This window comes from Mixophyes fleayi, chromosome 3, assembly GCF_038048845.1.
Source record: "Mixophyes fleayi isolate aMixFle1 chromosome 3, aMixFle1.hap1, whole genome shotgun sequence".
In the NCBI taxonomy this organism is placed as follows: Eukaryota; Metazoa; Chordata; class Amphibia; order Anura; family Limnodynastidae; genus Mixophyes; species Mixophyes fleayi.
In genome coordinates, this window is record NC_134404.1 from 274809503 (window position 1) to 274881591 (window position 72089).

General features: G+C 39.2%; 1 protein-coding gene across 1 annotated transcript; it reads left to right on the forward strand.

Moving 5' to 3' along the window:
- Positions 1–7478: 7478 nt before the first annotated feature.
- LOC142142970 (visual pigment-like receptor peropsin) lies at positions 7479–32943 on the forward strand. The gene is made up of 6 exons (XM_075200715.1): positions 7479–7732; positions 11946–12151; positions 21403–21502; positions 23966–24070; positions 25344–25567; positions 32406–32943. Exons 1-6 carry the CDS (start codon positions 7612–7614, stop codon positions 32859–32861), a joined length of 1212 nt encoding a protein of 403 aa, XP_075056816.1. The 5' UTR covers positions 7479–7611; the 3' UTR covers positions 32862–32943.
- Positions 32944–72089: the final 39146 nt, after the last annotated feature.

The following is a 72089-nucleotide window of genomic DNA, read 5'->3' on the forward strand; positions in this document are numbered from 1 at the left end:
GGCAATGTAAGAAAGCCGGGCGCATGAGCAAGCATTACACCAGCCTGCGGGCTAAGTAATTTAATTAATCAGTTGTATGCTGGGGCTGTGGATACTTTCAGAGCTAGGCTCTGATTGGCTACCATTAGTATTTAAGGCAGGGAGTGCTGAGCCTCCCTGCCGGTTATAGCGTCCCAATGATGTACTGTGCTGACCTGCTTTGGACCCTTGGATTGCTGATTATTCGTTGTTACCCTCTGCCTGTTTATTGGACCCTGCCTGCGTACTTGTGACCCTGATGCTTTTGCCTGTACCTTGGATTTTGCTGTTCTGCCTGGGACCTTGATCTTTGGCGTGTTTCCTGACTACTCTTCTTGCTAGTGACCCCTGACCTTGGCTTTCGTCTCACCATCCATTACCATCTCCTCTGTCTCCTGATCTGCAGCTGCGGTTTAGTATAACGAACCTACACTACTTGGAGTTAAGTCCTGGGGGCATCCGAGTACCTGTGAGCGCGTCTAGCTCTACGGAAAAGGCAGCTGCTATAGGTGAAGACCTCCGCCAGTCTGTTCTGCAGGTTAGTTTATCTGACCACCAGCAGCCTAACAAAAGCCTCTTTGTTTCTCAAATACACACTATGACAGGTGTGGCTTAAGATATTGGAATATATATATATATATATATATATATATATATATATATATATATATATATATATATAAATCTTTAGAGCAACTTTTGTCATTGTAGCCCCCAAAATATATGTTTTACCTATGATGACAGCTAAGAATAAAGAGTTAAGGAGAAACAAACTAGACAAGCTGGGCCTGATTCATTAAGGAAAGTTAGGCAAACAAAATTAATTTAAGGACCCCCTACCTTGCAGCTTATATTCTGGCCTATCTGCTTCACCTCTGTAGCTTCTACCGGCAGTGCAGGGAAGTGGTGTCAGACGGTTTAAGGGCTCTCTTTATATTAAACCCTACATTTAAAAACTAATTTATTCTTTATTTGTCTTTTTATAGTATTATAGTGTTTTTATAGTATTATAGTTTGATAAACAGTGATAAACAGAGACCATGTCAAAGATAAAGGTGGCTATGTATTAGCACCACAGTTTATCAAAAAAATATTGCCCCGGCGATACTGGCCCAGAGTGATGAGGGTTAATTTAACACTTAGGGGTATATTTACTAAACTGTGGGTTTGAAAAAGTGGAGATGTTGCCTAGAGTAACCAATCAGATTCTAGCAGTCATTTATTTAGTGCATTCTACAAAATGACAGCTAGAATCTGATTGGTTGCTTTAGGCAACATCTTCACTTTTTCAAACCCACAGTTTAGTAAATATACCCCTTAAACAGTCCATTCTATGCAGATTTGCACATACGTGAGCCAGTTTGACAGATTTGGGCTTTCAGTTCCGCTAAAGTAGGGAAAAAAGTTTTAAAATATATTTTTTTTAAATTATGTTCATTTGTAAAATATTTAAAAATCTTTAATCATTAAAAATGCATTACTCAAAGAATAAAGCATTAATAAAATTAATGTAATTTGTTATAGCCATACTGAGATGGAAATAAGAGGAGAATGTAGAGTGGCTACAATAATTTATACATAGTGTAACTGACATATAGAACCTCATTTAGAGTCGGACGCAAAGTTAATTTTAGGCTCATCCAGCAAAAAAACACTACCACGCATGTGCAGAAAGCACCATATCCGCCTGCATCTTGGAGGCAATTTACACTTGCGACAGCTTGAGACTCACTACGAGAGAATGGGAGGAACGTAGAATTGTGAAGGCGTGACCATGTAAATACATCCTAGTCGCAGTGAGGCGCAGACGCAACACATGTCAAAACAGGGCTAAAGCTGTGCGGCAGGAATTAGGTGGCGCAAGCGTTAGCTAGCTGCAGGAACTGCTCACAGCTTGATAGGGTATTAAGAGTGGGACACAACTGGGGTTGCTTGCAACTCGTAATACCCTACCAAGCTGCGGCACACTCCCACTCCTACACTTCTTAAACGGACTTTGCGTCTGACTCTAAATGAGGTTCATAGAGTCCAATTGCTGTTTCAGTATACAAAGATGCATTCATATCTAGTCTGCCCCCACTCTGTCCTATCCAATCTGTGTCTTCCTAACCTACGTCTTCCTTCCCTGTCAGCCTTTCTCTAACCTGTTCTCTGTTTCATGTCCTGTCTGTCTGCTCTGTATGTCCCACACTTCCCTGTGTGCCTCCTTGGTCTGTCTCTCCCTATCTTGTGTATGTGTCTCCAGTTGGGTTGAGTACGACATCCAGGAGTTGGAAATGCTGACACTTATCCTGTCGAAACAAAAATGTATGCACTAGTCTATGCGAGATCCCATAATAATGTGTGGACTCACTAAAAACAGATGCATAATGTCAGTAAATGGCCTTTGTGCTGTGGAGCAACAGTTTTTATATATGTCACTTTCTATCTGTCTCTGCCATGTTACTTTACAACCTATCTGTGTATCTCCAAGTCCTGTCTGTCTCTGCCATGTTACTTTTCAACTTAACTGAATACTTTTTTACTTGTTTGTCTCTCTCTGTCCTCTCTGTCCTATCATGGTGGTGTCTATAATCCTAATCATAATCCTAGTCTCAGTCTCTATAGTACACTGATGTTTGACACATGGTCCAAGAGGTAAATATATGGTGTATGGTGTATATATATATATATATATATATATATATATATATATATATATAAATTGAAACACATTACTTAATGCACATCATAATATAAATTATAGTCACAAATCTAATAAAAATGTAATTATTTTATTTTGCCACTTGAGATGCAAGTTTATACCAACATTTAAACACAATTGTCCTTCTAGTGTACAGTAATGACATAGAAGCACTGTACTGCATGTACAAGCAAAACCATTGAGCAATTAACAATCAAAAAATCAACTAAACTAGGGTGTGTAAATACAGGGTAAGTCTGGATGGAATAAGGGAAAGAGCCAATGAGGAAAAGTTGGGTGGACTATTATATTTGTATTTTCAGTCGTAACTATAGAGATATCCTCTAAAGGCAGTGACTTGTCATATTTAAATTCTAACCAACTTTAGTAAAAAGAGAGATTAATAGTTAGATTTACTAAAGGAAAAGTGGAGATGTTGCCCATTGCAACCAATCAGATGCTAGCAATCATTTTCTAGAATGTACAAGATAGATGATAGCTAAAATCTGATTGGTTGCTATGGACAACACCTCCACTTTTCCTTTAAGAAGCTTTAGTAAATCTACCCCAAAAACTCACACAGTCCAGCTTTAAAACTTCACTCATAGATAACCTTTCACTATGTCATTAGATATAAGATTTCAAAGTTCCAAACAGAAAATGTTGTAAATTTAAATTAGATGAACTAATTCCAAATGCAATTACCAATCCACCTCATTTATTAACATAGCACTGTTCACTGATATTCATGTCTATTATTGTCAAACTGGGCCTGAATATGTGTTTACATTGAAAAGCGCATTTAAATCTTATCTTAACTGGTGCCTAACAGTTTGTAAGCTTTCCCATGAGGACATATTGTATATCCGAAATATGGGAGCACCGTTATTTTATTTCTATACATAAAAAACAATTTCAGGACTATAACAAACTTACCTTAGTAATAAGGTCATGTCTAGAAGTGGGAGTATATACAGCAGACATGTGCTCACCAGCAGCTGATAACTGACTGTTCTATGTCAGGCACAGACTTTTATGTCCAAGCTGAGTGACATCATAGAAGCTAATTGTGATGTAACTAGTGAGCAGCCTGCTCAAAGCTGTTCACAGTAGGTCTGCCTGCATTTTATAACCGTCTACAATATTTTAATGGACAAGGATGCCTTTTTTTATATAATAGTGGGTAGTTCCAATGTGTGCTTCTAGTAATCACTGATATGAAGATAAATAAGTTTCTCAGGGATTTTGTACTATTGTTTGCTTTTCATGAAGACATATAAATTGGGGAAACAGTAGCAGCTACTCTTCATGTTTTGCAATTGGGAAAGAGTGGCACCTAATGTGTTTTTTTTTACCTTAGTGTTAAACAACAGTCATTATGGTGTCAGTAAAATTCTAAATGTTTTATAAGATTTTTAGTGGGACTCTACTAAGGGTCAATTTTGTAGAAATAGTGCTAAAATCACAATTTTCTTTAGTGGTTAGCTAATTAGGGAACCTATCAAATGTTTTTGCCTATAAAACACAAGTTTTCCAGCTTTTACCAGCGGAAATAAATTGAAACACCTATATTTTCCTCTCTCCACCAATGGAGGTAAAAATCATGTCTGGTTTCTTCCTCTTCTTACTTAATGGACATCACAATAGAAATTATAGTCACAAATCTAGTAAAAAAGAAATTAAGTCATCTTGCCACTTGATAGTAAGTTTATACCAACATTTAAACACATTTTCCCTTTTAGCAGAGTGTTAACTAGGGCGGTGCAAGAGGGGCGCAATGCTGAAGGGGGTGACCGCCCAGGGCAGTAATGCTGAAGGGGGTGACCGCCCAGGGCAGTAATGCTGAAGGGGGTGACAGCCCAGGGCAGTAATGCTGAAGGGGGTGACCGCCCAGGGCAGTAATGCTGAAGGGGGTGACCGCCCAGGGCAGTAATGCTGAAGGGGGAACAGTTTATGAATAGTTTAGGTTCATTTGGTTGAAATTGAAGGCAAGGGGGGCATCAGTCTTCCTTCTTGCCCCGAGCGCTAAAATTTTTAGCTACGACTCTGCCTTCTAATGTACAGCAGTGACACTGAAGCACTGTGCTGCATGACCAAGCAAAACCTTTGAGCAATTTAAGGCCCAAAATCAACTAAACTAGGTTGTGTAAAAACAGGTAAAGGCTGGATGGAATTTTTTGCAGTTCTAGTCATAGAGATAACATCATTTTATCATCTAAAGGCAGTGGTTTGTCATACTGAAATCATAACAAACTTTAGTAAAAAGAGAGATTAATAGTTAGATTTACTAAAGGAAAAGTGGAGGTGTTCCATTGCAACCAATCAGTTTCTATCATTTTCTAGAATGTACAGCATAGATGATAGCTAAAATCTGATTTGTTTCTCTGGACAACACCTCCACTTTTCCTTTAAGAAGCTTTAGTAAATCTACCCCAAAAACTCACACAGTTCAGCTCTAAAGCTTCACTCATATATAACCTTTCACTATGTCATTAGATATAAGATGTCAAAGTTCCAAACAGAAAATGTTGTAAATTTAAATTATGGTCACCAATCCACCTCATTTATTCACATAGCGCTGTTCACTGATATTCATGTTTATTATTGCCAAATTGTTAGGTCCTGAATATGTGTTTACATTGAAAAGTTCGGTTAAAAATTATCGTCACTAGTGCCTAACAGTTTGCAAGCTTACCCTTGATACAATATTGTATGTTCCAAATATGGGAGCAATGATATTTTTTTTTATACATAAAAAAACTATTTCAGGACTATAACAAACTTACCTTAGTAATAAGGTCCTGTCTAGAAGATGGAGTATACACAGCAGACATGTGCTCACCAGCAGCTGATAACTGACTGTTCTATGTCAGGCACAGACTTTTATGCCCAAACTGAGTGACATCATAGAAGCTAATTGTGATGTAACTAGTGAGCAGCCTGCTCAAAGCTGTTCATTGTAGCTGTGCATCTTCTAACTGCTGACAACATTTTAATGGGCAAGAACATATTTTTTTATTAGTGAATAGTTCCAATCTGTGTTTCTAGTAATCACTGATATGAAGATAAATAAGTTTCTCAGGGATTTTGTACTATTGTTTGTTTTTCATGAAGACATATAATTTGGGGATACAGTTGCAGCTACTCTTCATGTTTTGCAATTGGGAAAAAATGCCATTAGTGTAAAAACAACAGTCACTATGGTGCCAGTAAAGTTACAAATTATTTATAAGATTTTTAAGGGTCGATTTTGAAGATATAGGGCCTCATTTAGAGTCGGATGCAAAGTCCATTGCAAGCGCATCCTGCACATTTCCACTGATGGGGCATGTGCAGTAAGCAACAGTTCCCTGCAGTTCCGTCTGCTTTTCAGACGCAGGTGTACACTGCGACAGCTTGTGTCTCAGTACGAGGGAAAGGGAGGAACTCGGATTTATGTAGGCGTGACTGTGAATAATTCAGATACTATGGGTGTCTACCCACAAAAATTACCCTAGTCGGATCAAGATACAGACGGAACACACGTCGAACAAGACGAAAAAAGTGCAACAGGAATTAGGTGGCACAAGTAGTTAGCTAGCTGTGAGAACTGGTCGCAGCTTGGTAGGATATTACGAGTGGGACTGCCACTAGTAATACCCTACCAAGCTGCGGCACACTCTCACTCCTGCTCTTTCTTGTAAGTCTTAGACACACATTGCGTCCGACTCTAAATGAAGCCCATAGTGTTAAAATCACAATTTTCTTTAGTGGTTATCTAATTATGGAATCTATCAGATGTTTTTGCCTATAAATGACACATTTTCCGGTTTTCACCAGTGGAACTAGCTAAACCATTGAAATTGCTGTCTAGGCATCATCCTTGATTCAGAACTGTGTCAAGTTATTGTGTTTGTTCTCAATTGCAGGCGTATAAATAAATGTTCATAGTAATAATAATAACAATAATAATAATAATAACAACCTATTTTAATGGTAAGTATAGAACAGACGAATTTATGAAATATCAATGACTGATAAAATCACTAAAGATATTTTCACTGGTTTCAGACACTCATGATAAGTTCAAAAATTAGTGAGATGAGTGTGATAAAAAAAGAATTGAAGCTTTAGAAGCATTAACATGAATAGTCTCATTCATTTCAATTAGGTCCCCATTGTATGGGAGCATTGAAATAAATATGAATCTCCACTTATGGTGCTTACCATTACTAGCCAAATGGGCTAATAAGAAAATTCAATTATAAAAATACCATAGAAGCAACTAGGTATATGTATTTAATCAATTAGTCACAAACCAATACCTTATAATAATATTTAAAGGAACAATTATTTACTCAGACATTAACAGATATCATCAGTATAAAATATTAATATAATAAAAATACAACTCTTATCTGTTAAATTATCTAGATAAGGAAAGTACACAGTCAGAAAGTTTAGGGACACTGAATTTGGAGAAAACTATCACTGCTGTAAAATCAAAACAAAAATATACATTTCAATGAGCTATACACATTTATATAACATCTACGACACACATATCTTGTTGGTTAACAGGGATAATGGCGGCTTAGAGAACACAAACCTACACGATAATGACCCAGCCTGCCCCTATCTTACTTTGATGTATATCCCGTAATCTTAGACGACATCTTTTCATAGAACCATCTATTATATTTTGTGCAATGACAGTAAGTGATGTATTTATAGAACGGATTAGAGAATAAGGAGGGGGTCAAACATTTACACGGCTCTCTGTCTGTTGAGAAGATTGCCATTCTTAATTTGTTAATCTTGGAATGCAAGACAGCAGCTAGTGACTAAATGCTGAACAGTAGACACTCAATTCATGCAATAGGATAGCGAATCCATTATATTTACCCCGAACAAGCAAAATAGTGCAAAATATGTCCATACAGTTTCCAAGACCAGCACCATGGAGGAACAACAATATGACTCTGCTGCAAAAAGAAAGCCCAATTTCAGAGCAAGGAGAGACTGTCATAGGCATCTATCTACTGACCCTGGGTATGTACAACAGAGGACAGTAATGTGCTATTTAAACTATTTTTTTTACAACTTTCCATAAAGATAGTTAGTGACCAATATATTGTTAAAATCTATAACTAAGATCAAAAGTTTTATTGAAAAAATAAATGTTGCTAGTAATAAATTATAATTTATGTTATGTCATCTGCATCGACAGGGTCACCAGTTGTTTTCTAAAAGAAAACAAAATATGATATAATTGTTTCATGGTTTGACATATTTTCTTTTAGTTTATTATCATATTATATTTATATTATGGTTATTTTTTTATTTTTTTTTAAAACACTTTAATCTACCATGATACATCAGTATAATAATAAGATTTTCAATAATATCACTCACATCCAAAAGACAAGTTGCTAAATTGCTAGTGACTGCAGGAAACTTTACATTCATCTTATACAGTAACGTAATTTCCTCAAGCTTACCCTGCCGGGGTATACTATATGCGTAATTGTGATCAGGCACAAGTGGATCTGTCATTAGCACAAGTAGGTCTGTCAAAATGACTGAGCAGCAAATTGATTCACCACACTCATGTCTAATTACATATATAATGTCAATAAAATTACCAATGTCTCACTGCATGTTTCACTTACATAAACCTGCAAGCAAGATGTTTGCAGAACCCAAGAGCAATAGAGAATAAATGAATAGGAGACTGGGAGGAAAATTGTGATAATACACAAATGCAAATCTGTGTCAATGTCTAACAGTGTTATTTCTGCATAAGCAGCTACAGATCCAGAGAGAGAGAGAGAGTGAAAGCTCTATTTTATAACCAATACCACTACCTGCAGCTAACATAACAGCCACGTCATGCTTAATCATTATCAATATTTGTCTTACTGATGCAAGATGCAAGGGTTTTTTACTCCCTCTAATTGATCCAATCCCATCCTTCCTAAAAGCAAATGGAAGCTCATATTAAAGTAGTTTGCAGTCTAAAGGACAGGACCAGAGGCTAAAGGCTCAGGAAAATTTATTATGTGTTTATACCAGTGGATCCCAAACTTTCTCAGCTCGAGGCACCCTTAGGGTCTCCATAATTTTTTCAAGGCACCCCAAAGCCAAAATAAGTACCAAGTAGTCCCCTGCCCTGCTTACCACCGGCCCTGGCCGCAGCACCCATGTAAGATCATCGTGGCACCACAGCAAGCCACAGGGCACAGTTTGGGAGCCACTGGTTTATACCATAAACTCAGGTCTCGATCACACCTATTCTCTGTTCCTCCACTTTTCAGTTGCGGAAGCCTGAAAATCGCAAAAAAAAGAGGATGAATGGTTTCTTATGAACTCATTCCATCATTGTCTTCTTAAATTTTAATGCCACATTTATTATTTTAGAATGCAATATTTCCTATTTCTCATGCATCAATGCATGCTACTAGTGCAAAAGTTTGTATTGCAATAAGTGCATGTAGAGGACATGAAAAAGTATTAAAAACACATTGCTAGAACGTGTATAATCGCACGCTAGTTTTCATGCTTGCTTATTTTCCCAGAGCATATTTGTGTACCAGCCCTCAAAGAACACAAATGCACATACACTGAAATGTGAAAAATATAATAAACTTTTTGAGGTTAACGTGTTTCTAACCTTCACCATGTCCATCTTATGAAACTCAAAATTTCAAATGAGAGAAGGACACCATGTTCATCCATCCCCTCAGAGGTCTTAGACCTTGTGAAGTCATTGGTTCCTAATGGAACTGATGAATAATTGCTCACCCTCAAAATGCTCAAGCCGTTGGGCACAATTTATGAAGTACACTTGATTTACATATTTTTTCATAAAACGCCTGGTTTTGCATTGGTGCTTCAGGTTGGTCATCCCAGCGCACTTCAATTTGCTTTTTCAAAAATGTAAAAATGCGTCTTGGTGTAAAATTGATGCAGTGTGCATGAGACAACTTGTTTCCATATTTAGAGTTTAAGAGTTGCCTGTATCTTGCACATGCAACCTCTTGGAGAGGTGGAGGCAGGGGCTGGCTGACAACTTTTGATAGTCCCACTGAGTGCACATTTGTGTATGAACACCAGAGGATGAATTAGCAAGCTTGAATGAGCAAGCTACAACTGAGGCATGTCTAGTACTTGAGCCCCTTCCAACCCTATGCCACTCCATTCACACACCAACAAACATGCATCCACCCACAAATTATGCAACATACCCATGAATGCACCCTCTCCACATGTTATTTTTGTTATGTTGTGGGGTTTTTTAACCAAAACTTTTTATTGTTTTTCAAAGGTAATGGAACAAAACATTTATATTTTTTCCCTGCAAGTTAAATATAATTTTAATATCTTTCCCGCAAAAGAAATCCTCCCAGCTCCTCCCATCAAAACATGCTAAATGCTGCATCCCTGGTTTTAATCTTGATGTATTCCCATGGTCAATTGGCTATTTAATATAAAGGAGTAGGTGAGAAAAGGACAGTGACAGATACAGCATGACAGCTCCCTCCATTCTGCCATAAAGTTCTGAATTTAATGAAGACTAATTGAGTAACAAAGTCTGCTATGGCCCTTTTACACATCAAGTAGAGCTGAGTTTCGAAAATGAGCAAACGTAAACATTGTTAGGGGGTGAAGGAAGCAGGATTTTAAATAAGGGCAAGTTTGTTTTTTCATACTGTATATTAGACTGACATTGTAGACAAGGGGGCGCTATGAGTGTCTCCATAATTTTTTCAAGGCACCCCTCCAAAATAATTACTGTGCAGTCCCGTTTTATAAGCAGTTGGGTCAAAAAAACGTAATAAGTATTTAGGTCAGGACAGAAATACTTATTTAGTTGTATGCAAAAATAATATACATAAATCCAAGGGAAAAGAATATTTTTATATATTTTTTTTCAAATATATTTCTGTCAAAGAGTAATTTACAGCTAACTCACTCTGTGCCCCCTCTGCATCACCACACACTCTGTGCCCTTTTCTGCATCTCCACACACTCTGTGCCCCCTTCTGCATCTCCACACACTCTGTGCGCTCTCTGCATCTCCCCTCACTCTGTGCCCCCTCCGCATCTCCACACACTCTGTGCCCCCTTCTGCATCTCCCCTCACTCTGTGCCCCCCCTCTGCATCTCCCCTCACTCTGTGCCCCCTCTGCATCTCCACACATTCTGAGCCTCCTCTGCATCTCCCCTCACTCTGTGCCCCCTCTGCATCACCACACACTTTGTGCCCCCTTCTGCATCTCCACACACTCTGTGCCCCCTTCTGCATCTCCACACACTCTGTGCGCTCTCTGCATCTCCCCTCACTCGGTGCCCCCTCTGCATCTCCCCTCACTCTGTGCCCCTCTGCATCTCCCCTCACTCTGTGCCCCCCTCTGCATCTCCCCTCACTCTGTGCCCCCTCTGCATCTCCACACATTCTGAGCCTCCTCTGCATCTCCCCTCACTCTGTGCCCCCTCTGCATCTCCCCTCACTCTGTGCCCCCTCTGCATCTCCCCTCACTCTGTGCCCCCCTTCTGCATCTCCCCTCACTCTGTGCCCCCTCTGCATCTCCCCTCACTCTGTGCCCCCTCTGCATCTCCACACATTCTGAGCCTCCTCTGCATCTCCCCTCACTCTGTGCCCCCTCTGCATCTCCCCTCACTCTGTGCCCCCTCTGCATCTCCCCTCACTCTGTGCCCCCTCTGCATCTCCCTTCACTCTGTGCCCCCCCCTCTGCATCTCCCCTCACTCTGGCCCCCTCTGCATGTCCCCTCACTCTGCCCCTTCTGCATCCCGGGGGCCAGGAAAAGAAAAAAACAAAACATCAAAAAACTTACAAATCCGGCGGCGCCCGGGACCCAACATCCTCCTCTCTCCTGCCGCTTGTTACTGAATGAGAAGCGAGGAGGGAGGATGCTGGGTCCCGGGCGCCGCCGGATTGCTAAATTTTTTGTTATTATTTGTTTTCCTTCTCTTCCCGGCCGCAGCACCCCTGTGACAGCGCCGCGGCTCCCAGGAGTGCCGCGGCGCTGTCACACTTTGGGAACAGGCCCTGTGTGGGAGTGAGGCAGCATAGAAGTCTATCCTGGTGCTGAGAGGGAGAAAAAGGAGCTGGCCCGCATGGAGGGAGTGAGGAAAGAAATAAAATTAATAATAAATAACTACATTGTAAAAAATCATTCTGCTCATTTTCATATAGTCATCTGTTTATACTAACACATAACATTTATCTTTTTTCTTTAGGATGGATGTCATGGTTTGGCAACAGTATTGTAATATTCATATTATACAAACAGAGGGCCAGCTTGCTGCCCACAGACTATCTAACTTTTAACCTGGCAGTGTCTGATGCCAGTATCTCTGTATTTGGCTACTCCAGGGGCATCATAGAGATCTTTAATCTTTTCAGAGATGATGGCTTTCTCATTACCTCAATATGGACATGTCAGGTAGGAATATTTGTGTGTTTCTTTCTTATTCAATCTGCAAGAGACACCAAATGTTATTTTTCAGTCCACTTGTTGAATGAAAATCTAGGGTTCTCAGGTTCTCCCATCTCTAGCATCATTTGGCAAAGAGGTAAAGTCACAACAGAACGCCTGGTTAAATCTAACAATCCATTGAAAGTTGTCCAGCTTCCAATCTTTGCACTATCTCTCATCTTTGATGTGAAGTGCTGAGTGTCATGATGCAAAATGATGTACAACAAAGAGACATCACTCTACAATGTACAATGTTGTAAATGATATCTAATAGTATATATTTTAACTCATTTGCATTGAATATTATTGTATAGTACTACATGTACAGGTAAAGTACTTCAAAGTAAGAAATGTGTTTTTACAGACCATGCATGATTCCAGGAATCTGCAGTGGAAGGGATATTATGCCTTTCTATGCAATGTTAAGTTGACAGGTATTTCCCTTTTTTTTTTGCAATATTTCCTTATTTAGGGCTGTATTTGCTATACTACAAGGGTACTATAGGCACATAAGGCACCACAGTTCAGAGCATCATATAAATGTGTTTATGATAGTATTATTTATTTTTTCCTTTTTGTTCTATTTTTTAATTTTCTATTTGGTGTTTAACAACCAATTATTTTATTTTTATTTTTTATTTAGAGTATATTTACTTTGCTCACCTAGGACAACATATTTTTGTGGTATTATTTTTTACTCTGCAAATAGAAATTTTTAAGGCTTTTATGCAATCAGCAGAATAACCACTTAGGATGCTCACAGAGAATATGTCATACAGACTCATATTCTCCAGCAACATTTCCACAATTAAGTATGTGGTTAAATGGCAACAAATTGGTATATTTTAGTAGCGTTTCACACAAAGGTGTGAAGCGCTACTAGAATTTGGCTCCAAAAATTAAACATGATGATGTTGCATGGCTTCTTGTGTGTTTGTGCATCAGTGGGGAGGACTCTTATAACTTGATTACGTCAGTGGCGCACGTAGGGGGGGTTTCTGGGTCTCCAGAAACCCCTCCCCTCCGCTAAAAAAGTGCCCTATATAGCTGCACTGTACTATACAGCAGCCGCGGCACTTTCAAAGAAGCGTCCGCGGCGGTGCTGTATTGTATACAGAACCGACACGGACGCTTCTTTGACAGCGCCGCGGCTGCTGTATAGTACAGTGCTGCCTAAGCGGGCGCAAGCGCGGCAGCTCTCTCGCTTTTTTGCTTTTTTTTGGTGGAGGGGAATAGCCCCCTTAAAAATGCTCCGTGCGCCCTTGTACGTCTCCACTTGACAAAGCACAACGAAAGTTCTTCTGAGTACCCATTGACAGTGCAGTGAAGCCAAATGAACAAGTTTAGTGTCAGAACCAGGTCAATATAGTGAAGGAGTACAGTGTATTGCAGTGAATGGCATGCCATGGCACAGAATGTTATTTTACAATTATGTAGAATAATTTAAGATAACATAAACATAGATCTGACACAAGATGACATTTAATCCTTAACTTTAATTTAATCCCTAGCTATAATGCATCATTCACTGCAATACACAGTATTCTATCTGTACCTCTTATATTAGAGTAATCTAGCTAAACATACCACTCACAACACAAAAATGCAAAAATGTTTTCCATCATTTAGGTGCATACTACATATAGTCATAAATTAAGTGTTTGTTTGCTTTTATTTTCTAAAACTATCATTATGTGTACTATACCATTAAATGTGGATGATTTTTAGATTAAAATAAAATGAAATTTAATGAGGAATTTAATAAAGCCGAAACTTCACAAATAATCCTTTTGTGCTCCAAGCTTGAGATACTAGGTCATTATTTGGAAACCAGTGACACAGATAGATGTCTTTGATTACAGAACAATAATGTGTGCTCTTTTTCACCGAATAGGAAATAAAACTCAGCAAAAACCAATTGACAAAAAAATATCGGATGTGACTTCTGTAGCAGCTTTATTAGCAGATAATGGAAGGATTAGAACTACAGACTAAATTGACACACAATAGCTACTTTGACAATCTGTTTTCAGTCCATCCTAACTCTGTTAAAAAGGGATTAGTAGAACGATGTTGATAACATATTCTGTGACGGCTGCAATGCCGTAAATTAACAGTAGCAAAGTAGAAATACAGTATCTTAGCATAACAAAAGCAATCATTTTATTTATTGGAGAAGGAGGGATTTGTTTTGTAGGGGTGGGGGATAGCGCCATTTTAACAACGTTATGGGCCCCCGGGCAAAGCAGTGCACTGGGGCCCCTAGATATAGATATAGACATAGATATATAGATGTATACAGATACAGATACAGATACAGATACAGATACAGATATAGATATATAGATATATAGAGATAGAGATAGATAGATGTACTTGCTCAGTGACCCTTGAAGGGTTTTTTTGCAGGTTTTTTTCTTTTGCAGGATTATTTATTCTCATTAAGAGCCGTGCCTATGGGGCCCCCTTGCCCGTGGGGCTCCCGGGCAGCTGCCCATCGTGCCCAATGGAAAAGATGGCCCTGGTGGGGGAGCAATCATTTTAATGTTTTCATCTACAGAAGTCTTCTTCTCTATGTAGCAGATTAGACCCAGGTCGGATAGGAGAAAGGATGTAGGCTAGACTGAAACAGTACTTGTAAAAAAAGATTATACAATTTAATGTAAGAGTGTCTTTTATTTTTCTAAATGGCAGTCAGATTATTGAAATAAACATAAGGCTCACTCCACCGACATGTAGTTTTGGGAAGCATTAGATGTTTTTCCGGCAGGTTACCTGAAATGTTCTGGTGCGAGAAGGATATCATCCCTCCTGCTCTGACCTTGTTGCGGGGGACCCGTCCCACATTGAGCACCAATAAGTAGGGAGTCTCTACAGTAAGGCAGTCATTCTGCTTGACTGCATACCTAGAATACAGTGTGAGTCATTTACAATGGCAAGAAGAATGCATGTTACACAAATGTGTACATCTATTGGTCAAGTATTTTCAGCCCATCTGAGATGGGATTGTGAGACCTATGCAAACCGAGCTTTACAAGGTTCAAAATGACATACTCAAGTGCACACTCAGTTTGCCTTCCTAATTCTAGGTTATTTTGCTATTCATACAGTTATATAACACCTTGCAAAGAAAGAACACCTGCTGATTGTTGGTGGCAGTGATTTGTTGGGTTTTGGGTGCTTCTGGCACTGGAAATAAATATTCAGCTTTTGAGCAAGATTCTGGACATGATTCTGGAAAATTGCTTTAGGGTTCATGCATACAGGTGCCTTCCCTGTACCTGTGGAACATTATACCTGAGCTTCATTCACCTCTCGGTGAACGCAGCATAACTGGCATTTCAAATAAGGATCATTTAACCCTATGTAGAACGGACCTGCAGGCCACACAGGTATGCTGGATGGAGGATGGATGGGTGGATCCAGCAAATGTATGAAAAAAATAAAAGAAAGAAAAAGAAAATGATAGCGATGGTCAGTAAAATATGAATCCTTCTGAAGTTACTCAACTCCATGCAATATAAGGGATTCTCATCAGTGCTATATTTGTGGTTTTGTTAGCCTTATGTCTCTAATTAGCTAGTGGCCCTTTCTGTATGTTCTTTTCATATCCATTTCTTTAATGCACAAATACAGTAGTATGTTATTACAAAATGCTGTACTATATAGGAATCTATTATTCAGAAGGGCTTTTTAGGACTTATGGGTTGTTGTTTTTTGCAATTTGGAACACCATGCTTAAAATATACAAAATAAAATGTAAAATGTATCCCTGTTTTTCCTCACACTATCTTTCTACTCATCCTTAAAATGTTAAGCAGATCTGTCCAACATTGAAAGAAGGAAAGGCACATAGTGATCTTGCTGGTATGTATATCTAAGTAGCAGCAAAAATGTCCCTTTTTTGGATAACAGTACGTAAACCAGTGGCGGATCTGAGGGGGCGATCAGGGCAATATTTCCCCCCAGCAGGTCTGGCTGCACAGTATGTGCTGCAGGTTCGGGTTGGCAGACACAATTAAAGCGGCCGGGCAGCATAGTCTGGGACCCACAGCACATAGTGTGCAGCCGCAGGCCGTCCATTGATAACAGTAAAAGAGGGGGGCGGGGTCTACATCCCCTTCCACCCTAAAAAAAATTCTAGATCCGCCCCTGGCCTAAACCTCTCCATATATTTTATAACAAGATATGTAGAACTTTTCTAAAACAATTTGTAAACCGTATCAGTACTGTAAAGTTCCACCCTTTTCAATCAGGGTTGTTAACCTGCAAAACTATATGTTAATATGCTGTGAAATAGAAAGTGACGTCTCTCGTATCTCATTGCTTCCATGCAAAATAAGACATTTGAGTAAGTTTACCAAAACAGAACAATCAGGCCAATTTACAGAATGAAATATGCAAATTAGGAGATATTTTTCTCCATAAAACAAAATCCATTGTCCAACTTAACTACGCTATACATCTAGAAATGTCTCTTATTTTCTTTACCTCTATATTTTTTTTACACCCTTCGGCAATAAATGCTTAACTATTTTATTGCTACCGTGTGCAATGCTGATGGTAAAATATAGCGGTTTGGTGGTTCTGCGCCCACGGCCCTCACTGTATCGCCCCTTCTTTATATGAAGTGTCCTAATTACTAAAGTTGATGGTGCATAATGCAGTTGACACTGTCTGCCTGAGATATCTATTATCTTTTTTTAACATGGGCCAAATAAAACAATAGCTGACTTAAGTTAGAAATCTGATTAATCATTATATGAAAGTGACAAAATTCTTATTACCTGAGGCTTTAGTGTTAATGTATTTGAAATGTGATCTAACTGGAAAAGGAGACGTCTTGTTGGTCTCATGGGATAGGTTGTGACTGATCAAATGAATGATGTCAAATGCCTTTAGCATAGTGATGAATCATACATTTCTGTGGTGAAAAGGTCACATTGAATTTATTTCTCTGTTTTCCTTAAAATATCATTCTGCCTAATAGTTACTGACAGATTAAATTGAAGAAAGCTATTAAAAAATAAATAATATTGATTCAAAAGTGAAAGAAATGCAATATGTGAATGGATTGTGCCCTTGTTCAGTGGTGCTACTTACCCATTTAACCAAATGGAAAAACTTTTTTTAAATCTGTGTTTAGGCTGAAGCTCTTTATACGTATTCTGACATTCATGGATAAGTTTAATGTCTGCCAGTAGAGCTCTGATATCAGTGGTGGTATTACAGACCCCTTTTCCCCTAGAATACACCTTTGTGAACTCTGTGACTCCAGAGCTCCACAATCAGGGACAGTTAGGCAGAGGGCTAGGCACTACTGGAGATGGTCAGATTGGAGTGATCAGTGACATATAAGTCATGGTCAGAGGAATAGTCTAAGGCTGTGTACAAACTACAGGGTTTTCAGACAATTATCCTACCAGTCACACGATAATCGAGAAATCAGTCCGATATCGCATTAGTGTGTACGCTACAACGATCAACCATTATTGCTCCAAAGCACATCGTATCATTACCATGACCAGCAGTGTCCATAGATCTCTATAGAGTGTGCAGAGTCACCATCTTTTCAGACAGAGGAAAATCACAGATATCGTCTAAAATGTGTTTAGTGTGTACACATGTATCGCAATGCTGATCAGGACATACGTTTTTTTTTCCTGTCATTTATAAAATTGTTAAGATGTCGCATCGGGAGAAATTTTCTGCAGTGTGTACCCAGCCTAAGAGGGAGAAGCAATGAGCAGGCAGGTGTCTAAGAACAGGCCAAAATTACACTAGTAAGATACTGACCAACAGCAGTTCACAGCCAAGAGACATTAAGGAGACCAGATACCACAATACATAATTGTATAATATAACATAGCTTTGTTACATTGTACAGATTATTTTGTTTGATCCTGCCCATACAAGTCATGTCACGTGGCTGCCCTGGTCCACTCCAGGTAAATCCATTATATTTAATTTTGTGAAAAGTAAAACAAGCCACTAACATCTGACTCAGCATATACATCCAATGGATATAGAGTATCGGCAGTGACCTCTTCCTGATATTAACAATACACCCAAAGACAGATTATAGTTTTTCTAGTTTTGGAGCTAAATAATAATATTTACCTGTTTTGGTTAATGGTGTGATATAGACTAGTGTCACACTCCAAATTCCACCCAAAAAGTATTAGATTATTAGCATTATTTAGGTTAAAAATAATATTATTTCTTGGAATACAAATAGTGATTACAATCTTTTCTATAGGAAGGAAAATCACGTTGATTTGCGGCAATATATGTATCCTACTGTTTGGGGGGGATATTTTCTTTCTTTTTATTTTAAGAACCATCCTTGAAAAGCAGAATCTTATACCTCCCAACACTGCAGATAAAAAGGGGCAACATTTGGCCACACCCGAATTCCCCTATTATCTGAGGCCACACCCCAGAACTGTTCTAAGAAAATTGTGACTGTTGGGAGTTATAAAATATATGTTGGTGTTTTATTTAAAAAAACATATGATCCTGTCCCTGAAAAGTGATTGGAGTACGAGGAACCAGGTTACTCTGGCCCTGGATGCAGCACTCACAAGACAAGGCTTTATTCAGAGTAACAGATACAGTTAAGGTTCTTTGTTCAGCAACTGAATTCATTGTAACATTTATGTTAATTTTGTTGGTTTGAAACTTAAATTAAAGAAATGTTTACATTTATGTACTTCATGTCACATAGAAACTATCATGAGTAATATATAACATGTTTATACATACACAAAACCAGAGGCGGAACTAGCGAGCTGTGGGTCCTGGTGCAGGGGAGTAGTGAGGAGGGAACTGGGGTCCACAGCTCCCTAGTTCCCCATGCAGCGGGCCCCATTATCTCCATGGTCCCCACATCTGCTGCACCGAAGGTAGCTCTGCCAGAACTATACATAACATATGTATATGTATAATAGACAAGTTAACCCGTGCATGGTACTCATGCATTCTAGTCAAATCAAGCTACTTAAGGTGTTAAAAAGGTTCTTGTCATGCATTTGGGGCTAGGCCAGGCCTCCTCAGGGGAAGAGCTTTACTTCCCGACGCAAGCGCCCTTTTTTAACATGGTTTTGTCCACATGTCACCACCTCATTATTTTTCTCCATCACCTCATCCATCATCTTTATCGCCAACATCTATCCAGATGTCTATCCAGACACAGGGATCTCTCTCAGCGGTCCTGAGTATCACACTCCTCTTGCTCTGTCACCCCCGGCAACCACCAACCACTCCCCACTGTCACCCCCGGCAACCACCAACAACTCCTAACTGTCACCCCCAGCAACCACCAACCACTCCCAACTGTCACTTCTCCTTCAAGAAATATATATATTTTTTTAAAATCTTTATAAACACTTTTAACAATTAACAAATTAAATTAACAAATTAAAAACAACTTAGTATACCAAATGTCAGCCCTTTCTGAGTTTTTTTTTCCACACACACTAAGAATTTAGTAAGTCAGTGTATAACTCCGCCCAGCAGGTGGCGCTGCAGCTTGGTTTTTTTTTCCACACACAGACACACGCCACTAGGTTTTTATATTATAGACAAGTTAACCCGTGCATGATACTCATGCATTCTAGTCAAATCAAGCTACTTAAGGTGTTAAAAAGGTTCTTGTCATGCATTTGGGCCTAGCCCAGGCCTCCTCAGGGGAAGAGCGTTACTTCCCGACGCAAGCGCCCTTTTTTAACGTTTTTTTGACAACATGTCACCACCTCATCATTTTTCTCCATCACCACATCCTTCATCTTCATCGCTACATCCTTCATCAAGCTACTTAAGGTGTTAAAAACTCCCCACTGTCACCCCCGGCAACCACCAACCACTCCCAACTGTCACTTCTCTTTCAAGAAATATATAGGTCAGTGTATAACTCTGTCCAGCAGGTGGCGCTGCAGCTTGTTTTGTTTTTTTTTCACACACGCCACTAGGCATTTATATAGTAGATATCACATTTAGAGAACAAGGGAGTGAGTTTGTTCCAAAGCGCAATTTAAAATGTGTCTTTCATGCGGTTTAACAGTTTAAAGAAATGCATATCAAGTAGTTTTTCAAACCAAACCAGAAAAATAAATATCACAGTTTATGAAAAACGCGTTTGATACATCCCCCTCCGCTCACAGATATACATGGGTCAGCAGTTTGATAGACACGGGATACACACGTCTTTATATGATCTTGATGTGTATACTAAACACTTACAAATCCCCTTATTGTATTTGCTTTGATAGTTATTCTATATTGGATCGGTCATCTCTATATAAAATCATACTGATGTCTTCAAACTTTATGTAAGGATTTGCTTAACTATGATGATAATTTATGTTCCAAGAATTGTGTTTAACTTTTCACACATAGGTGTGAATTTCTAATATGAAAAGTAATGGGTAACTACATAGCCCCCTGTAAACAAACCATGCCCTGTTTGTGCCCAGAACGTTCAGACATTTCCTATTTTCATTTTAGTGGCATATTTATTAAGTTATGAAATAATAATCAGAACAGTTTTAATTAACTTGATAGGGTAATTCATAAAACAAAGATGCTTTTTTTCAAAGAAATATAGGGTCATATTTACTAAACTGCTGGTTTGAAAATGTGGAGATGTTGCCTATAGCAACCAATCAGATTCTGGTTCTCATTTATTTAGTACATTCTACAAAATGACAGCTAGTATGTGATTGGTTGCTATTGGCAACATCTCCATTTTTCAAATCTGCATTTTAGTAAATATACCTCCTAGTATAAAAAATGCACAATTCAACATAGTCAAAATTGTAATGAAAGCTAAAGTGAAGCTTCCCAGGAAATAATTTAATAATTTAGTGGGTCATATGAAATAATGTACACTATACTGTCAGCAATAGTTTCTGCAGAATTATTCCGCTAAAGAGAAAAGTAAAACAAATTATAAAAATATATTTTGTGTATTGGATTTGACCTGTTTACCAGCGAAAGCAAAGCAGGAGGAGGGAAAGGAATTTTATAATTATTATTATTATTATTATTTTTATTATTGTATCATATTTGTAGTACTAAATGTAAAAATTAGAAGTAATGGTAATCATTGGAGTTAAGTTATTAGGTAGGTATTGTCAGTACAAGAGGGTTTTATTACAGAAAAAAAGTTAGGTGAACAACCCCTTTAGGGCCTAAATTTATATGTTTTTTTATTGCAGGTTGATGGATTTCTTACCCTACTGTTTGGGCTGGCTAGCATAAATACCCTCACTCTTATCAGTGTAACTCGCTATATTAAAGGTTGTCATCCTCAAAGAGGTAAGACTCAAATCAGGGGAACAGATAGTAAAATATATGATGAATTTGTCACAAAATAAATTAAATATTTTATTCTAGGCATCCTCAAACCAGTTTATTGATGTAATTTATGGATTTGTCCACATATCAGTCTTGAAATCCTAAAATCCAGTAGTAGTAACTTGCATGATTATAAAGACCTTTGGAAACATAGCATTAACAGATAGATATTGATAAAGTAATACATTTATCATGCTTGGAAACTATGAATTATGCAGTCCTAATGTTGACCATCTCCTATTTATAAGGATTGTTTGTCTTCTATTTTTTAATGAGCAGCATAATATATGGGCATAAACTATTCTACATATGTAGTCTGTTTTTGCCATCTAGATAGTTTTGGCTAGAGAAAATATGGTATCAGTATATATTGTGCCAATGCTACCAAGTGGTCTAAATGCTTGTAGCCTTACACAATAATATTATTTAACTTTTGGGCTTCAAATTTATTTTCACAATTCTAAAAAAAATCACAACTGTAACATGTGTGTACATGCATTAAGTTTGATTGTAGCTTGTATTTTTAATTTGTGTTTTTCTGTACTAAAAAAAAAGAGAGCCTATATAATAATGCCGTTATTTTGGCATGCAAAAGGTGGAATATGCACTAATGTTTAATGCATACTGGAAGTGGAAATTATAAGTTGTCATGTATTCACATATACACTTTTGTACCTTTTGCTTGGGTTTTGTGCTCACTATATGGCTCCCCTTTCTATATCTTCTATCAAATATTATAACATTGCTTCCCTATTTCACTGCATCCTAGAACTTTTAAAAGAATACATATCTCAACAAACATGTTCCATACTTTGTATTACTTGTAACTACTGACTGGAGCAGCTACCAATCTGAGTGCTTTGCTTGGTTGATTTTGCTATCTGTTTAAGTGTGGTGCAGCTTATTTTTTCATTAAGTGGAGTGTAGTATATTTTCAGGTTATCTTTTAATGTTCTTAGTCCCAGGCAAGCCTTACAGGAGTTCAGACAGACATCTTCTAATCCAGTAGTACATCATTCACACTTTTGTAGACTGCAGAAGAAAACTCACATTTGCAGACAAATATTAATTACACATTGTACAGGAGAGAACCTGGATCAAGGTCATGCCCTATGGGAGTTTAAAGACATCCAGGTGTATATTACAACAATTTTTTTTTGGGTGGGAGTGGTGGGTGCCCACCTAATGAATTTCCCATGATATGGTGCCTAGGGCTTGACTAGGACCATCTCTGCCTATTGTCAATGTGAATACTAGATGAATTTGCTTTCTGGTTTTCTGCCATTGATAAGGAATATATCAGTGTAATGGACTATGATTTTGTCTTATGTCAGTGTAGTGAGTGGTATTCACCAAGATTCCCACAAAGCTTATTCAGTGTTCAAATATCTATCAGGCAGCCTTCTCATCTTTTGTTCTCTTTAAAAGAGATTAATGGTTTAGGTTTACCTTGGGTCTTTTATATCACCTAAGAAGGGAAACAAAAGTAGAGTTGTCTCCAGAGGTTACTTAATTAATTGATTTTAGTCCATCTGTGTATAATTAAAGTGTTTCAATTGATTTTAAAATAACTACTTCTGTCTGTGAGAGCTTCCAGCATTAGTTTATGCATTTCCATACAAGAGCTTCCTCGTGAAGCTCCAAGAACATTTAAAGCAAATACGAAAAAAAGATTATGGAAAAGTACTAAACAGTAGAAGGATATACAAATATTTCAATCATTGCAAAGAGTTTTAACATCCCCACGAGCATAGTCAAGTTCATCAAAGAAAGTAAGAGAATGTGTTACAACTGTTAATTTTTCTAGAACAGGCCATGTTCCAAAACTGAGTGAGAAGGGTTCTTATTTGAGAGGTCACCAAGAGACTGAGTAACACTCTTTCTTGACAGAGATGGGAAAAGCTGTACAAAATAAGTTATGTCCCTATGTCTTTATTTATCGAATCTTTTACCTGGAAACCCAGTAGCTTGAGAAAAACCAGAATGAATAGTAAATGAAAGTGAGAATGCATCCTGGTGATATCTTAAACACACAGACATGATCATCTTCAAGTGCTTCTCCATTCACTCAGGGGTCATTTCTAAATGGAATTTGGAATATTTTAGACATGGTGCTTCAAATTACAAAGAAAAACAAATAAACTGCGAGTTTAAAAAAGTGGAGATGTTACCTATAACAACCAATCAGATTCTAGCTGTCATTTTGTAGAATGTACTAAATAAATGATAACTAGAATCTGATTGGTTGTTATAGGCAACATCTCCACTTTCTCAAACCCACAGTTTAGTAAATATACCCCCTCGTCTGGAAAACCTCAAGCATTTTGGATAATAGATTCCATGCCTATATATAATTATCTTTAGTATGATATGTGTGTATTACATATACATAATATTTACCTGTTTCTGTACTTATTATTTCAGCTACTTGCATTAGCAACAGTAGCATCACTATATCACTGGTACTGATATGGATTGCAGCCATGTTTTGGTCAGTGGCTCCTCTACTAGGTTGGGGAAGCTATAGAGGTAAGTGCACATTCCAGATGATAATGCTCACTCCTAAGAGATATGAACGACCCTCATAAAACCAACAGAAGAGATAAGTTTAATGTAGCACTCACCATAAAAAACATCATATACAAGCATAAAAAATTTCAAACGATATTCAAAAAATTCCCTAGCAGAGGACAACATGACACACACTAATGGCACAAAACACCAGACCAACAAGCTCAGGTACTGGCTATAATAACACAAATATTATTACATGATACTTAAATATTATTAGATTTAAATGTTATTGTTTAGAAAATTTCCATGAATAATTTCATGTAACAGATCATAAATGCATGATTACCATGTAACTCATGATTGTGTTAATCTATAATTTCATATGACATAGTTGATCATGTGCTCCACTCTTAAGTAGAACTAGGAAAGTTATTCCAGATATTGCCCTTGGCTGAAAATATATGTATGTGCAGGAATCCTATTAGCATTTGGAGAGCACATAAATTTGCCTCAATAGTTAAAATGAAAATGTACAAAGAGCTCTAAAGATGTCGCAATATGCCTATATAGTGTATGACTGTTACTGCAGTGGATTGGATTGTCATCAGACAATCAGAGAGGTGAATAGCTAATGCATATCCATTCAGTGTTTCAACATACCTGAACTACGAATATCTTCAGTTATTAACCGCATTATTATTTATATAATGGCAACATATTACGCAGCTCATGAAATAATTTGCTATCCCTGTGGCCTAGGGCACTTGGAAGCAGCCCAGTGGTCTTCCTGACCAATCTGGAAACTACTTGCTGTACATCAGAGTTCAATACATTTCAGGGTAAAATGCTCATTAGAATAAGTTTTTAACTTTTTCATTGCAGAAGAATTAAATACAAATATGTATTATTTGTTATTTGTGATTAATAAGGTAATACTGATGATTTTTTTTTAAAAAAAATATGGGAATAACAAAAGTTTCACTAAATACATATAGAACAATTCAATATCACTCTCAAATCTGCGGGGTTATATTGAAGTGTAATGCTTTTACCAGGGGCTGGTTGGGCTGGGGGGGAGGGGGACATCTGCCCACCCGGGCTGGTCCCATAGTGGGGTACCTTGTGCTGGGCCCTGGGCCACTTGCATTATTTTGCCTTTAATAGGCTGCTGAGTCGAGTCTTAACCTCCGGGCTAAAATTTGTCAGCACTCCCCTGGCTTTTACCTACTGTAATCTGCACCATAACATGTTTTTGAATTGCTAACATTAAATCTTCTGATTTTCTCAGATCGTATGTATGGAACTTGTGAAATTGACTGGACCAAAGCGAGTTTCTCCACAATTTATAAGTCGTATATCGTTTCCATTTTTATTTGCTCTTTCTTCCTACCTGTAGTAGTCATGGTATTTTGCTATGTCTCCATAATCAACACTGTAAAGTCAAGTCGTGCTTTAACTACTGAAGGAGATTTAACGGAGAGACAAAGGAAGGTGGAGCGCGATGTAACCAGGGTATGTTTCATTAGAGAAGACTGTGTTGCTTTCTCATGGCTTATTCTTTTATACATTGAGCTGTGATAATGTTAGCAGTACTGTGTGTTTCATGAGACATTATCAGTCACTCATGACGTTCAGGTGCCATGCTAATAGGAATAAGTTTACAAAACAATTACAGAAGAAACAAAGTCACTATCCTCCATGGTGACCTATTAGTAGTTAATAGGGGAAGGGCACCTGCGCACAGAACTCCCATCACAATGTTGGAGGGTGGGAACTAGGAATTCCAAAATGTGAATTCTCCAAACATGTTAAAGTATAGAGTTTAATACAGAAAACTAAGAGCAAATAACTAAAACATTTTAATAATAAACATAATTATTGAAAAAGACTTGGACAGATCATCAGAATGGGTTATGCTGATGTAACATAGCAAATCAAATACAGAACAGATGCATTTGTTCCAATATGTACATAACTGTTTCAATCTACTTGGCCTCATCAATACAAGCTATGCATTTATATACTACAGCAGCCAGAATCCAAGACAGATGTATTAGTTGGAATATAGCTATGCACTTTTATCCTATTTTTATGCACTTATGAATACTAAACATAAAAGAATATTCCCAAAGGTCATCTCAGAATGTTGCAGGGGCTGTAGCATGGCCTGGTTTATCCTGCTTATTTGATGGTCCTGTCTATAACTGTCTTTGTAAGTTACTTTGAATGTATGAATTATTTAGTCATGCCAGACTAAGGCTCATTCCAATTCAAAATATCAAAAATGTCTTTACTGCATTCACTGGAGTGCATTTTGCTGTGTGTTCTCACCACAATGCATTTGCATGCTAAGGTACTTTTTAACGATGATTAAAATACCCAAACTAAAGTGCTTGATTGAGTCAAGAGTTCACATAGGATTAGAAGAAACAGGGTGACGTTTGTCTAACTGGAGCCACTATTACTTTTTTGTAAATATCACTCTCCCACTACCATGGTTGTCAATCTGCAAGTAACACACACAACATCATGCACTGCTGATTACACTACTGATGGGGGCCTGGGAGGGCTTTTCTGAGAATCTCATAATTTCAAAGACTGGCATAACTATGTCCACCTCTATTTATATATGTCAGTATCTACCATTTAAGCACAAAAATGTTGCCTCTGACATTTTCTACTGTGTCATTCAGGGCTCAAGTTTATTTATGTTAGATTTGGGTGTTAGGAACCCCTCCAGTCAGCACGACAAAACCCGGAGTCTGCTCCGAAGTCTGGTGTTCGCTGGAGTCCCTAGTGGTGGGGACAGACTTGGCTGCAGACGAACGGAGGGTCGTGAAATGTGCACTGACTGGGGAGAACCCAGGGGTAGCGTGAAGTAGTACACAGCAGTGTGAGATCCAAGCAAAGGTCAAGGGCCGGCAGCAGACAGCGATACCAGATAACGAGCCAAGGTCAGGGGTCACAGGCAATACAGCAAGGTCCAGAAACAAGCCAGGGGTCATACACAGGAAATCCAAACTAGAATACAGCACAGGAGCAGGGAAACAAGGAACAGGAGCCTAGCTACACTGGGAGCTATAACTGGCAGTGAGGCTCAGTCCTCACTGCCTTAAGTAGTGAGAGGAACCAATAGGAGCAGAGTGCAGCGAGACTCCTCCCAACAGTGCAGATAAGGCTGACTAATAATCTATGCCCAATAATGCAGCAATGATATTACTATAGCTGTAGATATATTAAACTGCAGCATTGTTAGTGTTGTAAATAACCCAACTCTGAACTGTTCATCTCTCTACATAATAATATAGCGTCTAAGAAACTGTAATGTGTCATAGTGTGTTTATTTTCTTCTGCACGCATGCGCCCGGCTGTAGGACAGCTGGTCGGGTGCTGCGGCAGACGAGGCAGAGCGTCCCGGTTGTTGCCCAGGCAACCGGGACGCGCAGGGCGGAAGTAACGTCCCGGTCATCAAGGAGACGGCCGGGGCATCTGGGAGAACCGGAAGGGAGCCGCGGCGGCCTGTCGGGGAGCCGCGGCTCGTAACATTGGGTACTGTTCATTGTGACACAGTTCCACATTAGGGTTCCAAAACTCAGTCCCCAAACAGAAACCACAACTCCAATCAACAATTTCTAATCCTTAGCCCCTTTTTCAAATCCTTAAACCCCAGTGCCTAATTCCTAATTACATAGTCTATGAGGCAAATTATCTGAGACCTAAATAAAATGTTTTTTTTAACAAACTGGTATCCAAATAAAATGGAATAAAATTAATTGGAACATAAACAGAGTTAAAATGTTGTCAACCAAATTAACTTTTCCCCTCTTGAATCAGAACCCGTTCCATATTCACAGACTTCAGTGTTCCTATATAATACACTATAGCAGGCACATATGTTTCTATTACTACTAAAGTATTATTATTGCGATTATTATTATTATTATTATTATTATTATTATTATTATTATTATTATTACAAATGTTACCACTTTTATTCAGGCATATTTCTAAAATCTGTCAGTTTTGTGGTGGAGTATCCATAAATCTCCAAACTATATCCTTTAATATATTAAATGGAAAACATGCAGATATACATATTTACAGCAGTCATTCCGATATTTGAAAACTATTCTTTGCAGGAGCTTTGCACAATCATTTAAGTAATTGTTATCCTTCATAAGTAAAAATGGTGTCAAGTCCTGCCTGACTTCACTTTTGATCACCTTCTTAATTAATTACTGTCCCTTCTTACTTTTAAAATACTGTAAATGTGAACACCAGGGGTCTGATTCATAAAGGAACGTAAATGTCGATACGTGTCGTATTTCGCGTAAAATTGCTCTGCACATGCCCAGAACTGGACGACACGCCAGTGAACACAAAAACTGTCCATTCAACTTTGATCAAAAAAGGACCCTTACTACAGTTTGCGAATTCAGGGGCGGAAAGGGGAGGGTTTTGGGCATATGCATAGTAAGGGTGTGCCAAGCTGTAGCGCATGCAGCAATGTTCGATTTAAGCTTTGGGCATCTCAAAGATATTTTTTTTTTGTCATATCACTTGCACTTGCTACAGGTCAGGTGTAAGTGCCAATTAATAGTGATTACAGTTACGTATGCAAGCTAGTAGATAAGTTTGCAATCTGGAACAACTGTAAAAATGCATTTCATGTACAGAAGACTTTCATAACATCCTATTAAATGTATTTCATGAAAAAGGAAACAAGATTAATGTTTTGTCGTTAATGACTATGAGCCTGATTCATTAAGGAAAGTTAAGTAAAAAAGTTTTCTATTTTGCACATAAGTTAAATACTGGCTGTTTTTTTTCATGTAGCACATAAATAACTTAAAATTTCAGTGTACAAGTAAGCTATCAAGTATTTGTGTGCCACATGAAAAAACAGCCAGTATTTTCCTTATGTGCAAAATAATAAACTCATTTGCACACCTTGCAATGCAAAATGGCTTTGTCCAGAAAACTTAAGTAAGAAAACTTACTCAATTTCTTGCTTAACTTTCCTTAATGAATTATATTCCATATATGTATTGGACGTATCCTGCAGTGTATTGTCTATTAGAGCAGAGTGGATCATGACCTGTATTCAACAACAGGTGTATTTTTACATGCCCTATTTGATGAATATGGACATGCAAGTTTTTAAAAGAAACGCACAATACTTTTGTTTTACGTGCCATTGTCTGCTACCCATTTATATATTCATAGCTTTCAATTACACTAGCGTTTACATGTATATCAGTGCACTTTCCCATATAATGTGTACCTGAAAGGTTGTGTTGCTAAGGGCTAAGGGTTTGTATTGAAAGTTATGGCTGACACCTGATCTCTGGGTACTATGAGGTAGTGTAACACTTAAGCAATTTTGTGGGGATAGAAATGCTCTCAGTGGAGATTGAACATCTAAGTTTATTAGAATATCTCAGCCATCGACACAAAATCCAGTTGTTACACTTGGTGCAGTACGAGGTGCAGTAATAGAGAGAATCCAGATCATGTAGGAACTCACCAATCTGCCCAGCTCCTCTCTCTCTTTACACCCTTGTAGGCTCTGTCATGCCAATCTACCTTTACAAACAGGAGCAATCATGCAATCATAGGCAGTTGACATCACAAAAGGGGGAAGAAATAGTACATGTGCCGGAAATCACACTTTTACTCTTTGGTCATTGCCCATTTTTAAGTGCATGAGCAGGTTGAAGGGCTGCTTCTGTTTCGTGAAATCACCCATCTCTTTTCTACAATTTAAATGTGCTGAATTTTCTGGCAATATAAGCAATACAGAAAATGACTTGCAAAATTATATAATTTTCATTAAATTTTTTTCCATTAAGTAAGACAGAATATTTCTGAGTATAGAACCCATTCAAAAACACAAATATAAATCATATGATAAGATTTTTTTTTAAAAAAAAGTGTTAAAGCCCAATATTAGCCACGGTATGTATCCAAAAACATTACCTGTGGTTTGATTAAAGATAGACTGGGGGGTATATTTACTAAACTGCGGGTTTGAAAAAGTGGAGATGTTGCCTATAGCAACCAATCAGAGTCTACTTATCATTTATTTAATACATTCTTCAAAAAGCAGCTAGAATCTGGTTCCTATAGGCAACATTTCCACTTTTTCAAACCCGCAGTTTAGTAAATATACCCCTCAATGTATGAAGACTAACTAGAACAAAATACAGGGATGGGAAACACATGTTCATTTAGTGATAAGTTCACCACACTCACATTGGTCAATCAACCATTTTAATTGTCAGCAGACATAAGCTCAGTGCATGGGAGTCACTCCAGGTTAAAATTATAAGCCGTTCCTTGATGCTGATACCAGAAGTTTTTCAAAACCCTGTCCAGTCAATCCTATGAATGAGATCTGAGAAATGTTGTTCTCCAGTGTGCTACAAAAAAAATGAACCGCAGTTAAAACACGAGTAGCCAATCTACAGGACTGCAGAGATCTAAGGGCCCTTAAATTTATCCACTGTAGTAATGTGGAGGATTGTGGGCCAATTTTACAGTCTTATTTCATTCAGACACACTTAATTTCTATTTAGCTTAGTAATCAAATGTTGCATTGTGTTTTCAAATACTGGTATAAAAAAAATTAAGGCTGGTGAATACTTGACAGATGTGCGATGTACAGTCAAGGCCAAAAGTTATGGAAATGACACAAATATCATTTTTTTCCACAAAGTCTGCTGCCTCAGTTTTTATGAAGGCAATTTGCATATACCCTTGAATGTCATGAAGAGTCATCAGAAGAATTGCAATTAATTTCAAAGTCCCGCATTGCCATGACAATGAACTTTATCCCCAAAACAACATTTACACTGCATTTAAGCCCTGCCACAAAAGGACCAGCTGACATCAAGTCAGTGATTCTCTTGTTAACACAGGTGAGAGTGATCATGAGGGCAAGGCTGAAGATCACTCTGTCATGCTGATTGAGTTAGAATAACAGACTGGAAGCTTTAAAAGGAGGGTGGTGCTTGACATCATTGTTCTTCCTCTGTTAACCATGGTTAGCTGCAAGGAAACACGTGCAGTCATCATTGCTTTGCACAAAAAGGGCTTCACAGGCAAGGATATTGTTGCTAGCAAAACTGTACCTAAATCAACCATTTATCGGATCATCAAGAACTTCAAGGAGAGTGGTTCAGTAGTTGTGAAGAAGGCTTCAGGGCGCCCAAGAACGTCCAGCAAGCGCTAGGACCGTCTGCTAAAGTTAAATAAGCTGCAGGATCAGGACACCACTAGTGCAGAGCACGCTCAGGAATGGCAGCAGGCAGGTGTGAGTGCATGTGCATGCACAGTGAGGCAAAGACTTTTAGAGGTTGGCCTGTTGTCCAGAAGGCCAGCAAAGAAACCGCTTCTCTTCAGGAAAAACATCAGGGACTGACTGATATTCTGCAAAAGGTACAGGGATTGGACTGCTGAGGACTGGGGTAAAGTCATTTTCGCTGATGAATGCCATTTCAGATTGTTTGGGGCATCTGGAAAAACGCTTGTCCGGAGAAGGAAAGGTGAGCACTACCATAAGTTCTGTGTCATGCCAACAGTAAAGCATCCTGAGACCATTCATGTGTGGGGTTGATTCTCAGCCAAGGGAGTGGGCTCACTCACAATTTTGCCTAAAAACATAACCATGAATAAAGAATGGTACCAAAACATCCTCTAAAAGCAACTTCTCCCAACCATCCAAGAACAGTTTGGTGACGAACAATGCCTTTTCCAGCATTATGGAGCACCATGTCATAAGGCAAAAGTGATAACTAAGTGGGCATCAAAACATCGAAATTTTGGGTCCATGGCCAGGAAACTTCCCAGACCTTAATTCTAATTGAGAACTTTTGGTCAATTCTAAAAGAGGCGGGTGGACAAACAAAAATCCACAAATTCTGACAAACTCCAAGCATTGATTAGGCAAGAATGGGCAGCCATCAGTCAGTATGTGGCCCAGAAGTTGATTGGCAGCATGCCAGGGCGAATTGCAGAGGTCTTCAAAAAGAATGGTCAACATTGCAAATATTGACTCTTTGCATAAACTTAAGGTAATTAATTGTCAGTAAAAGCCTTTGATACTTTGATATGAAATGCTTGTAATTTTACTTCAGTATACCATAGCAACATGTGACAAAAAGGTCTAAAAACATTGAAGCAGCAAGCTTTGTGAAAACCAATACTTGTGTCATTCTGAAACTGTAAGTTCAGATTCCATTAAAAAATATTAAGGTTAAGCTGTTTTTTTTCCTCCAGTAATATAACATGTTACTGCCTATATTGATGAACAATTATTTATTTGTTTCATTTAATTTTGTATTTCCAGGTATCAATTGTCATTTGCACAGCCTTCATAATTGCCTGGTCTCCATACGCTGTAATATCTATCTGGTCTGCATTTGGATGCTATGTCCCCAGTCTCACCAGTATTTTAGCAAGCCTTTTTGCAAAATCTGCCAGTTTCTATAATCCTCTGATCTACTTTGGAATGAGCTCCAAGTTCAGAAAGGATCTAAGCATTTTGCTTCCATGCACAAAGACGAGTGGCAGGGACCCAGTAAGGCTCAAACGTTTTAAACGTTTAAAGCACAAACAAGAATCCGCCCCCCATATTAGAGAACCAAAATATATTGGGGCGCCAGAAGATGCTCAAGCAGCTCAAAGTCAAGACTCCGGGGTGGGAAGTCCTAGCAATACCCCTCCACTTGAAATGAAAGACGTCTGTACCTGCCATTTAGATAAACCATCTTCTAGCTGTAGTTTTGAATGTGCTCGATTATGAGTAGAAATATATGACTATGTAATGTTAAAATTCATCACATGTTCCTCTGTAACTGAAAATAAAATAAATTGTGTTTTTTGAAGTGTGTTATCCTTTTAAGTTTTATTTGTATACTTTTGATGTGCCATCTTAAATAGTATTAGGCAATGAAAGTGAACACCTGCCTTATGGTAAATAATATTTATGTCTTCAAATATCAATGGGATCAATCAGCTACATTAAAGGGAACTAAGCATTTTGGGGTAAAAGTTACTGCGATTTGCTAAGCTTTAATTTAGATATGAAAATACAGTGAATATTTAAGGCTTTGTTTCTTGAGTCAGAAAAAACTACATATTTCTGTTTCCATTTTAATTTCCCTCTTTTTGAGATAGGAGGGCCATCCTATATAGACACACCAAAATATAACTCTAAACTGAATAGAGTCATATATATCATGTGCATCATTGTTATACTTAGTCATTTGGCTTTTTCAGTGAATTTTTACACTCATTGCAAAGCCAGCAAATGCATGAATGTTTACATTAAGTTATACCTTGTTGTCCATATGAAACGTTAGGAAATAAAAGACTATAGTGAAGTAGGTATGAATGACAGAGACACAGCAATCTGGTGCATGGACCAATATTAAATATGTACAATAGTCATTTACAGGTAATAATGCCGGTCAATGAGTCAAAGTTATGGGTTTTTGTTCCCCTTCACTTCTATTACCTTTGGGGTCAGACAGATTCTGGAATGGTTAGTAAGCGGGTCAGTATGCACAGCTTCAGTACAGATCAGTACTGTGGTAATACATAAAAAAGAAAGATACGACAACATGATTTTTTTCCACTAAATACTTCAAATGTCACTGATACTGCCCCTCACACAACTGCTTGTAGATTGAACACTTCGGATTCAAAAGCAAGAAATCAATTTGCTTTTTGGGGTGTGCTACTCAGAGTCATACAGCACTCATACAGCTTTTTCTCCACTAAATAGTTTAGATGTCTATACTATATATATATATATATATATATATATATATATATATATATATACTATAATACACTATTACAATAACCAGTAGCCACTGCCTGGGCCAGGATTTATAGAGGGAAGGGGGGATGTATACCATGCTGCCAGAGTGTATGAAAGGGGCGTGGCTATCATTTGAGACCATTCAAGGCTGCTCTCCAATTCTTCCCATCCATTCCAAATACACAGACAATGATTGCAAATAACTTTTCATTCTGGTGGGGCAGTCCCAATTTTGTGACTGTCCAGCTTAGTTAGGACTTTGTTCGGACTGCAAGGATAGTTGGGAGGAATGTCCCGCTTTACACTGTATTTATTATTAAGGGTAAGCTGCTTCCATCCAACAATAGAACACACAGCTAGCCCCTTGCTCATTAAGGGCAGTCATACTGCAGTCGCACTGCCCTGAACAAGCAGTCAGAATTAGTAGATAGACCTACTTTCTCCCCAACATGCCCTGACATTAAATGAATGCTACTCACATTTAATAACACTATTTCCCCCTGAACAACCCCAATATTAAATAATTAGTAATCTCATTTAATAATAAAATCTATTTCTCCACAAATTTCCCCAATATTAAATAATTGGTGTTCACTATTAATAAATAGCCCTCCTTCTCCCCCAACTCAGCCCCACATTAAATGAATAGCCCCCAAACCACTCTAGCATTTATTATATAATGCCAACACAGCACCTTAAATTAATACTCAATAGTATGACCCAACATTAAATGAAATAGTCCCCATCATCAAATAACTTGCCAACCACATATAAAGTAATATTCCCACACTTACCTTTTATCATATGCTTGGTAGATTTCAGAGACAGACTCTTCTGTCTGCCTCTCTTTATTTTCTTGCTTTCTGCACAAAATTCTAGCAGAGTGATCTCTAAATAAACTGCAGCTCAATCACAGCTACTGTAATATTGCAATAGCCTCTTTTACCCTGTCCAACCATCTCCAATTGATTTTCTTAGCACATATTTTTTTTAGCCAAACTCCTATCCACATGATATCACTTCTAAAATGACAGATGAGAACAGGAGAAAGAACTATATATAGAAGATATCAATCCAAAACTCACAAGAGCCGACATTTTGCTGGAAATTACGTTTTGCCTTGTTTTCAGATTGCAGCCTATATAAAGATTCTTCTAGTTTGAGGATGACAAAACTTTGAACCACTAATCATGATGGTACATATTATACATGGGACACATACTTTTTTATTGATGATTGGCATTTTAGCAGGAAATGTCTCCTAAGGTGTATCGCGAAGAATATATATCAAACAACCCTTTAAATTCACACCTCTTTTGAAGCTCAATAGGGGCTAGCTATGGTTGAAAATATGTAGAGCCGGATAAGTATTAAACAATAGACATAAATTCAAAAATAGTCTGAGATCTCTCTTTATGTATAGTAATTATAGGAAAATTGTTGTCTCACAATTTTTCTGCGTCTTCAGGATCAATTCACGAGACAAAACTGTGAATAATGCTAATGCTACTATCATAAGTGTCACCTGCGTTCCTTTTATATATATATATATATATATATATATATATATATATATATATATATATATATATAGAAAGTCAAACAAGGATACGGCGCACAATGGTGTGTTACTAGGAATTTATCCCAGGTTCAGTGGGGAAGTAGTAATATAGTCAATAAATCAAAGTTCCACGCTTGCTGGACGGTCTTATAGGACCAAGGGTATAAATCCAATTTGCACATATAAAAAGACAGAATAATATAGGCATAGGATTAGTAGGAGCAGCGTGTTAGTGATAACCCATCACCATAGTATTACACACCCAAAGGAATTATATCGCTTATCTGTATGATTAATCCAAAGACTGGAACACAGTTTAACAACCACTTCTCTTTCAATATTGTGTGGTCAGCACTCTCAGCAACTGCAAGTCTGGTCTCCAGTCATAAAACATCAGCATACTGTAAACACCATATCTCTCTTCCACTCAGTAGGTAAGAAAAAAGGAGATAATACACTATATGGTGTAGTATTTCAAGGTAACAGTATTTAATCAGAATTTAACATATAAAATGCACACTCACAAAGAGTAATAATAATGCAAGCTTATCTGAAATTCAGGTATCAGATATACCATGTCCTCAGGTACAGCAGGAACCTCCCATAGTCTTCCGCACAGGATTAACTGATGGTATGGTGACCCAAATATACACAGGAACAATTGGAAAAGAGCCTCTACGCGTTTCGTCCTCAACAGGACTTCCTCAGGAGGTATATATATATATATATATATATATATATATATATATATGTAACACCATAACACCAGTTTGTACTGCTAGGCCGTGTATGTAAGCATGTCAATGCGTGTGTCCTGTATGGGTGGTCTGAACGTTCTCTCTTCAAAAGTAGTGTCCTGAGGCCTCCACCTTAGTCAAATCACACCAGGGTTTTCGTTGGGCAGTGTCCTGGATTAAGCAACACCAGAGAGAGACTAAGAAACCCTTTGCCCTCTTTTCTGGACCACAGGTACATACATATAATGTAAACACAATGAATTAAATTTAGAATTTTATAAGAAAATAGACTATTATAGTGTGAACAATAAAAAACACATAAAATTAACAAAAAGAATAGTAGAACATTTTGTGCATAATACCTAAAACAGATCTCTCTGACATATTATAAATTAGAGGTAAAGCTACCACTTATATAATACTTGCTATACTAAAATATTGATATAAAGCTATATACAGATATCTGTCTAAATCACTTTAAACATCAATGAACACTTAATATAGTAATACAGTCCAGAAGCAAATACATATATATCAATATGGATATGCAGCTTAATCATTAGTTAGTTGGAATATAGGCCCCTTTCTTCTTTCAGCTCTAATATAAAGCAGTTTGCAGCCTGAAGTACAAGACAATGTCCAAATTCATATAATAGTCTTCTTGCCAAATAAATGTTCTCCTCTTTGTAAATATTGCATGTACAACAGAAGACTTTTGCAGCTTTCTCTTGATTTGATTAAGTCCAATCATCCTAGCTAACTATCCCTATCTAACTAATGAATATGGCTCAGTGCAATCATTTGAACAATATACAAAACATTGGTACTTATCAGACTTTCTCTTTCTCTCTTTGCTCCTCTGTTCAGATCTCTCACAGAAGTCCAGTTTATACTATCTCCTGTTATGGCATCTTCCTCTGTCTATACAGCGCTGGTCTCTCTCATCACCGCTCTAGCCCTTGTTCAATACTGTTATCTCTACTCTCCTCCATACTCCTTCTCCTCTTCCAACCGCTGCCTCTCCATCTCAGTCCCTCTCAGTCACTCTCAGAATTCCAACTGCTGTTTTCTAACTGCTACGTCACCAGCTCCTCTTTCCCACTGCATGCTGGGAGACACTGCCCTCCACCTGCAGGGGAAGTACCTAAAGCAGATATGTGGCCTGCTCTGGTGGCCAATGCTCTCTCTCTCTCTCTCTCTCTCTCTCTCTCTCTCTCTCTATATATATATATATATATATATATATACACTCTTTTCATTTCTTGATTTTTTTTTATATGAAAAGACCAGCGCCCCTTCCAGCTTTAACTAATTAAGTCTTAAGGAATCTGCAATCATCCTTCTGGCTGCATTCAGCACACTAATTAAGTAAGGTGTGCATGGCGGAGTCTTTGTTCGGGAGTTGCAACCTTATCTATATGAAAGGCCTCACCATACAACCATATTTAACAACAAAAAATTGGGATAAACCAAGCCATGACACCTGCATACAAACCATGCCTACACTGCAAATATGAGAAGGCCATGGCTCATTTGGATGCTGAAAGTTGGGACAGTTGGCAGTTATCATAAAAACATATGTTTCTGTAGGCAGCTACATACAATCTCTTATGTAATCACCTGTAGAAAGTGTCGAAGTCAAATAATTGAATGAAGTAAACCAAATTGATTAATATTGTTTTACCGCGTGATTGAGATCAGTACGCCACGTGTTATTATGCAATCGCACAATAAATAATGCACACACACATTTACGCGAACACATACACTTGTAATTAGTTCATATTAAAAATAGTTCCAACACATAGTTATTTATAATGTAATGTAGCAGAGTTTATGGTTAAATATTATAATGTTATATACACTTTAGTGAGATCTAAGGTTCAGGATACAGGAAACATATCATGTCTAGTATCATTCTAATCCCCTATTTATCCTCAGACGTCCGGTTCAATCGCCTGAACCTATGGAAACATGCCAAATCATCTGTATTGTTTTCACTGTATCACTACCTGTATATAAGCAGGGGCTCTGGGGCCAACAGACAGTCTTCTGACCACAGATTTCAGGATTGAATGACTGTAAGCTGGATCCAAAGCGCTCGCGTATGTAATCGGCTGTAATTACATTATTGAATGATTATTCTGTTGCTTGTGCTAATAAATCGCATTGTGAGTTGGAACCACACAAATTGCAGCAGACAATGTTTATTGGTAAGCTATAAAATAACTTTAATTTGCAAATCTACGGATTTCCGTTTCTCAACAAAGGGTGGAGATGTGTCATATACGGGTAAGAACGCAATGTGTTCGAAGCCTGTTTATTATTCTGTGTTGTGAAACCCAATGTCCGTTTTTGTGTAATCAAAAGAGTGCTGATTTGAATCTAGGAACAAGAAGGAAAAAAACAGTTTTATTGTCACTGTGCGTTTTTAATTTAAAATGTTTTGTATAGCGTATGTGTACTTCCTGCTTTGCGTATGTGTATTTCCGGTATTGTTACCACGTGTTTAGTCAGTCATTTTGATACATAGTCCTGTTATATTTATAGTATGATCTATTGTTAAAGCCTCTGAAAAGTTATTACAAACACTTGAGGAATTTATTTTTTAGCGCAGAAAACAGAGGTGTATGTGAACTGTGTGATTTACTGTTGAAAAGAGACAGGGACAAAGGTTCTGTTTGAGGGTATAAAGAGACCTTTGTGGCGTTTTGTTTGAAAAGAAACCAGGGTATAAAGAGATGCCGTAGTATACACGCCAGGTGTACTGGAAGCGAAAACAAGAGGTTTTAGTCGCAATCCCAATAGTAATCGCAAAGTTTATTGATAGTTAGTATCACTAAGCGGTGTGATCGGACCGCAATGTTCAGTGTGAAACCATTATTGTGACTTGGGAGTTTGCAGGGGGAAATATGCTGGCAAGTCTGGTATTAATGTATACTTAGTGCTACCAGTTGTAAAGTACTCAAACAAGTATGCTGGAAAGGCAGGGTATTGCAAACTTGGAACTTTTGTGCTCCCACTTTCTGTGTTAGGTTTTCCTCGTTGGGTACGCTGACAATCGAGTGTTGTTGTTCAGTTGTACTTAGTCGAGAAAAAGTGAGTGGACACAGCTTGTGTAATTCGTCCACGGCCAATAAAAATTCTCTAGTGGTAGTTGTGTGCTAGAGATGGTCAATGAGGTGCTCCCTAAGGATGGGCCGATTGGTTCGGCAAGGTATATTATGTGTTAGAAATATGGTGAGTTGGTGAGTACGCAATGGCGTACTGTGACAAATGGGTCAAGATGACCGGGGAGTGTGTGAGACCTTTTCCCAAAATTGGTAGTTTTGATTCAGAGGCACTAAGTACTGTTAGAGATAAAATATGTTTGATCGAATCAATGAAAAAAAGAATTAAACACCATGACTGCTTAAAACTGTGGCAACAGGAAGGGAACACGAGGCAGGGTAGCACATGCGTACCGGATGGAAACAATGCAAAACGAAGAGAAGTGAGCGCAAGCATGCACTCGCCGCTACATGCGGTTGGGGAGAAAAGCACAGCCGATTTAAAAAATGTTAAAATTGAAACGAGCAATTTATATCCTGTATTTAGTCATTTTGAAGGTAATGTTTCTGAAGAAAATGATGAACCCACTGTTATTTCAGCCATTGCCCATGCTATCAACATGCTAGAAGTACAGCGCAGACAAGGAAAGGGAGCGGTTTCACCAGCAGGGACAGCGGCTGAAATTGGTGAGAATAGTGGAAAAAGTAATAGGAGGGGGAACATTCATTGTACCGAAACAGGGATTCCAGCAATTAATCCTGAATGTAGCGATTCGGTTGGTTTGCATCCTGTCCGCACAATAGCAGTTCCCAATGGGAAAACGGACAGAGATGGTGTAGTTCCTATAAAACATGTAGCAATGCATTATCCTTGGACTAGGTCTGAGCTACATCCAAAAAAAATTGGCCAGGTGTCAGAAATTCATCAAAGACTTCGGTAATGTGCATGAGCCAACTAATAAAGATTGGCGAGTGGTGTTGTGTGCCTATCTTCCTCCCAATTTTGATATACAAAAGTTTATTAAGGAGTGTATGTTGGAGGATAGATCTTTCACAGATGATGATAGCCAAAAAAATATTAAGTGAATAATCTCACAGTTGGCCATATATTTTCCAGTGGTAGTAAATTGGAGCAAAATTTTTACTATCAAACAAAAAGATAGTGAGATTGCAGCAGATTATTTTGCCAGAGCTCTGTCAGCCATAACCCATTACACAGGGATATCAGAAAGGATGATGTGCACCACAGGAAAGTAGCTGTTACAGTACTAATGGATGGTCTCAAGGAGAATCTAAAGACTAGGGTACAAACCTCTTTACCTAATTAGAGGTAGATGCTCTTAGACAGTCTGCCGTCAAGCATGACAAAAATATAAGCAAGAATAAAGAAGCGTAGAGTGATAGGTTAATGATGGTAAGTATTCAGGCTGTAAAAGAACTACATACACAACCACAGACTCATAACACATATCATAAGTAACGAGAGACACATAAGTCATTGAAGTGTTTTAACTGCCTTAAGAGGGACACATGAGGAAGCACTGTAGAGGGGTAAGATCACAGCCACTTAGGAGAGAATCACATAGATACCCACAAAGAAGGCGCACACAGGTCCCAGAGGTTTCTCAACGGTTGCCCGGACACATTATAGCAGCAAATGCTTTGCAGGAGAACAATAGCCAACACCAGGGGTCAGGTCATACCTATAATTCTACAGCCCGGTAGGTTAAATGTTAATCTGTGATAATTGTAACTGTTCAGGTTTAAAGAGAGGTAACTTAAATGTATATTTTCATTTTTTTGTGTGTTTGCTTTTTCAGTTGTCTTGTGTTTACCTTCCTGTAGCTGGTAGATGATAAGGATTGAAAAGTAAAATAAATATGATGTTTGTTTTTTTTGTTGTCATTTGAAACTAACTTGGGTTGTTTTTCTCTTCTGTAGATAAGGACAGACAAAGGAATATATTTAGTAATTAAGGAGATTACAGGAGAAGTACAAAATTTTCTCTTGAACGACAAATTAACAATTGGTCATTGTAACACTCTTTCTTCTAATTGCAGTGGCTCATGATAATTTATTTGGCTGAGATTCATTATTTAAAATGAAGTGTGTATATACTCTGCTCTAATGTTGTTTTATGTATTCCAGGAACACACATGGGAGATACAGAGTATGCGTCACAAAGAGTTAATTTTGCACTTCTCCATTATAGTCACGAGTCCATCACAAGTTTATATAGTTATTATGATATTTACTGGGCTTCTTACAAGCTGATGGACGACATTCTATTGGATGGGTGATGTAACTCCCTGTTAAAATTAATAAGAATGGGGGAGGGGTCATAGATTAGTTAATAGCTAAAGGGATTCGTTAAATAGTAGAGCCTTTTCCCCATAGTGCCCAATCCAGCTGTCATTTTGCTGTAAATTTCCTTCTCTGCTTTTCTGCTTTTCTGTTTGTCTGCAAATCCTTTTGTTATTATTATTCTTCGCTGTCCTATTTCTCATTCTTTACATCTCTGTCAGTATCTCATTCTTTTCTTATAAAGAGATAAAAAAATATGTAGACATTGTCTCACCCATGGGGCTAAGACGTTTTTCACATCGGACAGAATTAGGGGTACACACACTACATTGACATAGTCACAGAAGTAGCTAAGGGTTTGTTTTTATGTTTATAGAAGCTGCTGATTTTAAGCAGGAGTGTTGGTGTGGAAATATGATTTGTTTTATAGATTGCAGGTGGTATCTGCCCTCCTAAGTTCTTCCTAAACTACATATGTATCCTGAACAAAGTGTACAAAGTGTGCCTTTAGATGCACAAAAGGGTGGAAGGAGACAGGAGACTCGCTGAAGATTTAGGTAGACATATAGATATGGATCTCTGTGGAGAACATTTGATTAAGATTTTTGCCAGAAGACCTGACATAAGTGAAACCCTTTAGAAAATGTAAAATTTTCATGTTTTATATTTTTCATAGTTAGATAGACATGTACTGGATATTGTTATAATTGACAAAGGTGCTATAGAAATTTACCCCTTTGCCCTCCTCACTTAGCCAAGTAGCTGAACTTGTGGGATTGAGAATGGCATGTGAGTTGGTAAATCAATTGATATACATTTGTTTTCAGTATTTTCCTGGAATAGGGGGCAACGTTGAGGCGACTGAGGAACTTGTCTGACAATAGCAGTTCATGACTAGCACACTCACATTACATGAAGGACTTGTGACAGTGACACAGTTGCCAACTGAAGTGTCACGAGCCGCGGCTCTTCTGCCTGCCGCGGCTCGCTCTTATCTGTCTCTAGTGTCCCGGCCATCACCATGATGACTGGGATGTCACTTCCGCCCACACGTCCCGGCTGTTGGACGCCTTTCTCACTCATTGCCGCGGCCTGGCTAATCAGACAACACAGTGCGTGCGCAACAGGGGGCCTATTAATTGACACCCTGCTGGGCTGATTCCTGCAGGTGTGGGGTTGTATTCCCATTGGCTCACCTGTGTATAAAAAGCAGGGAGGGCTTAGCCTCCTGCCGGTTATAGTTTGCAGCTTCTGTTACCTGACCAGCTCCTGTTCTCTGTATCTTTACTATTCTCCCGTGTTTGACACTTGGCTTCGTTTTCTGGACTTTGATTCTCTGTCTGTGCCTCCTGACCTCTGCTACATTTCTGGACTCTCCTTGTTTGCTGCCAGCCCTGACATCTTGCCTGTCCCTGACCACGGTTTCTGCCTCGGACCTGAGACCTCAGCCTGTTTCCTGACTATGCACCTTCCATCTCCCGCTACTCAGAGCTACGGTACATTTCATAAACTTTTACAACTCTGAGTATAAGACCTGGGGGCATCCGAGTACCTGTGAGCACGTCTAGGTCTACGGGAAAGGTTGCTGCTATAGGTGAAGACCTCTCCACCTTGTTCTACAAATTTATGATCATACTGATAGCCATAACATTATAACCGGCCTGTGAAGTTTTGGAAGAGTTCGCTTCCATGGATGAAAATGGGACGAACCCCTCTCCAGCCCAAGTCCTGGCAGGCCAGATCCAGACCCTATCACAAGTGGTCCAAAACCTATCCCAGCGTTTGTCTGCCCAGGAAGAGACCTCCAGAGCCTTGCAAGCCCAGCAAGGCCCTCCAGGTTCTGCAATGGAGCCCACATTGAATCTACCTGATTGCTTCTCCAGTGACAGGGGTTCTTTTTGCAATTTTAAGGAGAGCTGTAAACTCTACTTCCACTTGAGACCACTGTCGAAGTCAGCAAATTGGATAAAGTCATTTCAATTAATATCTAGCAAACTTGATCGTCATGTCTGAAAATTATGCGTAGAGCACGCTACGGCATGGAGAAGCGTTTCCAGCCGCAACACGTGGCAATAATAGGTTTTACACTTTTACATGCATTCACAAGAACATACACATTTTTAATTAGTACACATTAATTGTAGTTGCAACACATAGTTATTTATGTTGAAATGTAGCAATATTTATGTTTAATATTATAAGTTATATACATGTTAGTGAAATCAAAAGTTCAGGTTACAGGAAATATGTCATGTTTAGTATCATTTTAATCCCTTATTTATTCTCAGTTGTCCGGTTCATTCGCCAAAGAGATCGCACATTGCATACTCTAGTTAGTGGTGATAGGGCATAAATGTTTAAAATGATACTGTCTTTGTAATGTAAATAGACTAGTTTAAACTAGAGCAAGCCACATCATCTGCATTGTTTTACTGTATTCACTGACTGTATATAAGCAGGGACTCTGGACCTAGTGGACAGTCTACTTAGCCACAGCCTTCAGACCTGAATGACTGTACACTGGATCCAGAGCACCTGCGATTAGTAACGGCTGTACTTATTTTATTCTGATTTGTTATTCTGCTACTTTTGGCTATTAAATTACATTGTGCTTTGGAACCACATTACGGCAATCAACAATCGTTATTGGATAGCAACTAGACGTACGTAACACCAGGCGCTTCTGGCTCTGATCAGCAAAGAGTCTGCATCATTATCTCCCTGCTTCAGGGTGACCCTCAGTCCTGGGCGTTTGGCCTTCTACCCACAAGTCCCACTCTGCAATCAGTTGATGCCTTCTTCAGTGCCCTGGGTATTCTTTATGATGATCCAGACAGAGTGGCCTCGGCAGAGTCTCATCTTAGAGCCCTGAAACAAGGGCGGCGCACTGCCAAAGAATACTGCACTGAGTTTAAGCGATGGTGCACGGATAGTGAATTGAACGACCCTGCTCTCCGAAATCAATTCCGCCTAGGCCTCTCTGAACAAATTAAAGATGCGTTAGTGCAGTACCCTTCACTGACTTTTCTTGAAAACCTAATGCAGTTGGTGATTAAGATTGACCATAGGTTCAAGGTGAGAAAAGCGGAAAATGATGGGTCTATCCTTCTGGCTCCCTGCCAGTTCCTTACTCCACCCAGCTGGATGCTTCAGAGCCCATGCAGTTAGGTGGGTTCTGCAATCAGACCCACAAACTTATGAAGAGCTTGCCACCGTGGTAGAAAGGTTTTGTGTGCTACAGCAAATGACTAAAGAACCTGCATTTGTGCCAAAGCCGCTGCCACGCCAAAAGCCAGGTTTGACAATCCTTGCTACGGACAGAGGGCCAGGTGCAAAGATGTCTAATCTGAAGTGTTTTGAATGTGGTGAGCCAGGCCACTTTAAGGCAGAGTGTCCTAAACTACAGGAACCCATGGACTGTTCCGTGGCACATATTGGGCCTGCATTTCCAAGCAGTTTTACCATGAGACCCACATCAGGAAGTCCTTGTTTGTTCCGGGTGACTGTGTTAATCAACCAAAACCTTGTTCTGGCCTTGTTTGACTCGGGGAGTCAACTCTCATTGGTTTCCAGCTCTGCCTTACCCGAAACCATAACTTCTCGGTTGCCCAAAGTGAAGGTTCTTTGCGTACATGGCACAACAGAGGAGTATGAAAGAACAATACTACCAGTCACACTCAAAGACAAAACTGTTATGGTGGTAGCTGCCATAGCACCTAAACTCCCATATCCACTCATTTTGGGGCGAGACTTCCCACTGTTTAATGTTGTCCTCGGTAAGTGGATCCGGCCGGACATGCCGGCAACTGATGCAACAGGCGGAAGTCTGGTCTTAAAGGAACCACCTAAGAATCCACAACATCTGGACATCGATCTTTGGGAACCGCCAAACCGGAATTCCATCCTGGGAGTCACAGCAGGAGTTCCACAAAAGCATCCACCTGCGGGGAAACATGGACAGTCCAAACTAGCATTGGTCGGTGATGTCGCAGATGAGCCCACCCCGACTGTCAGTGAGGAAACGGACTGGTCCGCAATACCAATTTTATTTCCTCTGCAGGACTTTGCTCGAGACCAACTTAATGATGCCACTTTGGAACATGCCTTTAAAAGTGTGGCTGAGGTAAATGGGGTAGCGAAAGCCACCCAGCCTGCAGAAGGTATACCATATTTTATTGTTAAAAATAATTTCCTGTATAGAGTTGCTAATGTACAGGGGGAAAAAGTAGAACAATTAATGGTTCCTCAGGTCTATGTACCCATAGTGTTAAAAGCAGCACACACACATGTCTGTGGGGGTCACCTAAGGGAGGATAAAACACGGAAACTAGTTCTGCTTAGGTTTTACTGTGTGTACACATGGCAGTGAAAAAGTATTGCCGGTCCTGTCCCATTTGTCAGAGAACCTGTCCCAAACCCATGTACAGGGCATTTCTCATTCCAATACCAATAGTTCCCTTTGAACGGATAGCTATGGACCTTGTGGGGCCACTGGAAAAATCTGCACGTGGGCACCAATATATACTAGTGGTGCTTGACTATGCAACCAGGTATCCAGAGGCAATTCCCCTACGAAACATAAAGTCCAGCACCATAGCTAGAGAACTTGTATTGATGTTTACACGCTTGGGAATACCCAAAGAAATTCTCACAGACCAGGGTACTCCATTCATGTCTAAACTGATGAAGGACATGTGCCAGTTGCTAGGGGTTACGGCGCTTCACACCTCTGTATACCATCCACAAACAGATGGCTTGGTGGAATGCTTTAACCGCACATTAAAGCACATGCTCAGGAAAGCAGTGGCTCAAGAGAGAGAAAAGATTGGGACACTCTTATTCCCTATTTGATGTTTGCCATCCGGGAGGTACCTCAAGCTTCAACAGGGTTTAGTCCCTTTGAGTTATTGTTTGGGAGACAGCCCAGTGGTATCTTGGATATGTTAAAAGAAGGGTGGGAGCAGCAAGGTCCCAGGGAGCCAAATCTGGTACAATTTGTGTCCCAAATGTATGAGAGGCTAGGAAAGATAGGGCCCATTGTGCAGCAACATGTAAAAGAGGCTCAGGAACGACAGAGAAAAAGTTATGATAAAAGTGCTGTTGTTCGATCTTTCAAGCCTGGGGACAAGGTCCTAGTCCTGGTTCCCACCCAGGAAAGCAAACTTTTCGCGCATTGGCAGGGTCCATATGAAGTTCTAGAGGCTGTCGGTCCTATCAATTACAGAGTCCGCCAGTTAGGTAGGAGAAGGGAGGAGCAAGTATATCATGTTAACCTCCTTAAACCTTGGCATGATGAGGAAACCTCTCCTCAGGTAGTGAGTACTGCCATTGAAAAGTCTGAAGTGCCCATAGAGCCAGCTTTGTCCATTCAGCAGAGACAACAGACTGAAGAAATGATTCGCTGAAACAGGGATGTCTTCTCTTCCATTCCTGGGCGCACTACCTTAATCGAACACGACATTGTCACTGCGCCAGGAGTCATTGTAAAGCAGAAGCCATATCATATTCCAGAAGCCAGACAGGTGGACGTGAGAAAGGAGGTCGAGAAGATGCTCCAGTTAGATGTGATTGAAGAGTCCACTAGTGAGTGGAATAGTCCCACTGTGCTTGTCCCGAAACCCAATGAGACAATTAGGTTCTGCAATGACTTTAGGCGCCTAAACAGTATGTCGCAGTTTGATGCCTATCCGATGCCAGGTGTGGATGAACTAGTGGAAAATCTTGCTGGTAGCAATTATTTAACAACCCTTGATCTAACAAAGGGTTATTGGCAAGTTCCCCTGACTTCCACGGTCAAGCCAAAGACTGCATTTTCCACCCCTGATGGTCTCTATCAATATAAAGTCCTACCTGTTAGTGGTCGCGGCGGTTTCGGGCACCGCCGCGACTCTCCTGCTGCTCCTAGTGACGCCCCGGCCGTTGCTACGGCAACCAGGGCGTCACTTCCGGTTTCTGTGTCCCGGTTGCCTGGGCCACAACCGGGACGCTTTGGTCTTTCTGACGTGTCAAACAGTCGGGCGCGTGCGCACAGGATTAGGTAGGGCCAGCCCTGCAAGACTGTGTAGGATCAGCTAATCAAGGCTGATTAGAGATTAGTTTACTGCTGGCACTCTGCCTATTCCATTGGCTGCAGGCTCTGCATATTTATCATACTGCAGCTGAGGACACATTCTGGACTGTGTCCTGATTGGCCATCTGTACTATTTAAGGCAGTGAGGACTGAGCCTCACTGCCGGTTATAGCGTTCTGTCCTCAGTCCTGCTGCCTGCTTGTACTATCCGTTTAGGTTTCTGCTACCTTAGATTTGACCACCCGTGTTTGACCCCTGCTTGTTATTGGACCTGTGACCCTTCTCTTCTGACCTTGACCTTTTGCCTGGAATTCGGATTTTGCTTCTCTGCCTGTGAGTTTGACCCTTCGCTTGCCCTTGGATATTGCATCTGTGCCTGTGACCTTTGGACCTTGGATTTCTCTTATACTACAGTCCACCAATCACTCCACTTCTGGGAAACTCCTTTAAGTCAGTATACGCTACTCGAGCCTCGGTCGGCCCGCAGCCCAGTCTCTCCCCACCACTAGGGGCTCCAGCGAACACCTGGCCTTCTGAGTAGTTCCCGAGTTTCACTGTACTGACTTGGGAGTTCCTAACACTACCCTTTGGGTTGCATGGGGCACCTGCCACCTTCCAAAGCGCCATGAATAAATTGCTACGACCTCACACAGCTTATGCAGCCTCTTACTTGGATGATATAGTGATTTATACCCCAGACTGGGGATCACATTTAGCCAAAGTTGAGGCGGTCTTAGCTTCATTAAGGTCAGGAGGGTTAACAGCTAACCCAGAGAAATGTGCCATAGCCATGAGAGAAGCCAAATATTTGGGGTACATTGTTGATCGAGGGCATGTAAAACCCCACCTAGACAAATTGGAGAGTGTCAAAAATTGGGCAAGACCGAAAAAAATCGCAGTTAAGAACCTTTTTAGGCATAGTAGGTTACTACAGGTGATTTGTAAGCCACTTCGCCACTAAAGCTGCTCCACTTACGGACATGTTAAAAAAAAGTTGTCCAGATAGATTAACCTGGTCTGCCTCTGCAGAAACCGCCTGGTCTGATCTTCGGTTAGCTCTTTGTTCCTCTCCAGTTCTACAAGCACCAGATTTTACCCGGAGATTCTTCCTCCAAACTGATGCTTCTGGTGTTGGCTTAGGTGCAGTCTTGTCACAGGAGAAGAATGAAGTAGAAAACCCTGTCCTGTACCTAAGCTGTAAGTTGCTTCCAAGGGAACAAAAATATGCCACTGTGGAGAAAGAATGTCTCACCATAAAATGGGCTACAGAAGCTCTGTGCTATTATCTCCTAGGCAGAGAGTTCACCTTAATAACAGACCATGCACCATTAAGATGGATGCAGAACAACCGGGAGGTAAATGCCAAGGTAACCCGATGGTTCTTGGCACTGCAACCTTTCAAGTTCTCAGTAGAACATAGACCTGGGATTCTACACAAAAATGCAGATGCGTTGTCACGAAAATAAGCGCTTCTCGCGAAGTCCGCATCCCCCTACTTGGAGATGCTAGGGGGAGGGATATGTAACAAAGGGAGGCATTTATCTGACAAGAGGCAGAGAAAGTATACAAACAGAATAAAACATTGGCACAGTTATGCACCTAGGTTGAGATTAAACCAGGTAAAAACGTATGTGTAGTTTAAAGTTTGTTAACTTACATGATTTCCTCTCAGCAAATAGACAGGGTGTGTCTGTTAGTTCAAACAGAGCCAGTGAGGGGCGTTTTCTCGTAAAGAGAAGGTGGGTGTGTCACCTGTCCGTCAAGCTAAGACTGGGGGAGGAGTATCATGTATAAAAGCTTGTTTGTGTCATTTGTTCACTGAGACCAATGCTGGCTGGTCCTGAGAGAGAGCTGGTCTATGTATAGCTAGCGTTTAGGGTCTCCATAATTGCTGTGAAAGTATACGGTGTCAAAACATTTACCATCCTGACAATAAAGCTACATAAAAAGGAAGAAGTTGTTCGCGTGTGCTTCTGCAGTAGCGGGCTCTTGCCCCAATATATACATATATATATATATATATATATATGTGTATATACACATATATACACACACACACACACACTCTCACAAAACCCATTAAACCCTGTCTCCGTGTCATTGTGTGTTATGTAAAAGAATTTGACTTACTGCTCCTCTTTTTTTGTGTGTTCCAGCGGTGGAACTAGTTAAGTTATGTTGTGTAGCTCACATATGTTCTAAAATAAAATAAGTACAAATAAACATAAATAAAAAATTATATATATATATATATATATATATATATATGTATTTATATATATATATATATATATATATATATATATATACGTGTATATATATATATATATATATATATTTATTTATTTTTTCTATATATATATATATATATATATATATATATATATATATAAAAATATATATATATATATATATATATACACGTATATATATATATATATATATATATATATATATATATATATATATAAATACATATATATATATATATATATATATATATATTGATGAAAATAAATAAAAACGAAAATATATGCATAAAAATAAAAATAGATATTTTATACAATAGAAATTTATTTTAAAATTTTAAATAAAAAAGAAAAGAATTAATGGAATATTGTAAAAATTAAATTACAATTACTTTAATTAAATAGTTGAGAAATAGAGAGAGATTGAGTAAAATAAGGTGTCAGTGAGATCAGTGGGAGTAGAGATGGGTGGGAAGAGTTGTGGTATATAAGTGGGCTGGAATAGGAGATTGGGTATGGAGGAGGTAGGTGGAAGGTATGAGTAAGAATGGTAGTGGTATACAATTGAGAAATTTGCTCTTATAAGATCAGTTGGTTGTGGAGATTACCTTTTTTGTTTTCTTACAGTGGTAGTAAGTGGTGAACGGCACTGTAGCTGCGGCCGAACAGCTTCCTGCATTTGCATTTGGAATGCCAATATGAACCACCGACAGGAACAAGTTTCCGATGCCAGGAACAAGTTTCTTGTGGGGGAAGCTGTGTGCAGTGATTTAGCCAGGGCACAGATGCAGGTAGCGGGCGGCTGCTGCGTCCTCTTGGGCTTGCGCCTTGGGCGACGGCACCGCCCGCACCTGCCTAGTTACGGCTCTGTGCCTAGGTCTCCAAATAATCTCTTCAGAAAACTCTCTTCTGATTGCGGCACGTATAGTCTTTGGTCCTCAATCAACTAATGTTTCCGCTTTCCTTGACTGTGGTGCAGTGGGTAACTTCCTGGATATCCAGTTGGCTCTGAATCTCGGAATTCCTTCCATCAACTTTAAATCAAGCATCACATCTGTGGATTGGATGGTAATCCCCTATCTGGGGCAGAATTCTCACCAAGACTCCTCCTATTCAGTTGTCTGTGGGTGCCCTTCATACTGAAGTGCTTCCTTTTTCTTGATCTCGTGCCCCTCTGCTCCGTTGATTCTAGGGTATTCTTGGCTTCAAAGCCATAATCCCCTCATTGACTGGAAGGGAAAGATCCTTTGTTGGAGTCCTGAGTGTTCGTCTACTTGCTTGATTTTACCTCTCCAAGTTCTTCAGCCTGACCTGGAACCCATTCCTGCTCCATACCAAGAATTCTGCAATGTATTTTTTAAAAAAAGGCAGATTCTCTCCCCCCCTCATCGGGAGTATGATTATGCAATCGACCTAATTCCTGGCTCTAAGTTGCCTAAAGGTAGTTTATACTCTCTCTCTATTCCTACAGCCTTTAATACTCACTCCAGACACTATGAGTATCTAGTCATGCCATTCGGATTCTGCAATGCTCCGGCATTGTTCCAGGATCTTATCAATGATGTATTACGGGAGTTCATGGGCAAAAAGGTTGTGGTTTACCTGGATGATATTTTGATTTATACACAGTCGTTAGCCCGGCACCGCCAACATGTTCAGGAAGTACTGCAGAAACTTCGCCAACATCAATTATACGCGAAGCCTCAGAAGTGTGAGTTTGAAGTTTCCCGTGTGACTTTAGTGGGATACGTAATCTCGTCATCCGGATTTTCCATGTATCCAGACAAAGGTGCTGACACGGCTAACTGGTCTCCAGTGGCATTGGCCAGCTTTTTAGCCCTAAAGGATGCTTTCACCTCTGCTCCAGTTCTTAGGCACCTAAACCCGGTAATCCCTTTTATTGTTGAGGTATATGCCTCAGATATGGGAGCTGGAGCTATACTCTCTCAGAAATTGCACCCCTGTGCATATCTTTCCCGAAAATTCTCGCCCGCTGAGACCAACTACAATGTGGGAAAACGTGAGTTACTGGCCCTGAAATGGGCCTTTGATTACATTGGTTAGAGGGCGCTGCCCAACTGATTACCATTATCACTGATCACAAAAACCTTCAATATATCCAGGCAGCTAAGACCTTGAATCCTAGGCAAGCTCGCTGGGCCCTCGTCTTTACTCATTTTAAGTTTATCATCACCTTCCGACCAGGCTCCAAGAACATCAAAGCTGATGCTTTGTCTCAAAGTATTCTGGCCTGCCATGCTCCTCCTCCTGACCGGCGGCCCATCATACCTTCTTCCTCAATTCATGTAGACTTCACTCAAGACCTTGGAGCTACTCTTCGCCAATTTCAAATTATTGCTCATGTGCAAACTCCCGTGGGCTGGTTATTTGTTCCCATTCATCTTAGAAGATTGTTACTTGCTGAAAGTCATGGGAGCAAACTCGCAGGGCATCCTGGAATATTTAAAACCATCGAAATGATTTCACATTGGGTTTGGTGGCCTACTTTGTCTTCTGATGTTAGAAGCTAGGAGTGTGTCAGAGGCAAATCCTCTAGAACTCCCCCATCGGGTCAGTTGGTTCTTTTACCGATTCCAGTCAAACCATGGACACACCACTTAATGGACTTTCGTGTCGATCTTCCATGGTCTTCTGGTCACAATACCATCTGGGTGTTCGTGGAACATTTTAGCTAGATGGCCCACTTTATACCATTGCCCAAATTACCTGTTGCTCGGACCCTTGCTTCATTATTCATTCAACATGTGTTCCATTTGCATGGTATCCCTGAAGACATCGTCTCTGACAGTGGCTCCCAGTTTGTTGCTCATTTCTGGAACTCTTTCTGCCACCTACTTGGGGTAAAGATTAGTTTGTCATCTGCCCATTACCTGCAATCCAATGGACAAACAGAAAGAACTAATCAGTCCTTGGAACAATTTCTGCGCTTATATATATTGTGGAAAGAGCCCGCTACTGCTGAAGCACATGCGAACAACTTCTTCCTTTTTATGTAGTTTTATTGTCAGAATGGTAAATGTTTTGACACCGTACAGATTTCACAGCAATTCTGGAGACCCTAAACGCTAGCTAGACATAGACCAGCTCTCTCAAGACCAGCCGGCTTCCCCAGCGTTGGTCTCAGTGAACAAATGGCACAAGCAAGCTTTTATACATGATACTCCTCCCCCAGCCTTAGCTTGATGGGTAGCTGACACACCCACCTTCCCTTTAAGAGGAAACTCCCATCAGTGGTTCTGTTTGCACTAAGACTGTTTGCTCTGAGGAGGAACATTTCAAACCATGTAAGTTAATCAAACTTTAAACTATTGTTTGTCAGATATAAGTCATCAATCTAGGTGCATTACTGCACAAATGTTTTACTTTACTTCCATGCTTTCTCTGCATATTGCCAGCTAAATGCCTCCCTTTGTTACAATATTTATTTCGAAATTCCATGATAACTGGTCTACTCTACTCCCGTGGGCTGAATTTGCTTATAACAGATCTTGTCACTCCTCATTCTGTATTTCTCCTTTTTTTTGTAATTACGGATTCCATCCCAGGGCACATTCTCTCTACTTTTTGCTGGATTCTGCTTATCCTAGGATGCCCTCTACGGCCTCACGAATCAGAAATATTTGGAGAAAAGTTTACTCCGCATTACACCAGGCATCTTTCAGATCCAAGTCTCGTTCAGACCGTCATCATAGTGGTTGTCTTCTAAAGGTTGGTGACAAGTTGTGGCTATCCACCAAAAATATTAGACTCAAAGAGCCATGTAAGAAGCTTGGACCAAGGTTTATTGGACCATTCACAAGCATTAAAAATATTAACCCTGTGGCATTTAGACTTCAATTGCCTCCATCTCTTAAAATTCCCAATACCTTCCACTGCTCTCTCTTAAAATCCTCAGACGTCCGGTTCAATCGCCTAAAGCAGGGGTCAGGGAACTTTTTTACCTTTTACCCCCAAATATATTTAGATACGCATTTTGATGTCAGAGCAATTTGAATCAATTTCTCTGCTTTGTTTTTATGTTCGTTAGAGTGGAAAATCCTTGTTCGCAAAGGTAGGTTGTTGCAAAAGGCAGCAACTTTTTGACTCCTTATGTGTAATTTTGAATGTCTTTGCAGCTGTTGACATCCAAAAATATGACAGATCTGCTTTGTTTTCAAATGCAATATGTGCTTCATTATTGCATCGAAGCTCAAGAAGTGCCTCTGCCAACCTTTGTGGCTCTTCTGGCACAACAGCAATTTCACATATAAAGGGGTCTACAATCCATCTGACAGCATGTGAATCGGAAGCATTACCCCCAGGAATTTCCTTTTTACCCCATTTGGGGTAGTTTACCCCTGTTCCCTGACCACTGGCCTAAAGGATCACACCTTGCGTATGCAAGATATGGATTATAGGGAATAAATGATCAGAATGGTATTGTGTTTGTAATGTAAATAGACGAGTTTGATCCAGCTTTCAGCGGGAAGATTAGTATGCATCTTTTGGAGAGCTGACCCCCACCCTTGGAGGGCATCGTTTGAACTGGCCAATGACCTGCATTACACTGGAGTGTCCTGAAGCCTGAACCTATAGAAACATGCCAAATCATCTGTATTGTTTTCACTGTATCACTAACTGTATATAAGCAAGGGCTCTGGGGCCAACCGACAGTCTTCTTACCACAGACTTCAGGATTAAATGACTGTACGCTGGATCCAGAGCGCCCGCGTATGTCATCGGCTGTACTTATATTATTGAATGATTATTCTGTTGCTTGTGCTAATAAATCGCATTGTGAGTTGGAACCACACAAACTACAGCAGACAATGTTTATTGGTAAACGATAAAATAACTTTAATAAAAGTCATGCAATTATTATAAAAATTATTTGGGACAGAGTAAAGTTGTAAACTGATGCTTAAAGTAGGCAGGGTTTGCTTTTGGGAATACACTGTCCAGTCAACAGTGCATCTTTCAAATTAAATATAACCTAAAAGTTAAGAAACATATATCAGTGTCAGTATGCTTGTTTTATTGATGATCGCTATGTTTTATCTGACAAGTAAAAGTTTACTTTTAGACCCTCAGAAAATTTTCTGACACAAATGACCAAATGATAGTCTAAGAAAATTCAATGGCGGCTCCAACACAACACAGTTACATTTGTCGCTGAAGCCCTCTGTAAAGGCTTCATCCTTAATGTCTTTCTTTGGAAATTGATAAATGAATTCAGTGAGTGATCCAATGATATATGTTTAGTAGTAACTCTCAGCATACTCAGTTGTCTGTCTACATTAATTGCTGCCGGCAATCCAAAATAAAATACATAAGAGAAAATAATGAAGACTTCCCATTAGGACATATGTCCAAAAAATTAGCTACACATTTTTTAGAAGTATCATCATCTGCCTGGGAACATCAAACAGAAATAATTAATAATGACAACAATTTCAACAAATTCTCTTGAGTCATCAAACATCCAGCAAAACTAATCCTGCCAAGGGGAAGACCACCCACCCATCAACCAACCAGCCTCCCAGTAATTCCCTAAGGCCAGACAACAGCCCTTTTATAATAGCAGGTCCTGAACCTAAGATCATCCAGCAGCCCCAAAGACATGGTTTTGTTTTGTACTGCATGTGCTGAATATGTACAGATAATTGGTTGAATATATTTTTAATTTTTGGGGAAAATTGTCGAGTTTGTGCTTTTGTTTTACAGTAACACACGTTAAGTAATGACATAATCATTACAGTAATATGTTTTTTTATGTGTATACTCATAACTGCTATATGACATTATTAACTTATGATCCCAGTGCTGTGAGGCAGAAGGGCAAACCACTAAGCCCACGTGCTGCCATTTTACTTGTTTTTTAAATGTGTATATAGGCATGTACAACTGGATAAAGTGAAAAACATCAATGGTGTACATACACATCGAAGTTTGAGGCACTTTTTCTTCAATATAACGATTACCAGCAGTCTTATTATTTTCTCACTGGAACTCAAAAAAATAAAACATAGTGTAGGATGTCCTATCCAATAAAATGCAGTTCATCAATACATAGATAAATAAGAATCCGATTAAACACCATGTGCTATGTAATCAGACAACACCAACAAAGCAAAGTCTGTGAATCTTCTATTACACCTTGTCCCCAGTGGACATATGCTTACAGTGTTTCCAATAAATATGAGCCTTCAGATAAACATCAGATAGTCTCCTCTTTCCTTCCCTGAAAAGCCATCTTCATCTCCATTTGAGATACAAAATAGCAAAAATGGGAGAGATCCGGGGGTAAATGTATCATCCCCCGGTTTTGTCAACTCCCACGAGTTCGGCGTCTTCACAGCTTAAATTTAAAGCGGCGCTGCCTTGTAAAGGGAAATTTCCCTTTACAAGGCAGCACCGCTTTAAATTTAAGCTGAGAAGACGCCGAACTCGCGGGAGTTGACAAAACCGGGGTATGATACATTTACCCCCTAGTGTATTATCTTTTTTAATTTTTAATGGTGTTTTCTGATAGCACATTTTATTGCATAGGACATACTACACTATGTTTTATTTTTTTGCGTTCCAGTGAGAAAATAATAAGACTGCTGGTGATCGTTATATATTGAAGAAAAAGTGCCTCAAACTTCGATGTGTTTAAAGATTGGCGCCTATTGTTTGTACACCATTGATGTTTTTTACTTTAAATAAGGAGAGTGTGAACCCTCTTCAAATGTGTACATATTGGGAAGCAGATCTCAGGAACGCTGATAATATTTAATCTTCAGTTGTTTTACCTGTACAACTGGATAAACAATACAGAAATCAAATTTGATTGTCTTGATGAAAAAAACTTCATAGCAAGTAATATTTAACAAAGTCAAGGTACTTTTACAAATCATAATATCTATTTCCCAGCTAGAATTCATTCCTGTACAAATGTATAAAGCAAAGAAGCAGTTACACACTTTGTTATTTTATATTATAACTGCAATAATAAACTGCAGTATGTAGACATGTACAGACTCAAAGTTCTACTATAGGGTACTAACAGAGACGCCAGTGAACCATATAAAATGAAGTGAATAATGTAAAGGCTAAACAAGCTGTGATGAGGGGGATGAAGAGCTTATGTATAAATGTTGTCATTCTTTTACTTCTAGTATCTATAATACATTACTATAGGTTAAAGTAAAGGAAAATCATTTGAAAGATTAAAAGATAGAATTACAAAAGGGTGAAAAGCCTTACACAGTGCTGGATTTACCTGTTTTGCTAACCGCACAAGGTATAATGGAAGAACATCACTGTTATGGACACCAAGAACACATCATTGCTTAGCTTCTACTTACTGTATATACCTTTGTTTAAAAAGCTAGGGGTAGGATGGTACACACAGTATAACAGTTACCCTTGATAATACACAAATAACACCTGAAAGACATTGCTTATGGGTCAAAGACAATGATTATATATTCCTATGTTCATAGACCATATACTTTGCTGCCATTCTATAACTTCATAATGTTCCACAGTCAAATTCAGCAAACGTTTGCGTACCATACAGGATAACTGCATGTCAAGGGGCCATATCCTCATAACATAAATAAGGTTAGAGCTATTGACATTTTTGAAATTTGCCGGTTAAAAGAATACTCTTGGAGGACACTTCTGACCCACATATATACATTTGGGTAATGTTGTGCTAACTTTTGTTATTACAAATATTTTATTGGTACAAGCTATACTCACAAAAACTCAGAAACATATTGTAAGCGTGGACAAACGTTGGGATTTTCTGCCAGTGGAAGTTTTAACAGTCAATTCTTTATCTCAATTTAAATGTCGATTTGATGCCCTTCTTACAAGAAATGATATTCCTAGCTATAACTATTACATTTCATTACTGAGGTGCTTGCTATAGCGAATTACTCTGATTGTAATTAAATATTTATTTTCACCACTGTAAGGACTATTTGTCTACTGCCTCAATCGGGTTTTTTTCTGCATTCCTTTTTATCAACACTGTTAGAACTTATAGTAGTTTGGTCTTAACGGACATTTGCCTTTTATTTTTTATCTCTTTATTTTCACACCGTGTCCAATAAACAGCAGTACAGAATATTTGCAAAGAATAAAACAGACTAATGGCACAGTATAGGAATAGTTCCTCAATAAAACTTTTGAAGAAGGTTTGACAAAACGCAATGGGGTTTTTGGGATGCTGCATGGACGTTGCATTGTACATAATCCACTATAGAATGGAGTTTGTATTGTATACTAGACATTATGGAATTGGCTGTTTATTGTACACTTACACTGTTTTAGGGTTTTGATAAAGACTAGCATAACAGATAGTGACATAACAGAGTAATGTGTTAGATATGGTTTCAGAACTGGTGTCTGTGATTGCAAGCAAGTTTTTAGAAATAGATAGATAGATAGACAGATAGATAGCTAGATAGGGCAACACAGTGGCTAAGTGGTTAGCACTTCTGCCTCACAGCACTGGAGTCATGAGTTCAATTCCTGACCATGGCCTTATCTGTGAGGAGTTTCTATGTTCTCTCCGTGTTTGGGTGGGTTTTCTCCAGGTGCTCTGGTTTCATCCCACACTCCAAAAACATACTGGTAGGTTAATTGGCTGCTAACAAATTCACCTGTGTGTATGTTAGGGAATTTAGACTGTAAGCCCCAATGGGGCAGGGACAGATGTGAGTGAGGTCTCTGTACAGAGCTGTGGAATTAGTGGCGCTATATAAATAAATGATGATAGACAGAACATGCACATTTCCATAGTTTGCCCGAAGTTTCTTTTAACAGCAACATCCTTTTTATGTGCCATCCTAACTATCAGAAAATCAGTAAGAGTGACTGCATTGTTTCTGGGGCGTGGGATGCTTTGATTTGATCAGCAACACGCAGAGAAACAAATAAGCCTTTCACAGAAAAAAAGCAGAGTGTAAAGTGCTTACAAATGTTTGTGGACATCCAGCCAACACCTTCCCTGTGGAAACAGCCTGCGATTAGCGACCACCTCTCATTCAACAATGGATCAATGGAGTCTGTTGTTGATTCATTATGGATAACAGAACAGCTTTTATTTGTACATTGCAAGAGCCAAGTATATGGCATTTAATAACAATTACCAAACACTTAAACTGAAACAGAGATACAGAATAGCTGACCAACTGAGACTAAGCAAACATGTACTAAATTGCTTGGAATGTTGACAATGAGAATGGACTGCTTTTTAGCAAAATAGCATAAATTGTGTATATTAAAATATGATTTTATTAGGTACACCAGACCATGCCTCTGTACATATAATTGCATTGCATTCACTGTGGCATGTTTTATATTGTCTGATACTGGAGAGGTACTGCATTTAGATTCTATATAGTTCTGCTGCTATGGTGCCAAGCTCAATTGAACAGATTCCATTTATTTCTGGCATCACAATATCTCTAAAGTATAGTATAATCATTTATTTACACTCAGCTCTATAATATGTTGGTGGGCCTAGCTTTGAGTAATGTGGGAGAATAGTGGAATGAGGGTCTCAGTTTAGATTCTGTTTCAGGGATCATTAGTTATATCCGTGTTGTAAGATTTGATTATTCATTAATTGGTCCCAATGTTTTATTATCTAAACTACAGAAGACTATGTTAAATATTTTGCCAATTTTCTATGACTGAATGATTTGTTGGATCACATGTGTGTCTTCCCCTTCACTCCTATTCCATGTATTATATGGTGTATCTTAAAGAAGAAGTGGAGGTTATGAAATTGAGGCCGCGCAGAGGGAAATGCCATTGTTACACGGCAGTGGTCAGTTTTAAAGCTGATGCAAGTATCAGCTTGTCCAGATGACAATGACTGTGGGATGTAAAGTTTTGGTCCTTCTGATTGGGCAAATTTGTATCTTCTTGCTGAAAGTGGAATAGGTGCAACAAAGCATCTCACTCTGCACCCATAGGCAAAACTAAGATTTTTTTGCTGCAGAATAAGATAATTAAATGATCTTCAATAGGTGGAGAATGTGCATTTTGCACTCAGCAGCCCCTTATATGTGAAAAAGTGTTTATATATACTTATGCACACAAATACCAATGTATTAAAAATATTAAAATGTTCAAATGCAAAACATGTAATAAAGACAGCCTTGGTGTCTTCTTACTCATATTATTACATACAATTTACATTGCATTGTTATAACTAGAGAATCGCCTGTAACTCAGACATCAAATTATCCTTTTCCATTAATTCAGAAAAATTATGTATACCAGAGAATACAATTAATAATAAAGGCGATAAGTGTCCCTTTGCTGGTGATCCAAGTCAATGTATTGTAGAAATGAATGCCTCTAAACAATGCAATGCTTGGTGTTTTATAGCAGGACCCGGGGATGAGTTGTAGTAAGTTTTATATATTATTGTATTGTGTGGGGTAAATAGTTAGATAAGGCTTTCATTTAATAGCATTTTATTTTGGTACTCAGTGCATAATTATATAAGGTTTAAAGACCAAAATATTAAAAAAATGTTTAAGTTATAATGAAAATGATTATTTTCACACTACTGCATCTCGAACAATATATTTTTACATTTATTTAGCTACTTATCCAGGTAAAAATGTTAGAAATGTTTATGTTTTGCTAAATATACAGCCTATACACCCACATTAACCATCAAACAACAAAGCGCCTCCTAAAGAGACTCCATCGGTAACTTAAATCCATGTTTGCCAGTATAAAAACAAGTGCTTATTACTGGCTTCCAAGGATTGTAAATTTTTATAGCATATAAGCCACCAGAAAATTGTCTTTGTAATGAACTCTATACACCAGGGAATGGGATCTCTATTCTATGCTAGTTACCATTACTAGCTAGCACTGAAAGGACTCCATATTGAACACTAACCACAAAGGAATGTACATTGTATCATCTTTAAGCCAACATGGCTTTTGAACTATGTATTGCATGCTAGCCACTAGAGCAGGGGATCACAAACTTTCTCAGTTCAAGGCACCCTTAGAATCTCCATAGTTTTTTCTAAATTATATAGTGGCCAACAGAGAATGACCTCTATAATGTACACTAGCCATGCGGGATTTGGTTCTATAGTGTACACTAGCTATCTCTATATTGTTTTGTAATATTTTGGAAAAAATATTTCATTTGATAAGAAATCCATAATACTATGAGTAACACAGAGTTTCATGAGACAGGAGGTGTCAATAGTTTTGTAAAAGTGAAGAGGGCATCCCAAGACTGTGATGACAGACCAGTAGTAACATGTCCCATAAAGAAGTAGATTTAATTATTCTATTTAGTGATCATATTATTTTCAGCTGAAGTGCATTTCTCTGGAACTTTACTTATCAGAATAAGCAATGTTGATGTATCACAGTGGGCCTTTGTTTTATCAAGGTGGGAAAGAGAGTGAAAGACATCATCCACAAAGCGAAATCTGCTCTTAGGCCCATGTTGGAAATTCAGGCAGACCTGTTCCCTCTGGTTGTCCTCCAATTCTCCCTGACTGGACTGCTGGAGGATATTGCAGCTGCATCAGTGACCATGACCGTTGTTGCGTCTTAGACAAGGCTGTCGCTATAGCTGTGAAGATAGAACTTAGAGGGGAAAAACAATTTCCACAAAGAGCAACAGTGGGCATAAAGTCATATCCCAGATTCAAGGAGGTAGAACAACTACCTTTGGTGGCCCTCCCTTTCTCTAGCTAAAATTAAATACAAAACAGCAGTATGTACTGCTTCATTAGAGGGCATCCAAGGTTTATGCATTCCAGAAACCTCTACTAGTCCTTACCTAGTGTCGTGACCAGGAGAGGCGTTGACTTTGGAAGTGTACAAAATATGTAGTATCAGTAAGGATACCACCAGGGGATATATATTTTTATTTAACACAGAAAAACCAAACCAGCAGAGGAAGAATGGAATAAATGCTTTGAGTTTCTTTACATTGTACTGCACTGACCCCCGGCATTCTTATAGGTCTCAATTAAAACAAATATTCATTACTGCTTTGTGAAATAATCTTATTACAAATGTATTGCCCATACTTACCTACTTTTGAAGCCAGCTGTCCGGGAGGTGGTCCGTCGAGGGGGCGTGGCCACGCGTGGTGCGCCGTTAGGCTCCACCCCCTGTCAATATAAGGAAATTCTACCCAATCGTAGCAGGGGGTGGGGCTACGCCCCCACCATCTACAACAACGGGGAGATGCTGGTTCCGGGATTTTTGCCTGCTCTCTCGGGAGTCCGGGAGAACTCCCAAAAATTTGGGAGAGTAGGCAACTATGGTATTGCCTGAAGTGCTTACATGCAATAACACGATAGAGAAGCAGAATATAACAAAATGAGATTTTATCGATAAGTGAATAAACTGAGAGCTCTCATAAGTGTAGACCTGACAAATATCTAATATATATTTTACAGTAGCATTTGAGAAAGGTTATTGCAATGCATTATAAGAATTGCTCTATGTAGGAGCAATATGTTTTTGTCTTTGAAGATAGCAATAAGTATGTTTTTGTGTGTGAACAATATGTGACCTTGTGTAAGTGGCATTATCTTGCTGTGCCATGGACACAGAAAAGTTATGTGCCTACAGGGCAGAGAATCAAGTTCCCTTCAAGATAAAATCTGGATAAATGGCATGTACTCTGTCAACAGTATCCAAGTGACATCATTAATGTTTTATGTATTATTGGAGTATGAAGCAGCTAACAAAAGTTGGTTCAACATATGAGAAAATAATCTCAGGTTTGCACAAAAAGAGTAGCTCACAAAAGACTAGAGACTGTTTTGAACTCACAATCCTCATTGTATTCCATCTAATTTAAATGCATGGAAAGGCATACTGTTTGTATACAGTATATTATAAATAAGAAGAATATTTATACAAGGAAATGTAAATAGAATATATACAGTGTTTTTATAAATAAATAAATATATATATATATATATATATATATATATATATATATATATATATATATATATATGCAGTATATTATATTTGGTATATATACAGAATATTATATGTATTATATATTTCTTATGTTAAAAAGTGGACAAAATATATGATTATTTTGCAATAGTTTGCGTGAGTGTAACACCACAACTTCCCCACGTCAGTTTTGCTTCTGTGCTGTTTAGCTACTTAGATTGACAACATGTTGTCCTAACCCCTGCTACTGCGAGCTTATTTACACATGAAGCGAGGTGAAATAGTCTTTGCTGCTGTTAATATTCAAATGCTCTGATTGGCTACTAGGCCCATCCACTTTATTTTATGCTTGACCACCTGCATTCAGTTTTGATAAATAAATACAGGTGTCCTAACCATAGTCAAACACACCTAAAATCAGAAAATAAACAAATCAAACACAAATACCATCTGCACTGATGCAACTCACTTCCAAATAAAGCAAATACTTTGCTACTTTTTGAAATTGCATTAGAAACAGAAAAAGCTAAATTTGCATTTATTCAGAGCAATAACAGGCAGGATTTTCACACATGCTAGGAGAAAGTGTACAATCTGCTTTTCAGAGGGGAGCTGTACTCATTCAAGGGGCTAGGGATATGGTTAAGGATAGGTCTAGGGACAGGGATAGGGATAGGGACAGATCTAGGGATAGGGACAGGTTTAGGGATAGGGTTAGGAACAGGTCTTGGGATAGGGAAAAGGACAGGGTTAGAGACAGGTCTAGGGATAGGGTCAGGGACAGGGTTAGGAACAGGTCTAGAAATAGGGACAGGGTTAAAGTTACATTTGTCATCTGTCTACATTTGAATAGTCAACCTAATAAATTCTGTCAATTGTTGTCCTAATAATACTGTCAAAGTCATATTGTCGACATTATAACCTTGTCTAGTCTGCTGCCCATCAATCATATTATGGCAATCCAACATATGGGCCGAAGGACAATTCCATTTTGCACCACTTTTCTTTTCTGCCACTGCTGTGTGGCAATGTTTTCTAGATGTGCTATGAACTGCAGAGTGTTTGTGCCGTTGCTCTGTCGATTAGTAACCAGCCAACTCGCTGCAGCCTTAAAGTTCATTGACAGCACTATTATCAATTACATCAAAATACAGAGACTTCTGTAATGGTGGATTCCAGCGGGGATGAATTAGTATTGTGTGAGGATGTTGTACACACTAATGAGGGCGAGGATGAGGGTGAGGATGATGAGAGTGTAGATTGCAGGTGGTGGGATCTAGCTGAAAGAAGGAGGCTAGCTGATGCTGGAATGCTTATTAATATTTGAGGTACAATGACATGTTGGCAATTTTATGTTTTTCTATAGTAAACTTTCACCTTTATGAGAGAGGTGTTTTTTTCTTATAAAGGTAAAACCTTTTTTTTTAAAAAAAATTTGTTGTTCACTTTTTAGTTACAGAGACTTCTGTAATGGTGGATTTCAGCAGGGATGTATTAATATTGTGTGAGGATGATGTACACACTGATGAGGGTGAGGATAAGCCTGAAGATGATGACAACAACATCTTGCCACTGTAGAGCTCATTGACAGCACTGTTAGCTTAGCTACCTTAAGCCCAATGTTAGCTTGTTTTGTGGGGGGCCAAAACAAACCAAGCACTTCAGCCACAAAGTGGCACTCCTTGTCGCTGAAGTGCTTGGTTTGTTAAACTGTGCATGTCCTTTTTAAGATCCAACATAAGGGTGGGTGGAAGGGCCCAATGACATTTCAATGTTGCACCACTTTTCTTTCTTGACACTGCTGTGTGGCACTGGCAATGTTTCCTAGATGTGATATTAACTGCTGTGTGTTTGTGCCATTGCTCTAACCAGTCTCTTCCTGCAGTCTTACAGTTCATTGACAGCACTGTTAGCTTAGCTGCCTTAAGCCCATTGTTAGGTTGTTTTTTGGGGGCCCATACAAACCAAGCACTTCAGACACAAAAGTGGCACTCCTTGTCGCTGAAGTGATTGGTTTGTTAAACTGTACCTTCAAGCCCTCCTTTTTCTTTGTGAGTTTGTTAAACCTTTTTTAACATATTGGTGGGTGCGAGGTCCCAAGGACAATTCCATCCTGCACCACTTTTCTTTTCTGCCACTGCTGTGTGGCAATGTTTCCTAGATGCACTATGAACTGTCGTGTGTTTGTGTCGCTACCAATTAACTGGAAATGACTGGACATTAGTGTTATTAAGGTAATAATAATGTAAGACCAAAAAGGAGCAAAATTATGTGATTTTAGCATATTTTAGCAATTTTTCCCAAAAATACAGATCCAAAGCCAAAACACGAAGTTAATACAGATCGAAAATCAAAACACAGGGGTTAGTGCACATCTATAGTTTTTATTTATCTGGTATATTAGATTAAATACTCTTCAGATATTGTCGGACATTCGCCTGTGAAAGATAAACCCCACCTGGTCTGTATAAATCAGGTCTGATTAAGATATGTACCATTGTATTGAATTATGTACCAGTGTATTGACTACGGATATTCCATATAAACGGGCAGGATTCTGTTAAGCCTTGTTGCCAAGATCTTCACAAAAAGTTTGATGGCTGTATTTAGGAGAGACATGGGCCTGAAATTGGAACACATCGTTTGGTCTTTATCTGGTTCAGAAATTACAATGATTTTGAATGGAAATGGAACTTGTTTTCATTGCGTATGTTGTTGAAAAACTTAGTTAGTTGGGGGAATGAGTGTAGATGCAAATGTCTTATAATATATCATGGGGTAAGATTTATTTTCTTAACATAGTTTCTGGGCTCCTGACATTGTGGAACTGAACTGACCAGCAAAAAAATATAGAAACACATATAGACATTTAATTGCAGCCAAGTCTGGAAACTCAGAGATTATATCCCAATATCCCAACCATGACATCATAAGGGGAAAGCAACAAACCGCCTCACTAAGAACATCCAGATAATAGCAAGGAGAAGTAAATTTTGAAAAATATTGCATGACAGGAGAACCAGCAGATTATTTAAATATACTCAAGCAAGATCTGATAAAGAAACATAAAACAAAAACATAATGTAAAAAAAAACAGTTGCAATAACATTTACAGATAAAATAAATAATATCCAATTTGCTGTGAAATAAATGCATTAAATAAACTGTTTGACATTAGTCACTGCTCATGACATGAGGTGCCATTGTAAAAAAAAATAATATGAAATACCCTACAGTTTTCAACCTGTCTGATGCAGGTACTACCTTGCCAAAAAAATGTACATGATGCAAAGACTGGTCACATGCAAAGCGATCTCACTCCACAGCAGATTTACTTTCTTGAATGTATTTACATCACATTCGGTTCCTCTGTAATGGCAAACAATTGGGATAGAGTTCAAATATCTTTGCCCATATTTGGATCTACCTCATATATATTTGGCATTTGATTGCATACATTTTGTCATTGATGTTTGTTTGCTAATTGATCTGTCCGCAAAAAGTGCTTAGACCCAAAGTGCTGCCATGTCCTGAAACCAACTGCCATATTTTTATACCTTTTTTGTCAATATATCACTAAAGAGTGGTTTTATTTATATTTGATGTGTCTGTCCAGCATGTATGAACAAATGTAGAGTACAGGACTGTACACATAGAATGAACTAAACATTGCATTTGAATTAATATGATGTACTGTGATATCAAGGGGGAGGGGTTGAATTGCCGTGGCTGTGAGAGGGACAGGGGAGAATATGGTCCAGGGAAACAGGTAAGAGAGACAGGTGAAAAGAAGGTGCAGAGGGACATGTGAGAGGGACAGGGGTGAAGATGGTGCAGGGAGATATGTGAGAGGGACAGAGGAGAAGATGGTGCAGGGGACATGTGAGAGAGAGGGGAGAAGTAGGTGCAGGGTGACATGTGAGAGAGAAAGGCGAGAAGATGGTGCAGGGAAACATGTGAGAGAGACAGGGAAAAAGAAGGTGCAGAGGACATGTCAGAGAGACAGAGGAGAAGATGGTGCAGGGGATATGTAAGAGAGAGAGACAGGGGAGAAGATGGTGCAGGGAGATAAGTGAGAGAGAGAGGTAGGGCAGAAGATGTGAGAGAGAGTCAGAAGAGAAGATAGTGCAGGGGGACATGTGAGAGAGACAGGGAGAAGATGGTGCAGGGAAAAATGTGAGAAAGACAGTGAAGAATATGGTGCATGGAGACATGTGAGTGAGAGACAGGGGAGAAGATGGTGGAGAGAGACATGTGAGAGTGACAGGGGAGATGATAGTGCATGGGGACATGTAAGAGAGACAGGGGAGAATATGGTGTGGGGAGACATGTGAGAGAGAGACAGGGGAGAAGATGACGAAGAGAGACATGTGAGAGCGACAGGAGAGAAGATGGTGCTGGGGGATATGTGAGAGAGAGACAGGGTAGAAGATGGTGTAGGGAAACATGTGAGAGAGACAGGTGAAAAGAAGGTGCAGGGGGACATGTGAGAGAGACAGGGAAGAAGATGGTGCAGGAAGAAATGTGAGAAAGACAATGGAGAATATGGTGCAGGGAGACATGTGCGAGAGAGACAGGGAGAAGATGGTGGAGAGAGACATGTGAGAGAGACAGGGGAGAAGATGGTGCAGGGGGACGTGTGAGAGAGACAGGGGAGAATATGGTGCAGGGAGACATGTGAGAGAGACAGGGGAGAAAATGGTGTAGGGAAACATGTGAAAGAGACAGGGGAAAATAAGGTGCAGGGCGACATGTGAGAGAGGGACAGGAGAGAAGATGGTGCAGGGGGATAGATGAGATAGAAATGGGATAAGATGGTGCAAGGGGACATGTGAGAGAAATAGGGGAGAAGAAAGTGCAGGAGGACATGTGAGAGAGTGAGAGTGGAGAAGATGGTGGAGAGAGACATGTGAGAGGACAGGAGAGAAGATGGTGCAGGGGGATAGATGAGAGAGAAAGGGGATAAGATGGTGAGGGGGACATGTGAGAGAAATAGGGGAGAAGAAGGTGCAGGGGGACATGTGAGAGAGAGAGGGGAGAAGATGGTGGAGAGAGACATGTGAGAGGGACAGGGGGAAGATGGTGTAGGGGTATAGGTGAGAGAGACAGAGGAGCAGATGGTGGAGAGAGACATGCGAGAGGGGGGGAGAAGATGGTGTTGGGGTATAGGTGAGAGAGACAAGGGAGAAGATGGTGCAGGGAAACGTGAGATAGACAGGGGAAAAGAAGGTGTAGGGGACATGGGAGGGAGACAGGGGTGAAGATGGTGCAGGGGGACATGTGAGACAGATAGGGGAGGAGAATATGCAGGGGGATATTTGAGAGAGAGACAGGGGAGAAGATGGTTCAGGGAAACATGTGAGACAGATAGGGGAGAATTAGATGCAGGGGATATGTGAGAGAGAGACAGGGGAGAAGATGGTGCAGGGGATCATGGAAAGAGACAGGGGAGAAGATGGTGCAGGGAAATATGTGAGACAGATAGAGGAGAAGATAGTGCAGGAAGACATGTGAGAGAGAGACATGGTAGAAAATGGTGTAGGGGAATATGTGTGAGAGAGAGGGAAAATATATTGCAGGGGGATATGTCAGAGGGACCAGGGAGAAGATGGTGCAGGGGGATATGAGAGAGACGGGGAGAAGATTGTGTAGGGGAAATGTGTGAGAGGGACCGGGGAGAAGATGGTGTAGGGAATATGTCAGAGGGACCGGGGAGAAGATGGTGCAGGGGGATATGTGAAAGAGACAGGGGAGAAGATGGTGCAGGGGCATAGGTAAAAGAAAGTGTAAAGGGATAGACAACTTAAGAATAGGAATGTCAGGGATGCAGCCACCATAAAACACAAGTAGTAATGAAGGATGGGAATACACAGAGGGGACAAGTGTTAAAAAAAATTCAAGCCTTCATACTTAATTCACTTATATTTTCCATACCCCTACTTCTAAATTTTCCCTTCAATCACTGATGCTAAGTATATACAAATTTACACTGGTAAGTAAAAGCAGTGTCTGGCTGATCTGAAAATGTCTAAATTAATACATAATTTATATACTTAATACCTATTAATTATAGTTTTTGGTGAAAAGTTTAGGAATGTCCATCTGTCCATCTCTTCTTTATAAACTGTGTTAAAGAACAGGGGTTGAGTTCCCAGGATGTGCAGTGGAACTGAGATTTTGTATACAGAAGAAGTCCTGTTTGCCCTGTATTTCGATGGAGAATTTTTTTCTAGTATTACCTTACACTGAATACAACTCTAACATACCAAGAGGCTTAAAATGCTACATTCACACATGGTAAATGGTATGTTTTGAGTGAATATGCAAAGGCTCCAAATTGCCCAATGTTCGTAATCATTGAAATATTTAATTCTATTTGTGAGTGTCAAGCAAAAACACATTTCATAACTTCCATCAGGTTTACTAAAGTTAATGAGATCTGTCAGTGTTAATAACTTTTTCCATAGAGCCAGGTAATCTTCAGGTGTTTTGCTTCAAAGTGTTATATGACATAACATTGTTTTGCTTCTCTGAGCACAGCAAAGTAAAAACATAGCTATATGTGCTTACTTCCATATGCGGTTCAGTAGCATTAAGTATTACGAAAGAATAAAACTTTATATATTGTATGTCAATCTCATTTTATATATTCATTTATAAACAGTATGGGCCTAACTCATTAAGGAAAGTAAGGCAAAAAACTGAGTAAGTTTTCTCCTGGACAAACCATGTTACAATGCAAGGGGTGCATATTAGTTTATTTTTATTTTTTTAAAGACTTTATTTTTGCAGTGGTCAATGTAAAGCAACAGTCAGTGATGTAGCAAAGAGCATATAAATAATACTAGGGCAAGGTGGTTGAGAAGAACAAAAAACAGTCTGTGTAGGTAGATATGAGAGTGTACCTTTAACGCAATAAACATCCTTCTAAAAAACTGTAAAGTGTAGGCGCTGAACCATTTTTTCAAAAGAAAAAAAGAAAGAAATTGGAGGAAACGGGGTTAGAAAAGAGGGAGGTGGTGTGGAAAGCCGTCAAAAAGAGAGGAGAGAGAAATAACAAAGCAGAAAACTGACTAAAGAAGAAAGGGAGAGGAAGGGCAGGTTAGAAGTTGAAGGTAGGTCTCCTTGTTGAACAGAGCTGAGAACTTAAAAATCATGTTCATGTTGTTGAATTTGAAAGTAGGAGGCCCATAGTGCCCACAGTTTGTTGAACAATTTAGATGTATTGCGAATGATACTCGTCATATATTCCATTTTATATGTGTACCATATCCTGCTAATGATCGTTTGCAATGTTGGAGCAAGTGGTTGTTTCCAGTCAGTGGCAATTTGACATAGAGCAGCATAGACTATGTGTCTAAACATCTTTATTTGATGGATAGTGGCAGATGGAATCCCATGTGGGAGGAGGGAGAACCTGGGGGAGAAGGGAATGTCAATTTACAATAGATGTGATGCAAAGTTCCAAAGTTCCATCCAGAAAGGGGCAAGCTTGGGGCACTGCCACCATATATGGAGGAAGGAGCTATCCATCACACATCATGTCCAGCAGGCACTGGAAGAGTCAGGAGAGATTTTATGGAGCTTGGTTGGAACTAAATGCCAACCATAGAAGAGTATATGCGCGTTTTATTTTCATTTTACACAGATTGAAGTAGAGGCAGTGTTTGTTCTTATTACTTCCCAGTTCTCGTTATCCAGAGACTCCCCCATATCTTCCTCCTAAGCCCGCTCATGTGAATCTCGGTCACCTATGTCAGGAACCCTAAGCTCCCGATACAAAAGGGATATGAGACGCTTGGAAGAAGACCTGCAACGCAAAAAGGGTCAATGGCCTGATTCGCAGTCTTTGTTTATTAGTAGCATGAAAATTCCTTAATTGTAAGTACTGAAAGAAGCATGTGTTAACAATATCAAAATTTGTTTTTAGGTTGTCGAATGAAGGGAAGGAAAGGTCTCAGTGATATCATTAACATAACGGACACCTTTCCGTTTCCAAGATTCAAAAGATGACAATATACATCCTGTTGGAAACTTAATTGTCGAAGAGCGGAATGATTGGACTAAGAAACAGAGCCAGCTTGAATTTTGTGTTCGCTCGTTCCCAGAGGGGTAACCAGTGAACTATAATTAGGTGGTGAGTAGCGGACTGTGGATGGCTAGGACGAGGGAGCCACAGGAGAGAGGAGATGAGATGTTGATTGCAGGTTTCTAGGTCAGATTTGACTTGGAAAGAGCAGCTTAGGATAATTAGCTTGAAAAAGTTGGCTGTACTGCTTAGTGATGTGGATGCTTAAATACTCAATCTTCTTTTGATGCCGTTTGAAGGGGAATTATTGAATGAGTGATGATCTAAATCGTCCGTGAGGTAAAAGTCAAGAATCTCAATCTTTTGAGAATTTATTTTGTATCCTGAAATACGACTATAGGTGTCAATTTCTGCAAGAAGGGGGGAAGAAACAAAATGGTCCGAAAGGGTCAATAGCACATCATCAGCGCATAGGGCGATTTTATGTTTAGTTTTCACTACTTTAAACCCTTGGATGATATTGTTTTAACATATTTTTCCAGCTAATAGTTCAATTAAGAGGGCGAAGATTAAAGGTGAGAGGGGGTAGCCCTGCCGTGTACCATTAGAAATTGAGAAGGGAGAAGAAGCAACTCTGTTGGCCACCATTTTCACTCTAGGTGATTGGTATAAAGCTAATATATCATCTAAAAACTTACCAGGAAAGCCCATTGACCTCAAGACTCTAGACATGAAGTTCCAGGAAATACGATTAAACTCTTTTTCAGCGTCAAGGCTATTTACAGGTGTGCATAGAGTGCACAAGGTCAATAGACCGTCTGGTGTTGTTAAAGGCCTGGCGGCCTGGTATAAACCCGACCTGATCCGGATGGACCAGGAAGGGAAGCAGAGTATTTAATCGATTGGCTAAAATTATTGCATAAATCTTGAGGTCTACGTTTAGTAATGAGATAGGTTTATAGTTGGAGCAAGAAGTACGGTCACAATCTGGTTAGGGTATGAAAATGATAGTGGCCAGGGTCATCGCATCATCAAAAGAAGAACCAGTCAGAATTTTATTTAAAAAATCTGTCATGCGAGAGACGAGGACCTTAGCGAATTTTTTGTATTATTGGGGAGTGAGACCGTCTGAGCCTGGAGCAGAAGACGATTTCAGTGATTTAATCACTGAAACCATTTCCACCTGTGTAATATCTGCGTTAAAAAAATGTGATCAGCCCTTGAAAGACGTGGGAA

Bases quoted from the DNA above. Each gene is read 5' to 3' on its own strand.
- LOC142142970 (XM_075200715.1), top strand. From the start codon at position 7,612: ATGTCCATACAGTTTCCAAGACCAGCACCATGGAGGAACAACAATATG. The intron at 21,503-23,965 runs GTAAGACTCAAA...TTATTATTTCAG, and splicing joins AGGTTGTCATCCTCAAAGAG to CTACTTGCATTAGCAACAGT. The intron at 25,568-32,405 runs GTATGTTTCATT...TTGTATTTCCAG, and splicing joins TGGAGCGCGATGTAACCAGG to GTATCAATTGTCATTTGCAC.